The sequence below is a fragment of the Oncorhynchus nerka genome, linkage group LG2 (genome assembly GCF_034236695.1).
Source record: "Oncorhynchus nerka isolate Pitt River linkage group LG2, Oner_Uvic_2.0, whole genome shotgun sequence".
NCBI lineage: Eukaryota > Metazoa > Chordata > Actinopteri > Salmoniformes > Salmonidae > Oncorhynchus > Oncorhynchus nerka.
In genome coordinates this window covers 70,809,926-70,882,014 of record NC_088397.1, presented here as the reverse complement: position 1 = coordinate 70,882,014, position 72,089 = coordinate 70,809,926, and the positions used below count along the sequence as shown (strand labels likewise).

The 72,089-nt window shown below is 41.7% G+C and overlaps 2 protein-coding genes across 2 annotated transcripts; both read left to right on the top strand.

Moving 5' to 3' along the window:
• Positions 1–25,975: 25,975 nt before the first annotated feature.
• LOC115131580 (synaptotagmin-6-like) lies at positions 25,976–56,589 on the top strand. The gene is made up of 8 exons (XM_065021827.1): positions 25,976–26,180; positions 35,531–35,677; positions 49,420–49,840; positions 50,573–51,131; positions 51,339–51,459; positions 51,771–51,942; positions 52,550–52,700; positions 55,306–56,589. The coding sequence occupies exons 1-8, from the start codon at positions 25,976–25,978 to the stop codon at positions 55,375–55,377; spliced, it is 1,848 nt and encodes a 615-aa protein (XP_064877899.1). The 3' UTR covers positions 55,378–56,589.
• A 7,232-nt stretch (positions 56,590–63,821) lies between these two features.
• Positions 63,822–65,612, top strand: LOC115146091 (probable G-protein coupled receptor 25). The gene has a single exon (XM_029687897.2). The coding sequence runs from the start codon at positions 63,822–63,824 to the stop codon at positions 65,022–65,024; it is 1,203 nt and encodes a 400-aa protein (XP_029543757.2). The 3' UTR covers positions 65,025–65,612.
• The last annotated feature ends 6,477 nt before the right edge of the window (positions 65,613–72,089 follow it).

Genomic DNA, 72,089 nt, shown 5'->3' with positions numbered 1-72,089 from the left:
GCTGGGAGCTGAGGGTGGCCGGTAGCAGGTGGCAACAGTGAGAGACTTATTTCTGGAGAGGGTAATTTTCAAAATTAGTAGTTCGAACTGTTTGGGTGTGGACCTGGAAAGTATGACATTACTTTGCAGGCTATCTCTGCAGTAGACTGCAACTCCGCCCCCTTTGGTAGTTCTATCTTGACGGAAGATGTTATAGTTGGGTATGGAAATCTCTGAATTTTTGGTGGCCTTCCTGAGCCAGGATTCAGACACGGCAAGGACATCAGGGTTAGCAGAGTGTGCTAAAGCAGTGAGTAAAACAAACTTAGGGAGGAGGCTTCTGATGTTGACATGCATAAAACCAAGGCTTTTTCGATCACAGAAGTCAACAAATGAGGGTACCTGGGGACATGCAGGGCCTGGGTTTACCTCCACATCACCCCGCGGAACAGAGAAGGAGTAGTATGAGGGTGCGGCTAAAGGCTATCAAAACTGGTCGCCTAGAGCGTTGGGGGCAGAGGATAAGAGGAGCAGGTTTCTGGGCATGGTAGAATATATTCAGGGCATAATGCGCAGACAGGGGTATGGTGGGGTGCGGGTACAGCGGAGGTAAGCCCAGGCACTGGGTGATGATGAGACAGGTTGTATCTCTGGACATGCTGGTTGTAATGGGTGAGGTCACTGCATGTGTGGGAGGTGGGACAAAGGAGGTAACAGGGGTATGCAGAGTGGGTCTAGGGGCTCCATTGTGAACTAAAACAATTATAACTAACCTGAACAACAGTATACAAGGCATATTGACATCTGAGAGAGACATACAGCGAGGCATACAGTAATCACAGGTGTTGAATTTGGAAAGCTAGCTAAAAAACAGTAGGCGAGGCTAATCCGCTAGCACAACAAACAGCAGGTAAAATGGCGTTGACTAGGCAACGGGGCCGACAGGTAAGACAAACAATCAGAAAGGAGTACCGTGATTAGGTATAGTATAGGTAGTTGTTGTAGCTCATTGTGTTGTGTTAGTATAGGTAGTTATTGTAGCTCATTGTGTAGTGTTCGTATAGGTAGTTGTTGTAGCTCATAGTGTAGTGTTCGTATAGGTAGTTGTTGTAGCTCATTTCGTAGTGTTAGTATTGGTAGTTGTTGTATCTCATAGTGTAGTGTTCGTATAGGTAGTTGTTGTAGCTCATAGTGTAGTGTTAGTATTGGTAGTTGTTGTAGCTCATTGTGTAGTGTTCGTATAGGTAGTTGTTGTAGCTCATAGTGTAGTATTAGTATAGGTAGTTGTTGTAGCTCATTGTGTTGTGTTAGTATAGGTAGTTGTTGTAGCTCATAGTGTAGTGTTAGTATAGGTAGTTATTGTAGCTCATAGTGTAGTGTTCGTATAGGTAGTTTTTGTAGCTCATGGTGTATTGTTGGTATAGGTAGTTGTTGTAGGTGCTGTACAAGTAGTGCTATGATGCAGAATAGCTCTGTACAACTAAAAGATAGATAACCTTTGTCCATTCTCATTTTCGATTACTGCTATGCGAAGCGGAAATGTTTAGGTTTACAGAAATTCTTTCATGGAGTTGTCTGTCTCTTCTTACCAAAAAGTTACCAGGCTGTTCTCTCTCTCTCTCTCTCTCTCTCTCTCTCTCTCTCTCTCTCTCTCTCTCTCTCTCTCTCTCGTTTTGAATGTATTCGATTTTGTGCCAGTTTGGATGAATAGACGTATATCTTGGTGCAGATCAAATCGAATTCCCGCTACAGCACGTCTTCTCAATAATTGAGATTGTTCAATAATTCATTGATGCTTCACGATATCTTCAGGGGTATCTGTATTTTGTTCTATTGCATTAGCTGTTATTGTATGGATATGGTAGGGTTTACCATAACTACTCTTGATTGAATAAAGGTCCTGAGGTTGCATCATTACTTGAGTGTGTGCAGGCAGTGAAATTAAGGCATGGTGTTATCCAGCGTTATGAGCATTAGATCATTCACTTCATGTCACTGAGGAGGGATAAACGAGAGTTGGGAAGGAGGGAAATTGAGGAGGAGAAAAGAGGCCTGGGTTTATATGAAAACTGTTATGGACAACGAGAGGAAACTAAAAACAAACACCAGCACTCTTATCAGAACATCTCTGCACTGCCACAGTCACCTCTTACTGTTAGTTTTCCAATTTTGGTTGTAAACCTCATCTGGAAACAGCAAATATTACAGAAGGCTGAAGTCTTATCTTTGTCATCTAGAGGAATAGCAGCAGAACTGTGCAGTGTGCTGCCCACCACCACCACCACCACGCTGCGTCTGCTGCTGCAATATGTGAACATGAATAAATAAAGGAGTAGGGCTGAGAGTATGATAGTTAAGAAAATAGCATTAATACAGCATGTAGAGGTCATGGGAGAGTGTTGTGGAGTTGTCTAGTCTCTGTAACCTATGGGGGATTATTACAGCGATGTTAGGCAGCAGTCCTATTGAGCCATATGTAAATAATTCAGCTGACTGTTGCACTGTTTTCCAGCCATGTCAATAGCATGGATTGGAGACTTAAGGCTCGCACCTGGTTGGGCTCTCTAAGCCGATGGTTAGCTACTTTTGTAAGCCAGGTATGGATTTCAGAGGGGCTTTGACTGAGTTGACACAAAATCCCAGTGGGTAAAAGCCCAGTTATGTAAAACATGTATCTGATGTTGTTCTGAAACCCATAGACTAGAGGTGTGTGTGGAGTTCCACAATGAATGCTTTATTGTTGATGCTGAATTATAGCTGAGCACAGGAAGAAGTTTGCTGGCAGGTGCCCAAACTTCTAGGCTTTGATATCATATGATACCTTGTGTTGCGAATTGGATTATAAAAGGAAATGCTGAATCCTTACAGAGGAAGGGATGGGGATGTATAATGCTCATAGGAAGGGATGGGGATGTGTAATGCTCATAGGAAGGGATGGGGATGTGTAATGCTCATAGGAAGGGATGGGGATGTGTAATGCTCATATGAAGGGATGGGGATGTGTAATGCTCAGAGGAAGGGATGGGGATGTGTAATGCTCATATGAAGGGATGGGGATGTGTAATGCTCATAGGAAGGGATGGGGATGTGTAATGCTCATATGAAGGGATGGGGATGTGTAATGCTCATATGAAGGGATGGGGATGTGTAATGCTCAGAGGAAGGGATGGGGATGTGTAATGTTCATATGAAGGGATGGGGATGTGTAATGCTCAGAGGAAGGGATGGGGATGTGTAATGCTCATAGGAAGGGATGGGGATGTGTAATGCTCATAGGAAGGGATGGGGATGTGTAATGCTCATATGAAGGGATGGGGATGATTAATGCTCATAGGAAGGGATGGGGATGTGTAATGCTCATATGAAGGGATGGGGATGTGTAATGCTCATATGTAGGGATGGGGATGTGTAATGCTCATAGGAAGGGATGGGGATGTGTAATGCTCATGAAGGGATGGGGATGTGTAATGCTCAGAGGAAGGGATGGGGATGTGTAATGCTCAGAGGAAGGAATGGGGATGTGTAATGCTCATATGAAGGGATGGGGATGTGTAATGTTCATATGAAGGGATGGGATGTGTAATGCTCATATGAAGGGATGGGGATGTGTAATGCTCATATGAAGGGATGGGGATGTGTAATGCTCATATGAAGGGATGGGGATGTGTAATGCTCAGAGGAAGGGGTGGGGATGTGTAATGCTCAGAGGAAGGGGTGGGGATGTGTAATGCTTCGAGGAAGGGATGGGGATGTGTAATGCTCAGAAAAAGGGATGGGGATGTGTAATGCTTCGAGGAAGGAATGGGGATGTGTAATGCTTAGAGGAAGGGATGGGGATGTGCAATGCTCAGAGCAAGGCATGGGGATGTGTAATGCTTTGAGGAAGGGATGGGGATGTGTAATGCTCAGAGGAAGGGATGGGGATGTGTAATGCTCATATGAAGGGATGGGGATGTGTAATGCTCATATGAAGGGATGGGGATGTGTAATGCTTCGAGGAAGGGATGGGGATGTGTAATGCTCAGAGGAAGGGATGGGGATGTGTAATGCTCAGAGCAAGGGATGGGGATGTGTAATGCTCATATGAAGGGATGGGGATGTGTAATGCTCATATGAAGGGATGGGGATGTGTAATGCTTCGAGGAAGGGATGGGGATGTGTAATGCTCAGAGCAAGGGATGGGGATGTGTAATGCTTCGAGGAAGGGATGGGGATGTGTAATGCTCAGAGCAAGGGATAGGGATGTGTAATGCTCATATGAAGGGATGGGGATGTGTAATACTTCGAGGAAGGGATGGGGATGTGTAATGCTCAGAGCAAGGGATGGGGATGTGTAATGCTCATATGAAGGGATGGGGATGTGTAATGCTCATAGGAAGGGATGGGGATGTGTAATGCTCATATGAAGGGATGGGGATGTGTAATGCTTCGAGGAAGGGATGGGGATGTGTAATGCTCATATGAAGGGATGGGGATGTGTAAATGCTCATATGAAGGGATGGGGATGTGTAATGCTCATATGAAGGAATGGGGATGTGTAATGCTTCGAGGAAGGTGTGGGGATGTGTAATGCTCAGAAAAAGGGATGGGGATGTGTAATGCTTCGAGGAAGGGATGGGGATGTGTAATGCTTAGAGGAAGGGATGGGGATGTGTACTGCTCAGAGGAAGGGGTGGGGATGTGTAATGCTCATATGAAGGGATGGGGATGTGTAATGCTTAGAGGAAGGGATGGGGATGTGTAATGCTTAGAGGAAGGGATGGGGATGTGTAATGCTTTGAGGAAGGGATGGGGATGTGTAATGTCATAAATAATTACGTCAGATATTAGACAGGCCTCTGCTCAGATACCCAGACCGGCCAGGGAGTTCTGGGTCATTGTGAAAGCATTATGTCTCACAGACAAATCAGTGATGAGAATGACACAACAGCGCTCAGTATTCACAGGCGAGCCTTGAAGCATCTTAGCACAAGAACATTAGCCCCTGATGACCGTTAAATTGTACCTCACTCCAATTTCCAGGAAAATGTTGTGCTTTGTTTTTCAAAAACACCACTTAAAATCTGAGGTTATCCTGGGGAAACAAGCAAAAGGACAATTGAAAATTCAATAATAAGCATTTCCTGATGGAAGGCGAGGGAGGGATGGAGCAAGGGAGGGAGGGGAGACAAGGGGGGAATGACTAGGGAGGGGACAGAAGATGAGAGGAACGGGGGTACAGCAGGGTGGAGGAGGTACACCCACATTGGCTGATTCCAGAAATCTAATTTTCAGCCAAGGGCTGCCTGGCAAATGCCGAACATTTCTCCTCTGCTAAACTAAACTGCAGCAGACAGAGGTTAACAAGGATCATAGACATTGACAAGCCTGTGGAGGAGATGGGAATTGTGACACTTTTATTGCCTCGAAAGCCAGTCAGCTCAATAAGAGAGAAAATATTTCCCAGTGTTTTCATCAACTACTGAGTGTGTATGGAGTAACGTTGTCACGTTGTATAGTGATAGGAGACAGCCGCAGGAATACAATATATATATTTGTATTTCTCTACCCAAAATAGCGTACGTCATGAACATGACGGTGACGAAGCCCAAAACAAACACGATATATATATAACATGGGGCTGTAACCCAAACAAAGAGCGAGGTGTAAACCTCTAATAAATACACGGGACGAGACCCGTAATAACAATACATGGGACGAGACCTGTAATAGGAGTGTAAATTATTTTTTTAGGCTGGATCATGTTGTTGTATTGTATTGTTATATGTTTTAGTTATGTAATGTATTGATTGTTGCTGCCTTCTTGGCCAGGTCTCTCTTGAAAAAGAGACTCCGGGTCTCAATGGGCCTTTCCTGGTTAAATCAAAAATAAAAACAATTAACAAGTGCGCACTAACACGGAAGCCGATACAACAGAGCACAGGTACTCACAAGACCAAACGGACATGGAACAATAATCAACCAGGCCAATGGGAAATAGAAGGCACATATATACATATACTAATCAGGGGGAATGGGAACCAGGTGTGCGTAATGAGACAAGACAGTCCAGGGTTGGTGGTAATGATCCAGTACAGTGACGCCTAGAAGGCTGGTGAAGTAGACCTCTGGAGCTGGTGAATGGAATGAGCAGCAGTACCGGGGGAATCCGTGACAAACTGACAGTTTAGGTTTTGCACTTGTACGCTATATGAGAGTTACGTTGTTATAAAGTGGAGTGTTGTTGTAACTTTCAAATCTATTGTACAGATCTATTGTACTCCTTTTTATTTATACATGTACAAAATCTGAAGTAGCCTAGTGTTGAAAGGATTCCTGTTGTTGACGTTTGAAATCGGCTGTAAATATCCTGATTTTAAAGACTGAGGAATCCTAGCAAATCGGGTTATCAAATATGTAAATCAAATCAAATCAAATCAAATTTGTCACATACACATGGTTAGCAGATGTTAATGCGAGTGTAGCGAAATGCTTGTGCTTCTAGTTCCGACCATGCAGTAATATCTAACAAGTAATCTAACCTAACAATTCCAAAACTACTGTCTTATACACAGTGTAAGGGGATAAAGAATATGTACATAAAGATATATGAATGAGTGATGGTACAGAGCAGCATAGGCAAGATACAGTAGATGGTATCGAGTACAGTATATACATATGAGATGAGTATGTAAACAAAGTGGCATAGTTAAAGTGGCTAGTGATACATGTATTACATAAGGATGCAGTAGATGATATAGAGTACAGTATATACGTATGCATATGGGATGAATAATGTAGGGTATGTAACATTATATTAGGTAGCATTGTTTAAAGTGGCTAGTGATATATTTTACATCATTTCCCATCAATTCCCATTATTAAAGTGGCTGGAGTTGAGTCAGTGTCAGTGTCAGTGTGTTGGCAGCAGCCACTCAATGTTAGTAGTGGCTGTTTAACAGTCTGATGGCCTTGAGATAGAAGCTGTTTTTCAGTCTCTCGGTCCCAGCTTTGATGCACCTGTACTGACCTCGCCTTCTGGATGATAGCGGGGTGAACAGGCAGTGGCTCGGGTGGTTGTTGTCCTTGATGATCTTTATGGCCTTCCTGTAACATCGGGTGGTGTAGGTGTCCTGGAGGGCAGGTAGTTTGCCCCCGGTGATGCGATGTGCAGACCTCACTACCCTCTGGAGAGCCTTACGGTTGTGGGCGGAGCAGTTGCCATACCAGGCGGTGATGCAGCCCGCCAGGATGCTCTCGATTGTGCATCTGTAGAAGTTTGTGAGTGCTTTTGGTGACAAGCCAAATTTCTTCAGCCTCCTGAGGTTGAAGAGGCGCTGCTGTGCCTTCTTCACGATGCTGTCTGTGTGAGTGGACCAATTCAGTTTGTCTGTGATGTGTATGCCGAGGAACTTAAAACTTGCTACCCTCTCCACTACTGTTCCATCGATGTGGATAGGGGGGTGTTCCCTCTGCTGTTTCCTGAAGTCCACAATCATCTCCTTAGTTTTGTTAATGACGAGTTTGGAGGGTTTGGAGGGTACTATGGTGTTAGATGCTAAGCTGTAGTCGATGAACAGCATTCTTACATAGGTATTCCTCTTGTCCAGATGGGTTAGGGCAGTGTGCAGTGTGATTGTGATTGTGTCGTCTGTGGACCTATTGGGGCGGTAAGCAAATTGGAGTGGGTCTAGGGTGTCAGGTAGGGTGAAGGTGATGTGGTCCTTGACTAGTCTCTCAAAGCACTTCATGATGACGGAATTGAGTGCTACGGGGCGGTAGTCATTTAGCTCAGTTACCTTAGATTTATTGGGAACAGGAACAATGGTGTCCCTCTTGAAGCATGTGGGAATAGCAGACTGGGATAAGGATTGATTGAATATGTCCGTAAACACACCAGCCAGCTGGTCTGCGCATGCTCTGAGGATGCCGTCTGGGCCTGCAGCCTTGCGAGGGTTAACACGTTTAAATGTTTTACTCACGTTGGCTGCAGTGAAGGAGAGCCCACAGGTTTTGGTAGCGGGCCGTGTCAGTGGCACTGTATTGTCCTCAAAGCGAGCAAAGAAGTTGTTTAGTCTGTCTGGGAGCAAGACATCGTGGTCCGCGACGGGGCTGGTTTTTCTTTTGTAGTCCGTGATTGACTGTAGACCCTGCCACATACCTCTCGTGTCTGAGCCGTTGAATTGCGACTCTACTTTGTCTCTATACTGACACTTAGCTTGGAACGCGAAGCGAGGCGGCCATCTCTGTCGGCCCCGGAAGTATTTTCTGGACAATGGAGATGCCCTTCCACACAGTACAAATCAAATTTAGACCGGACATATTCCTATCTCCTGTCTTATATCCTATCTATGACCATGTCAATAAGGGCTGTATTGCTGTGGGGGTGGGGTTGACATGGTAACCAAAGCATACATTGTCATGAAGACTGGATATTGACACAATACTACATCAGGGTTGTATTCATTAGTGCACCCCATAGCAATACATAACAGCAGCAGAAAACAAAAACAAGCATTTTTTATTGGACAACTTCAGATAGTCCCTCTCTCTTTCAGTCAGTTATATTCTGTTTGATACCTAATGAATATGACCCAGAGGCCTCTAATAAAAACATTACCCAGAGCCAGCTCAGCAGCAACCACAGATATGAATTACAGATACATTAACATGGTCATTAGGAGCCTTGAATCTCTGGTCAACAAGTCATAATAGGTATATTATTAACAGGGTTGGGGAGTAACGGATTACAAAAAAACGGTAACTGTAATCCGTTACATTACCAGCAAAAATATTGTAATCAGATTACAGATACTTTTGAAAAACGAGATGATTACTTTGAGGATTCCTTTTAAATTCAGAAAGGATGTTTGCGAAAACAAATCTTTGACACTTCTATGTTTTGTCAATGACATTCAAATTAGCATTGAAAAAAAGTACTGGAGTTGCAGCGATGAGACAAGACAGTAACTACTACTAATTGGATACCATGAAATTGGGGAGAAAAAGGGGGTAAAAAAAAGAAGGGGAAAAAAATATGTGTATTTGAACACAATAACGGTTGAATTCAATACATTTAAGCTGCCTATCAATCATTGTTTTTGAAACCTGTGGACAGCCACTGAAAAATGCGCTCTTGCAACAGCTGCATAGTGCGGGTCCAAGTAGGGCTTTAATTGCTCAATCTAATTCATGCTGATAAAAAAACATTCCATAAGCCTAATAGACACATGATTCCAAATGTGTTATTTTATCATTTTGATGTCTTCACTATTATTCTACAATGTAGAAAATACTACAAATAAAGAAAAACCCTTGAATGAGTAGGTGTGTCCAAACTTTTGACTGCTACTGTATATCCATTGAGTTACACATGGAGTAAAACAAACATACAGTCAATAATACAGTAGAATAAGAATAAGTCTATATACGTTGTGAGCAAATTAGGTGAGATAAGTGAGATAAAGGCAAAAAAAGGCCATGGTGGTGAAGTAAATACAATATAGCAAGTTAAACACTGGAATGGTAGATTTGCAGTGGAAGAATATGCAAAGTAGAGACAGAAATAATGGGGTGCAAAGGAGCAAAATAAATAAATAAATAAATACAGTAGGGGGAGAGGTAGTTGTTTGGGCTAAATTATAGATGGGCTATGTACAGGTGCAGTAATCTGTGAGCTGCTCTGACAGCTGGTGCTTAAAGCTAGTGAGGGAGATATGTGTTTCCAGTTTCAGAGATTTTTGTAGTTCGTTTCAGTCATTGGCAGCAGAGATTTGGAAGGAGAGGCGGCCAAAATAAGAATTGGTTTTGGCGGTGACCAGAGAGATGTACCTGCTGAAGCGCGTGCTACAGGTGGGTGCTGCTATGGTGACCAGCGAGCTGAGATAAGGGGGGACATTACCTAGCAGGGTCTTGTAGATGACCTGGAGCCAGTGGGTTTGGCGACGAGTATGAAGCGAGGGCCAGCCAACGAGAGCGTACAGGTCGCAGTGGTGGGTAGTATATGGGGCTTTGGTGACAAAACGGATGGCACTGTGATAGACATAATCCAATTTATTGAGTAGGGTATTGGAGGCTATTTTGTAAATGACATCGCCGAAGTCGAGGATCGGTAGGATGGTCAGTTTTACAAGGGTATGTTTGGCATTATGAATGAAGGATGCTTTCTTGTGAAATAGGAAGCCAATTCTAGATTTAACTTTGGATTGGAGATGTTTGATGTTAGTCTGGAAGGAGAGTTTACAGTCTAACCAGACACCTAGGTATTTGTAGTTGTCCACATATTCTAAGTCAGAACCGTCCAGCGTAGTGATGTTGGACGGGCGGGCAGGTGCAGGCAGCGATCGGTTGAAGAGCATGCATTTAGTTTTACTTGTATTTAAGAGCAATTGGAGTCCACGGAAGGAGAATTGTATGGCATTGAAGCTCGTCTGGAGGGTTGTTAAAACAGTGTCCAAAGAAGGGCCAGAAGTATACAGAATGGTGTCGTCTGCGTAGAGGTGGATCAGAGACTCACCAGCAGCAAGAGCGACATCATTGATGTATAAAGAGAATAGAGTCGGTCCAATAATTGAACCCTGTGGCACCCCCATAGAGACTGCCAGAGGCCCAGACAACAGGCCCTCCGATTTGACACACTGAACTCTATCAGAGAAGTAGTTGGTGAACCAGGCGAGGCAATCATTTGAGAAACCAAGGCTATCGAGTCTGCCGATGAGGATGTGGTGATTGACAGAGTCGAAAGCCTTGGCCAGGTCAATTAATACGGCTGCACAGTATTGTTTCTTATCGATGGCGGTTATGATATTGTTTAGGACCTTGAGCATAGTTGAGGTGCACCCATGACCAGCTCTGAAACCAGATTGCATAGCGGAGAAGGTATGGTGGGATTCGAAATGGTCGGTGATCTGTTTGTTGACTTGGCTTTCGAAGACCTTAGAAAGGCAGGGTAGGATAGATATAGGTCTGTAGCAGTTTGGGTCAAGAGTATCCCTCCCTTTGAAGAGGGGGATGACCGCAGCTGCATTCCAATCTTTGGGAATCTCAGACGACACGAAAGAGAGGTTGAACAGGCTAGTAATAGGGGTTGCAACAATTTCGGCAGATAATTTTAGAAAGAAAGAGTCCAGATTGTCTAGCCCGGCTCATTTGTAGGGGTCCTGATTTTGGAGCACTTTCAGAACATCAGCTGACTGGATTTGGGAGAAGGAGAAATGGGGAAGACTTGGGCGAGTTGCTGTGGGGGGTGCAGTACTGTTGACCGGGGTAGGGGTAGCCAGGTGGAAAGCATGGCCAGCAGTAGAAAAATGCTTATTGAAATTCTCAATTATAGTGGATTTATCGGTGGTGACAGTGTTTCCTATGCAGTGGGCAGCTGGGAGGAGGTGTTCTTATTCTCCATGGACTTTACAGTGTCCCAGAACTTTTTTGAGTTTCTTTAAAACAATCATTTTTACATCATGGATGGTCAGTCCTTGCATCCATAGCTCTGCCTGAGAGTGGGTACATTTCTCCAGGCCAGTCCCACAGCTTTTTACTAAAACAGAGGCGGGGCGACCGTTTTGTTATTGTTTCATCTGTGAATTTGCCCTTTAAACAGCTGCATATTATTATCAAGATATCAAAGTGTCACCAGCAAAAAGGTAAACAATAGGCCTATAGCAAATGCAGCATATGGCATTCATTTTTCACACGTAAATAGCACTTTTCAGTAGTGCTCAAGGCATAACATTCCATGAGCACATCATTTATTTTTCAATTCGAATGAATGAGCCTAATCAGTCCTCCATGATAACAAAATCAGAAACAACAGAGTAGGGCTGGCTAATAAATCCTTAGTTTTGGGGTCATGCTCAGGTAAAACAATTTGGCTAATCTATACTTCCATATTTCCAAGTCCTATTCTTGAAGATCAAGGGGTATAACATGTATTTGAATGACTGGAATTCTGATAGACTTTGCTTTTTAATGTAAATATATAATTGAATGCTATTATTATTATTATATATAGTAGAAAGCAATGGGTTAGAAGAAGCCTACAATTACCAACCCATAAAGTGAAATTTTACATCCATTAATGGCCAGCTATGTAAACTTTAACATATCCTGCAATAGATGTTGTTCAATAGGTTTTGTCTTCTTCTAATACCTCTTAAAGGAAGAAGTAATCTAAAAGTAACTTAATGTAATCTGATTACGTTACTGAGTTTTGGTAATCCAAAAGTACATTACTGATTACAATGTTGGACAGGTAACTATTAACTGTAACGGATTACATTTAGAAAGTAACCTACCCAACCCTGATTATTAATATAAATGTGACATTAGGTAACTTCCCTTATTCTCTATCAAGGTGATCCTCAATGATATGTGTGTGTATTCTGATCTGAAAGGAGCCATGTGTTTTATTCCTCGTTGTCATGCGAACACCTTGTCAGTAATTATACTGAACATAAATATAAACGCAACATGGAACAATTTCAACGATTTTACTGATGTACAGTTCATACAAGGAACTCAGTCAATTGAAATAAATTCATTAGGCCCTAATCTATGGATTTCACATGACTGTGCAAGGGTGCAGCCATGGGTAGGCCTGTGAGGGAATAGGCCCACCCACTTGGGAGCCAGGCCTAGCCAATCAAAATGATCATTTCTTCACAAAGGGGCTTTATTACAGACAGAAATACTCCTCGGTTTCATCAGCTGTTCGGGTGGCTGGTCTCAGATGATCCCACAGGTAAAAAAGACGGATGTGGAGGTCCTGGGCTGGCGTGGTTACACATGATCTGGTTGTGAGGCCGGTTGGACAAACTGCCAAATTCTCGGCTTATGGTAGAGAAATTAACATTCAATTATCTGGCAAAAGCTCTGGTGGACATTCCTGCAATCAGCATGGCAATTAGACACTCCCTCAAAACTTGAGACATCTGTGACATTGTGTGACAAAACTGCACATTTTAGAGTGGCCTTTTATTGTCAACAGCACAAGGTGCACCTGTGTAATGATGATGCTGTTTCATCAGCTTCTTGATATGCCACACCTGTCAGGTGGATGGATTATCTTGGCAAAGGAGAAATGCTTACTAACAGGGATGTAAAGAAATTTGTGCACAAAATTGAGAGAAATCAGCTTTTTCTGTGTATGTAACATTTCTTGTATCTTTTATTTCGACTCATGAAACATGGGACGGACACTTTACATGTTGCATTTATGTTTTTGTTAAGTATAAATTAATGCAATTCCAAGCTCACAGAATGATTCTAAGACTCAGATCTTTCACTTTCACAAAAATCAATGATTGCAAAGTGAAATAAACCATACAACTCCATGCACAATAACTACATTTAACAAGGAAATCTGTTTTTGTAAATGTTAAAAGTCATCTGTGCATATACAGTGCATTCGGAAAGTATTCAGACCCCTTGACTTTTTCCACATTTTGCTACGTTACAGCCTTATTCTAAAATAGATTCAGTAGTTTTTTCCCCTCACCAATCTACACACAATAAATACCCCACAATGACAAAGCAAAAATAGGTTTTTATACATTTTTTCAATTTGATAAAAAATAGAAAACTGAAATCACATTTAGTATTCAAGTATCAAGTATTCAGACCCTTTACTCAGTACTTTGTTGAAGCACCTTTGGCAGCGATTACAGCCTCAAGTCTTCTTGGGTATGATTCTACAAGCTTGGCACAGCTGTATTTGAGGAGATTCTCCCATTCTTCTCTGCAGATCCTCTCAAGCTCTGTCAGGTTGGATGGGGAGTGTCGCCGCACAGCTACTTTCAGGTCTCTCCAGAGATGTTCAATCAGGTTCAAACCGGGCTCTGGCTGGGCCACTCAAGGACATTCAGTCCCCCGAAGCCACTCCTGCGTTGTCTCGGAGCTCTATGGACAATTCCTTCGACCTCATGCCCTGGTATTTGCTCTGACATGCACTGTCAACTGTGGGACCTTATATAGACAGGTGTGCGCCTTTCCAAATCATGTCCAATCAATTTAATTTACCACAGGTTAAGTTGTAGAAACATCTCAAGGAGGATCAATGGAAACAAGATGCACCTGAGCCCGAATGCACTGTAGTTGGATCCCAGCTAGCACTTAAAGTTCTGAGAATGATATGTTTCTTAGAACTTGGTGAGAGCATGGTTGTCCTAAGGTTATATTTTGTACACAACCTTCCCACAACTTTCAGGGAATGGTACATTATAGTTGCATGGCTTTGGAACATTCTCAGCACATTTAAGGAACTTGGTATTTCATTACTTGAACAAAACGTTTCCTAAAAGTTGATCATGCTCTAGGAAATTTATCCAACTGATGAAATTGGAAATGTTCTCAAATAGTTCAGAGAAGGTTAAAGCTGCACTTTGCAGAAATTGCTCTGACATTCCTGGTTGCTAAAACTCAAATAGTTTGCCTAATTTCTGTTTATGTGACAAAACAAGCAGTTATTGTGTAGAGAATCATTGTACCATCTAAACCGCTGTGAAATATATTTTCCATAACCAAAAATATTGGTTATGGAAAATGAAACTTGAGAATGGGAAGCATAGAATAAGGCAGAAAGAACAGATCTCCCATTTCTTAGACTTGCTTTTAATGAGAAGGATAGATCTATTATTCATATTTCTATGTGAATTTGGTTGGGTCGTCATAAAAGTTACATATTGCAGCTTTAAACAATGTTCTTCTGTGGGAATTTCAGTACTTCGGTATAACGTTTCCTAAAGGTTTCCTCGTGGTTATATTTAAAGTAATGTTCTCAAATTGTTCTGAGAACTTTAAGAAAACTTTCCATAAAAAACATAAGAACACTTTAGTAGTGTTCAGAGAAAAACGTATACATTCCTTTCTCAGCATCAACAAAACTTCTCTATCTTGTTAAGTGTGTTCAGGTATGTCACCCGTGCATCCTAATTGGCCACACCTGCCCAAAGTAAACAAGCCTGCCCAAAGTAAACTGTCTGCTACTCAGGCACAGAAGCTAGGATATGCATATAATTAGTCGATTTGGATCGAAAACACTCCAAAGTTTCCAAAACAGTTAAAATAATGTCTGGGAGTATAACAGAACTGATTTGGCAAGCGAAAACCTGAGAAAAATCCATCCAGGAAGTGGGATTTTTTCATGTTTGTAGTTTTCTATTGAATGCCATTACAGTATCCATTGACTTAGGACTCAAATTGCACTACCTATGTCTTCCGCTAGATGTCAACAGTCTTTAGAAATTGTTTCAGGCTTGTATTCTGAAAAATGAGAGAGTAATGAATGAGTGGACACTGCAGTGTCCCAGAGATTTTTCAACCATATGAAGATCATCAAAGGTAAGTGATTAATTTTATCTCTATTTCTGACTTGTGTAACTCCTCTACTTGGCTGGTAACTGTTTGTAATGATTTGTCTGCTGTGCGCTGTTCTCAGATAATCACATGGTATGCTTTCACCGTAAAGCCTTTTGAAATCTGACCATGGTTGGATTAACAAGAAGTTCATCTTTAAACCGATGAATAACACTTGTATGTTTTATGAATTCTTATAATGAGTATTTCTGTTTTTGAATTTGGCGCTCCGCAATTTCACTGGATGTTGACCAGGTGGGAAGCACGTACCCTAGTGAGGTTGATCTTAAGGAGTGCTTGTTTACTTTAAAATGGGATCTGTTTGAATACACTAAAAATGAACAGCTTTGAATGTGTAAAAAGACATGGGATGCTAGCTTCATCCTGGTTGCACAGGGGCCTAATTCCATGGATAGGAAACAGAAGATTATAGGTTTGACTCTCACTGATGCAGTGTCACAATATAAAATGAATGTGTTTTCATGATTAATGGCAAAGGAAATTAATTTCTGTGTCCTATCAGTGCTTGGTGTTCAAAAATCTAACCCAAAATAAGCTAGCAGTGTTATTAAAGGTCTTGTTATTTGGAAGAACCCATCTCTACCTAAGGTATTTAATGATGGTACGGTTAAGTCTTGGTATGATAGAGGCATCAAATAATCTCTTTTACGAATGGTCATTTCTTTCATTGAATGAACTACAGTCTATGTACATCCCATTTTCAGAGTTCTTATTAAAATGTTTACAGATAAGACATCTGGTACTTACTAAACAACATGATTTGAATGTGCCAAAAGCCTTAAATATTGAATTTGTTCTGAGGAATACGAATAATGAAATGGATTTCTAAATAGTTTTATGCCTTCTTGATTCTTTCCCAGATAACTAATAATGTTAATGTCAAATGGGAAGCAGACTTGGGGTAAAGTATTACAAATGAGGTATGGGTGAATAAGAATTTGTTCTTAACTTACTTGCCTAGTTAACTTCTTATAGTATAGGGGACGCTTGCGTCCCACTCTGCCAAAAGCCAGGGAAAATGCAGAGCGGCAAATTCAAATAAATGATATAAAAATCAAACTTTCATAAATCACACATGTAAGGTACTAAATTAAAGCTACACTCGTGAATCCAGCCAATATGCCAGATTTTAAAAAGGCTTTTCGGTGAAAGCATAAGAAGCTATTATCTGATGATAGCACAACAGTAAACAAAGAGGGTAGCATATTTCAACCCTGCAGGCGCTACACAAAACGCAGAAATAAAATATAAAACATGCCTTACCTTTGACGAGCTTCTTTTGTTTGCACTCCAATATGTCCCATAAACATCACAATTGCTCCTTTTGTTCGATTAATTTCGTCCATATATTACCAAAATATCAATTTATTTGGTGCGTTTGATTCAGAAAAAAACAGCTTCCAAAATGCGCAACGCCACTACAAAATATTGCCTAAAAGTTGCCTATAAACTTTGCCAAAATATTTCAAACGACTTTTGTAATACAACTTTAGGTATTTTTAAACGTTAATAATCGATCAAATTGAAGACGAGTAGTGGAAGCCATAGCTATAACCAAGCTACTTTTCAAGTCTTGCGCAACTCTCAACAGTTTAACGCAGTTCCTAGATGGCCGTACTTCTTCATTGCAAAAATGAATAACCTTAAAAATAATCCAAAGACTGGTGACATCCAGTGGAAGCGGTAGGAACTGGAAACCAGTTCCTAAGAAATATCGTTTGCCAATGAGAACTCACTGAACAGAGACCTCAAAAAAAAAATCTGAACTGTTAGTCCTCTGGGTTTTGCCTGCTACATAAGTTCTGTTGTACTCACAGACATGATTCAAACAGTATAAACTTCAGAGTGTTTTCTATCCAAATCTACTAATAATATGCATATCTTGTATTCTTGGCATTTGGAAGTTGAAATTGGGCACGCTATTTATCCAAAAGTGAAAATGCTGCCCCCTATACCTTGAGAAGTTGAATAAAGGTTAAATAAATATAAATAAAAATATCTGGGATACTGCTCATTCAAGTTCGTACAATCGGAGACATAAAATTATGCAATTTAAGATTCTACATAGAGTATATTATACTCCTGCACGATTGCATAAAACGCATGCATAAATATCCTACTTGTGCTGAAAATGTAAGAAACAAAAGGGAACTATTTTACATATGCTCTGGGCCTGTCCAGAGTATTGGGACGCCATAATATTAGTTACAGCTCGGTGTGTGGGAATCCACTTTTTTTCCTTCACATTTTCAAACAGTCCATTTATATTTTCCAACGGGGCTATACATTTGGGTGAGGTTTTTTTCCTCGCCTGAGTAGCCTTGTGTCACTGGCAAAAATAAAATTAAACTAGTGTTCAGCGAAATAACAACACAATGCCAAATACAGGTAGCCTAGTCAAATAATTAACATCCAATCACATTAACCATTACTCTCTCGTGGGAATTCCACTAACTGTCCGTATGTAGCCAAACGTAGCTGCTGCTCATGTTGGTATCTGTACTGATGGCGCAAAAGCCATGACAGGGAGACATAGTGGTATCACGGCACAAGGCGAGACCCAAATGCAGACACAGGAGGCAGATAGTTGGAGTCTTACAATGTTTATTAATCCAAAGGGGTAGGCAAGAGAATGGTCGTGGGCAGGCAAAAAGGTCAAAACCAGATCAGAGTCCAGGAGGTACAGACAGGCTCGTGGTCAAGGCAGCCAGAATGGTCAGGCAGGCAGGTACAAAGTCCAGAAACAGGCAAGGGTCAAAACTGGGAGGACTAGAAAAAGGAGAATGCAAACAGCAGGAGAACAGGAAAACCGCTGGTTGACTTGGAAGCATACAAGATGAACTGGCACAGAGAGACAGGAAACACAGGGATACATACACTGGGGAAAACAAGCGACACCTGGAGGGGGTGGAGACAATAACAAGGACAGGTGAAACTGATCAGGGTGTGACAAGTGGAGTGGTTACGCGTGTGCAAGCAGTTGCTGCCGACGCCACTTGGGTACACTGCAGCATCCACCGAGAGGCTCTTGCTGCCAAGGGAATGCCTGACAGCTTGAATAACATTTTGGAAACTGCAACTGGATTCGTTATCCCTTTCATGCCCTGCCTCTTGTCCACTTACCGATATCTGAACAAGAGAGCCTCATCGAAATTGCAACAAGCGTTTCTGTGAAAATTTAATTTAACCTTTCTGGCGCAGGTGTTCCGCTAGCGGGACCCCTCAACAACATTCCGCTGAAAAGGCAGGGCGCGAAATTCAAAAATATTTTTTAGAAATATGTAACTTTCACACATTAACAAGTCCAATACAGCAAATGAAAGATAAACATCTTGTTAATCTACCCATCGTGTCCGATTTAAAAAATGATTTACAGCGAAAGCACATATGATTATGTTAGGTCATAGCCAAGTCAAAAAAACACACAGCCATTTTTCCAGCCAAAGATAGGAGTCACAAAAAGCAGAAATATAGATCAAATGAATCACTAACCTTTGATGATCTTCATCAGATGACACTCATAGGACATCATGTTACACAATACATGTACGTTTTGTTTGATAATGTGCATATTTATATCCAAAATCCTCAATTTACATTGGCGCGTTACGTGCAGTAATGTTTTGATTCCAAAACATCCGGTGATTTTGCAGAAATACTTATAATAAACATTGATAAAAGATACAACTATTATTCACAGAATTAAAGATAGATTTCTCCTTAATGCAACCGCTGTGTCAAATTTCAAAAAAACTTTACGGAAAAAGCATAATCTGAGAACGGCGCTCAGAGCCCAATCCAGCCACAGAAGTTAGAAATAACACTATAAATATTCACTTACCTTTGATGATCTTCATCAGAAGGCACTCCCAGGAATCCCAGTTCGACAATAAATGACTGATTTGTTCCATAAAGTCCATCATTTATGTCCAAATAGCCACTTGTTTTTAGCGTGTTCAGCCCAGTAGTCCATCTTCATGAGGCGGAAGCACTTCGTCCAGACAAAACCTCGAAAAGTTCCGTTACAGGTCGTAGAAACAAGTCAAACGATGTATGGAATCAATCTTTAGGATGTTTTTAACATAAAACATCAATAATGTTCCAACCGGAGAATTCCTATGTCTGAAGAAAAGCACTGGAACAAGAGCTAACTCTGTTGGGAGCGCGCGTCACCAGCCTGAGACACTCTGCCAGACCACTGACTCAAACAGGTCTCATGAGCCCTTCCTTTATAGTAGAATCCTCAAACCAGTTTCTAAAGACGGTTGACATATAGTGGAAGCCGTAGGAAGTGCAACTTGACTCCATAGACACTGTGTATTCAGTAGGTCAGCTTTGAAAAACTACAAACCTCAGATATCCCACTTCCTGGTTGGATTTTTCTCAGGTTCTCGCCTGCCATATGAGTTCTGTTATACTCACAGACATCATTCAAACAGTTTTAGAAACTTCAGAGTGTTTTCTATACAATGCTAATAATTATATGCATATATTACTATCTGGGACAGAGCAGGAGGCAGTTCCCTCTGGGCATGCTATTCATCCAAAAGTGAAAATGCTGCCCCCTATCCCAAAAAGGTTTTAATCAGAAGCCACTGCCACATTTCTGGATTGGGCTGCACTCAGAGTATCCTGCCTTGGCAAATCACACTGTTAAGACACTGATGCCCTTTGCAACCACGTACCTATGTGAGAGTGGATTCTCAGCCCCCACTAGCATGAAAACTAAATACAGGCACAGACTGTGTGTGGAAAATGTCATGCGTCCTGCTTCTTAACACAGTGCGCATCCAACCCGGAAGCCAGCCGCACCAATGTGTCGGAGGCTACACCGTGCACCCGGCAACCTTGGTTAGCGCGCACTGCGCCCGGCCCGCTACATGAGTCGCTGGTGCGCGATGAGACAAGGACATCCCTACCGACCAAGCCCTCCCTAACCCGGACGACGCTAGGCCAATTGTGCGTCACCCCATGGACCTCCCGGTCGCGGCCGGTTACAACAGAGCCTGGGCGCGAACCCAGGGACTCTGATGGCACAGCTGGCGCTGCAGTACAGCACCCTTAACCACTGCGCCACCCGGGAGGCCCTGAATAATTGAACTATCTTCTTTGTTTGCTTTTATTATAATTATTTGTTTGGTTTTGCTTGGTTTCTTGTGTTATTATTATTATTATTTATGTTTATCACTTGCTGTTATGATTTGTCTGCTTTTTTCTTGTGTTATTATTATTATTTATGTTTATCACTTGCTGTTATGATTTGTCTGCTTTTTTTTCCCTCCATGGGAAGATATGGGTTGGTGGGAGGGAGGGTGAGGGAGGGAGAGGGTATATGGGAAATTGGGTGAGTGGTGGGGTTAAAGGTGGGTGGATGGACAAGAAAATAATTCCTGAAGCATGAATTATTGTTTAATTGTATATTACGTTATTGTGCAGGAATAATTGTGAATGTGAAACCAAAAACATACGTTCCCACAACTTCCAAGGAACGAAATGTGCTAGCTGGGATGGTTTGTTTAACTTTGCAATCATTGGGTTTTGTTTGGCATACATTTTAAAGTGAAAAATCTGAGTCTCAGGATCATTCTGTTACCATGGAATTTCCATTACTGGAAATCATAGAGGCAAGGGCAAACGGAAGATGGGGAGATGTCCAACCGACTGAATGATAAAATAAAAGTAAAGACAGTAGAAATAAAGAATATTGGAAACTGAGGAGTGTTGGAGAAATGAAAATAATCTTCTCCTGTGGTGTAGTCGATTCCCTCCAAATACTGTATCTCTGCACTACCTCCCATCTCTGCGGGAGAGATTTACTTGATAACATAGACATTGCTCCTCAGAAACAAAGATCACAGTAACAATGCGGGATCTCTGGGTGCCAATTCAAAGGTACTTCCTCCTCTCATCCGATCGATCAGTATTCTGTGGACATGTTAAGGCCCAAGGCCAAGTGACACTGCTTAAAAATGTAAATCCCATAGCAGTATATTCTTTCATACTATTCTAACAGCCATCTGGATCAACCCAGCATAGGAAAGCCTGGAATATGTAAATGAGTACATGCATAATTACACATTGATTTACATCAAAATAAGCCTTGTTGTACAAGATCCTCTCTGGGAGGTACAACTACAGCTCAGCACGAGCCATGACCTTCATCTGGCAGATAGCTAGATACTGTAGTTAGGCTTCTCTCTCTGTGAGACCGTGAGCTTGGCTTTAGGTGCAATGCATCACTCTTTCACTCTGCCAGGCAGATATTAGTCACATCACAGCAGCTATCATGTGTCTCACCTCCAGATCTTTGTGAGATTAAGGCTCAGGCTTGACATGAGAAACTAACAGCCACAGCTGGGAAGAAAATAGTGAAGCATAAGGTGAATACTTTTTGATCATTTTCCTCAGGGTATAGTCACACGTAATCAGACAGTGTTTCATTAGAGTTATACACTTCTGAAGTGAAATGTTCCAAATGCGTTGAGAGAGCAGGAGATGAAGTCTTCCAACCATGTGTCTCCCTGCGTGCTGATGCAAAAAGATGATTTTAAACAAACATTTCTGACACCATCAGTTCATCTATTACGAATCCCAATGAATCATGACTCTCTTTCCCCCTTCCAATCTCACTAAACACCCCAATAGCTGCTGTGGGTCGACAGCTGGCTACCCCAAGTCGGTGAACTGTATACATTTACCACAAATTACACTGTGGCTCTTGAGAAGGCAGAGAGGGGACTTGGAGGCTTCCCTTCCCCCAACACTGGGCACTTCCCCATCTTTAATGCACACTGATGCTAATCTGGCCAGAAGTAGTCTACAAGGGACAGCCACATCTCCACTACACAGAGAAAGGCAGGCAGAGGCAAAGCAGGAAAATCGCATGGCAGTGGAATCTACTACTATACATAACAATAACTTCAGAAGACTGAGGATGAAGGCAGCTGCTCAGAGGCATATCAATGCAATGATACACAATTGTAATATTGTTCAAAACAGAGCAATCCCCTGCTTTCTTGGTGTGCGCAAACTGACTCCAAAACTGGCCATCTGTGGAAATATGGTTTGTGGAACAGACTGATAAAAATGCCAGAACACAGAATCACCCCCCAAAAATTTGACTGGGACCTTAACAATCAAATTAAAATCAAATCAAATGTTATTGGTCACATACACCTAATTAGCGGATGTTCTTGCGGGTGTAGCGAAATGCTTGTGTTCCTAGCTCCAACAGTGCAATAATATCTAACAATTCACAACAATATACACAAATCTAAAAGTAAAATAATATAATTAATAAATATATTAAATATTAGATTGAGCAATGTCAGAGTGGCTTTGACTAGAATACAGTATAATAGAATACAGTATATACAAATGAGATGAGTGAAGCAGTATGTAAACATAATTTTAAACATTATTAAAGTGACGAGTGTTCCATTATTAAAGTGGCCAGTGATTCCAAGTCTATGAATATAGCGCAGCAGCCACTAAGATGCAGAGTTGCGTAACTGGGTGGTAGCCGGCTAGTGATGGCTATTTAACAGTCTGATGGCCTTGAGATAGAAGCTGTTTTTCAGTCACGCGGTCCCCGCTTTGATGCACCTGTACTGACCTCGCCTTCTTGATGATAGCAGAGTGAACAGGCCGTGGCTCGGGTGGTTGATGTCCTTGATGATCTTTTTGGCCTTCCTGTATGTAACATCAGGTACTGTAGGTGTCCTGTGGGCGGTGTAGTTATACAGGCCGACAGGATGCTCTCAATTGTGCCAAGCCAAATTTCTTCATCCTCCTTGTGTTGAAGAGGCACTGTTGCTCCATTGAAGCTTTCCACCTTTTCCACTAAGGTCCCGTCAACGTGGATAGGGGAGTGTACCCTCTGCTGTTTCCTGAAGTCCACGATCAGTTCCTTCGTTTTGTTGACGGTGAGTGAGAGGTTATTTTCCTGGCACCTCCTCCCTGTAGGCTGCCTCGTCATTGTTGGTATTCAGGCCTGCTACTGTTGTGTTGTCTGCAAACTTGATGATTGAGTTGGAGGCGTGCGTGGCCACGCAGTCGTGGGTGAACAGAGAGTACAGAAGGGGGCTGAGCACGCACCGTTGTGGGGCCCCTGTGTTGAGGAGCAGCGTAGTGGAGGTGTTGTTTACTACCTTCATCACCTTCCTGTTGAGAAGTCCAGGACCCAGTTGCACAGGGCGGGGGTTCAGACCCAGGGCCCAAGCTTAATGTTAAGCTTGGAGGGTACTATGGTATTGAACGCTGAGCTATAGTCAATGAAGAGCATTCTTACATAGGTATTCCTCTTGTCCATATGGGATAGGGCAGTTTTTATTTATTTATTTATTTCACCTTTATTTAACCAGGTAGGCAATTTGTGAACAAGTTCTCATTTGCAACTGTGACCTGACCAATATAAAGCATAGCAATTCGACACATACAACAACACAGAGTTACACATGGAATAAACAAAACATACAGTCAATAATACAGTAGAAAAAATAAAACAAAAAGTCTATATACAGTGAATGCAAATGAGGTAAGATAAGGGAGTTTAGGCAATAAATAGGCCATGGTGGCAAAGTAATTACAATATAGCAATTAAACACTGGAATGGTAGATGTGCAGAAGATGAATGTGCAAATAGAGATACTGGGGTGCAAAGGAGCAAGATAAATAAATATATACAGTATGGGGATGAGGTAGATAGATGGGTTGTTTACAGATGGGCTATGTACAGGTGCAGTGATCTGTGAACTGCTCTGACAGCTGGTGCTTAAAGCTAGTGGGGGGGTATGAGTCTCCAGCTTCTGTGATTTTTGCAGTTCGTTCCAGTGTGTGCAGTGCGCTGGAGATGACATAATTTGCAGATCTATTAGGGCGGTAAGCAAATTGAAGTGGGTCTAGGGTGTCAGGTAGAGGTGATATGATCCTTAACTACCCTCTCAAAGCATTGCATGGTGACAGAAGTGAGTGCTAGTCATTTAATTCAATTACCTTTGCTTTCTTGAAACAAATGGGGTCAGCAGACTGGACAAGGGAGAGATTGATAGTTACTCATAACCAGGGTTGGAGAGTAACGGATTACAAAAAAACGTAACTGTAATCCGTTACGTTACCAGCAAAAATATTGTCATTAGATTACAGATACTTTTGAAAAACGAGATGATTACTTTGAGGATTCCTTTTAAATTCAGAAAGGATGTTTGCGAAAACAAATCTTTGACACTTCTATGTTTTCTCAATGACATTCAAATCAGCATTGAAAAAAGGCAAAAGTTAAAGTTTGTTCCACCTGAGAGAGTCTGACCACAAGTCAGAGACCACTATGATGACACACCAAATGTCTTTGGTGGATCGTGGGAAAAGAGCAGGGATAGGCTTTTATAGGCTACAATCCAAGTTGTCTTCCAATGGTGCGACTGCTGTCGGCATCCAAAGATTATCTGACTTGAATAAACTCTTGGAGGTAAGGATGAGAGCAGTGGTGTAGTCTACAGCGATATGGATATCACTTATTATCACTTATTATTGATATCTACATATTGATGTGAATCACACTGCTGCTCTCTCATTTAACTATTTGCCCCTTTCAGATTGTGGTTGTTGTGGATGTCTGTTCACAAATCGAAATGTGTATTTGAACACAATAATGGTTGAATTCAATACATTTAAGCTGCCTATTCATCATTGTTTTTGAAACCAGTGGACAGCCAGTGAAAAATGTGTTCTTGCAACAGCTGCACAGTGTGGATCCAAGCCTATGGAATAAAAGTAGGGCTTTTAATTGCTCAATCGAAATCATGCTGATAAAAAAAAAATCCATAAGCCTAATGGACACAGTCTCAAACTTGCACACTTTTGATAGACTTAAAGGGGCAATCTGTAGTTGCTACATCCATTTTTGGACTTGTAAATTATATATACAGTAGCAGTCAAGTTTGGACACACCTCATTCAAGGGTTTTTCTTTAGTTTTACTATTTTCTATGTTGTAGAATAACAGTGAAGATATCAAAACTATGAAACAACACATAAGGAATCATGTAGTAACCAAAAAAGTGTTAAAGAAATCAAAATATATGTTATATTTTAGATTCTTCAAAGTATCCACCCTTTGCCTTGATAATAGCTTTGTACGCTCTTGGCATTCTCTCAACCAGCATTCTCTCAACCCCTCAGTGTCACGCCCTGGTCGAAGTATTTTGTGTTTATCTTTATTTATTTGGTCAGGCCAGGGTGTGGCATGGGTTTGTGTATGTGGTGTGTATGTATTGGGCTTGTAGCTAGTGGGGTGTTCTAGTTAAGTCTATGGCTGTCTGAAGTGGTTCTCAATCAGAGGCAGGTGTTTATCGTTGTCTCTGATTGGGAACCATATTTAGGCAGCCATATTCTTTGAGTTTGTGGTGGGTGATTGTCCTTAGTGTCCTTGTTACTGTCTCTGTGTTACTTTGCACCAGTATTAGGCTGTTTCGGTTTTCGTGGTACGTTTATTGTGTTTGTATTTGATTCGTGTTTACTTTGTTTCATTAAACATGGATCGCAATAGCCACACCGCATTTTGGTCTGACTCTTCTCCACAAGAAAGCCGTTACACTCAGGGGTGTGTGCACAGTCCCCTCCTGTACTCCCTGTTCACTCATGACTGCATGGCCAGGCACGACTCCAACACCATTATCAAGTTTGCCGATGACACAACAGTGGTAGACCTCATCACCGACAACGAGGAGACAGCCTATAGGGAGGAGGTCAGAGACCTGGCCGTTTGGTGCCAGGACAACAACCTCAAGACAAAGGAGATGATTGTGGACTACAGGAAAAGGCAGACCGAGCACACCCCCATTCTTATCGACAGTGCTGTAGTGGAACAGGATGACAGCTTCTAGTTCCTTGGTGTCCACATCACCAACAAACTATCATGGTCCAAACACACCAAGACAGTCGTGAAGAGGGCATGTCAATGCCTATTGCCCCTCAGGAGACTGAAAAGATTTGGCATGGGTCCTCAGATCCTCAAAAGGTTCTACAGCTGCACCATTGAGAACATCCTGACTGGTTGCATCACTGCCTGGTAAGGCAACTGTTCAGCCTCTGACAGAGGGTAGTGCGTACTCCCCAGTACATCACTGGGACCAAGCTTCCTGCCATCCAGGACCTCTATATCAGGCGGTGTCAGAGAAAGACCCTAAAAATGGTAAAAGACTCCAACCACCCTAGTCATAGACTGTTCACTCTGCTACCACATGACATGCGGTACCGGAGCGCCAAGTCAAGGTCCAAAAGCTTCTTAACAGCTTCTACCCCCAAGCCGTAAGATTCCTGAACAGCTAATCAAAGGGCTACACAGACCCCTCTTTTACGCTGCTGCTACTCTCTGTTTATAATCTATGCATTGTCACTTTAACTCTACCTACATGTACATATTACCTCAATTACCTCAACTAACCGGTGCCCCCGCACATTGTCTAGGTACCGGTACCCCTGTATATAGCTCCGCTTGTTATTTTACAGCTGCTGTTTAATTATTTGTAACTTATATTTTCTATATTTTCTTTTTTACTTGACACTTGTTTAAAAATGTTTTATTAACTTCTTAAAGCTTAATGCATTGTTGGTTAAGGGCTTGTAAGTAAGCATTCCACTGGTCTACAGCTGTTGTATTCGGCGCATGTGACAAATATGATTTGATTTGATTTACAATGCTTTTCCAGGAGGTTTAAAGGAGTTCCCACATATGCTGAGCAATTGTTGGTTGCTTTTTCTTCACCCTGCTGTCCAACTCATCCCAAACCATCTCAATTGGGTTGAGGTTGGGTGATTGTGGAGGCCAGGTCATCTGATCCAGCACTCCATCACTCTCCTTGGTAAAATAGCCCTTACACAGCCTGGAGGTTGTGTTGGGTCATTATCCTATTGAAAAACAAATGATAATCCTGCTAAACTCTGTCATAGAAATATTGGTCCAATAATATTTCTCAGAAACCGGAACTTGTGAATTCAAATAAACTTTATTACAAAGTAACAAGCCGAGCTGGTCCATAGACCAACTGTTCCCAGCCTCAGCACACTCCTTTTATACAGTTTCATCTTTACATCACATACATAGTCACTCCTCTCTATGTAAATGAAAAACTGTTTTTGGCTTCGCGCCACTATTGTTTCCCACCCTAAGTTATTTCTTTGAGGCAGGCTTTTCCCCGCCTCTACAAATCATTTAACCCTCTACAAATCACTGAACCGATTATATTGGTGGCTCAACTGCGACAGTTTGGTTAAAAAAATAATAGGGGCCCCTACCAGGCTGCAGTCACAAGTACATTCATTGTATAGATTATATCAGCACCCACCAGGCTATAGTCATAAGTACATTCATTACATTGATTATGACATTTCTTATCCAGGCATGCAACTGGATTACAATGTTTGTCTATTTATTTTGTACATTCTGTACATCTAATGCTATACAGGTGTGGCTACAGGTTCCATTAAAGCTTTTAATGATTATGTTTTATTACTGTCAGTGATTGGGTGCAGATATGTAGAGGTATGACACAGGTTTTGAGCAACACAACGGAGTTTACTCAAAAAGCCAAGCAAAAATTCCAAATAGGAACATGCATACACACTAGCACATACAACAAGCACTAAAGACACCAACAATCACGGATAGAACAGAAATGTATGCCAGGGGGTTAAATAAGGAACATGATATGGGAATTGAAACCAGGTGTGTGTAATACAGACAAAACAAAACAAAACTGAAACATGGATCAGTGGTGACTAGAAACTAGAATTTTTCACAATATACTACTGAAAAATCACCATAGCGCAAACCAGATGGGATGGCGTATCACTGCAGAATGCTATGATAAACATGCTGGTTAAGTGTGCCTTGAATTCTAAATAAATCACTGACATTGTTACCAGTCTCATCTTATTATTATTTTTGTCCTTTAGCAGTGTTCTTTGCAGGAATTTGACCATGAAGGCCTGATTCATGCAGTCTCCTCTGAACAGTTGATGTTGAGATGTGTCTGTTACTTGAACTCTGTAAAGAATTTATTTGGACTGCAATTTCTGAGGCTGATAACATTTACATTTACATTTAAGTCATTTAGCAGACGCTCTTATCCAGAGCGACTTACAAATTGGTGCATTCACCTTATGACATCCAGTGGAGCAGCCACTTTACAATAGTGCATCTAAATCTTTTAAGGGGGGTGAGAAGGATTACTTTATCCTATCCTAGGTATTCCTTAAAGAGGTGGGGTTTCAGGTGTCTCCGGAAGGTGGTGATTGACTCCGCTGTCCTGGCGTCGTGAGGGAGTTTGTTCCACCATTGGGGGGCCAGAGCAGCGAACAGTTTTGACTGGGCTGAGCGGGAACTGTACTTCCTCAGTGGTAGGGAGGCGAGCAGGCCAGAGGTGGATGAACGCAGTGCCCTTGTTTGGGTGTAGGGCCTGATCAGAGCCTGGAGGTACTGAGGTGCCGTTCCCCTCACAGCTCCGTAGGCAAGCACCATGGTCTTGTAGCGGATGCGAGCTTCAACTGGAAGCCAGTGGAGAGAGCGGAGGAGCGGGGTGATGTGAGAGAACTTGGGAAGGTTGAACACCAGACGGGCTGCGGCGTTCTGGATGAGTTGTAGGGGTTTAATGGCACAGGCCGGGAGCCCAGCCAACAGCGAGTTGCAGTAATCCAGACGGGAGATGACAAGTGCCTGGATTAGGACCTGCGCCGCTTCCTGTGTGAGGCAGGGTCGTACTCTGCGGATGTTGTAGAGCATGAACCTACAGGAACGGGCCACCGCCTTGATGTTAGTTGAGAATGACAGGGTGTTGTCCAGGATCACGCCAAGGTTCTTAGCGCTCTGGGAGGAGGACACAGTGGAGTTGTCAACCGTGATGGCGAGATCATGGAACGGGCAGTCCTTCCCCGGGAGGAAGAGCAGCTCCGTCTTGCCGAGGTTCAGCTTGAGGTGGTGATCCGTCATCCACACTGATATGTCTGCCAGACATGCAGAGATGCGATTCGCCACCTGGTCATCAGAAGGGGGAAAGGAGAAGATTAATTGTGTGTCGTCTGCATAGCAATGATAGGAGAGACCATGTGAGGTTATGACAGAGCCAAGTGACTTGGTGTATAGCGAGAATAGGAGAGGGCCTAGAACAGAGCCCTGGGGGACACCAGTGGTGAGAGCACGTGGTGAGGAGACGGATTCTCGCCACGCCACCTGGTAGGAGCGACCTGTCAGGTAGGACGCAATCCAAGCGTGGGCCGCGCCGGAGATGCCCAACTCGGAGAGGGTGGAGAGGAGGATCTGATGGTTCACAGTATCGAAGGCAGCCGATAGGTCTAGAAGGATGAGAGCAGAGGAGAGAGAGTTAGCTTTAGCAGTGCGGAGCGCCTCCGTGATACAGAGAAGAGCAGTCTCAGTTGAATGACTAGTCTTGAAACCTGACTGATTTGGATCAAGAAGGTCATTCTGAGAGAGATAGCGGGAGAGCTGGCCAAGGACGGCACGTTCAAGGGTTTTGGAGAGAAAAGAAAGAAGGGATACTGGTCTGTAGTTGTTGACATCGGAGGGATCGAGTGTAGGTTTTTTCAGAAGGGGTGCAACTCTCGCTCTCTTGAAGACGGAAGGGACGTAGCCAGCGGTCAGGGATGAGTTGATGAGCGAGGTGAGGTAAGGGAGAAGGTCTCCGGAAATGGTCTGGAGAAGAGAGGAGGGGATAGGGTCAAGCGGGCAGGTTGTTGGGCGGCCGGCCGTCACAAGACGCGAGATTTCATCTGGAGAGAGGGGAGAAAGAGGTCAGAGCACAGGGTAGGGCAGTGTGAGCAGAACCAGCGGTGTCGTTTGACTTAGCAAACGAGGATCGGATGTCGTCGACCTTCTTTTCAAAATGGTTGACGAAGTCATCTGCAGAGAGGGAGGAGGGGGAGGAGGGGGATTCAGGAGGGAGGAGAAGGTGGCAAAGAGCTTCCTAGGGTTAGAGGCAGATGCTTGGAATTTAGAGTGGTAGAAAGTGGCTTTAGCAGCAGCGACAGAAGAGGAAAATGTAGAGAGGAGGGAGTGAAAGGATGCCAGGTCCGCAGGGAGGCGAGTTTTCCTCCATTTCCGCTCGGCTGCCCGGAGCCCTGTTCTGTGAGCTCGCAATGAGTCGTCGAGCCACGGAGCGGGAGGGGAGGACCGAGCCGGCCTGGAGGATAGGGGACATAGAGAGTCAAAGGATGCAGAAAGGGAGGAGAGGAGGGTTGAGGAGGCAGAATCAGGAGATAGGTTGGAGAAGGTTTGAGCAGAGGGAAGAGATGATAGGATGGAAGAGGAGAGAGTAGCGGGGGAGAGAGAGCGAAGGTTGGGACGGCGCGATACCATCCGAGTAGGGGCAGTGTGGGAAGTGTTGGATGAGAGCGAGAGGGAAAAGGATACAAGGTAGTGGTCGGAGACTTGGAGGGGAGTTGCAATGAGGTTAGTGGAAGAACAGCATCTAGTAACGATGAGGTCGAGCGTATTGCCTGCCTTGTGAGTAGGGGGGGAAGGTGAGAGGGAGAGGTCAAAAGAGGAGAGGAGTGGAAAGAAGGAGGCAGAGAGGAAAGAGTCAAAGGTAGACGTGGGGAGGTTAAAGTCGCCCAGAACTGTGAGAGGTGAGCCGTCCTCAGGAAAGGAGCTTATCAAGGCATCAAGCTCATTGGTGAACTCTCCGAGGGAACCTGGAGGGCGATAAATGATAAGGATGTTAAGCTTGAAAGGGCTGGTAACTGTGACAGCATGGAATTCAAAGGAGGCGATAGACAGATGGGTAAGGGGAGAAAGAGAGAATGACCACTTGGGAGAGATGAGGATCCCGGTGCCACCACCCCGCTGACCAGAAGCTCTCGGGTGTGCGAGAACACGTGGGCGGACGAAGAGAGAGCAGTAGGAGTAGCAGTGTTATCTGTGGTGATCCATGTTTCCGTCAGTGCCAAGAAGTCGAGGGACTGGAGGGAGGCATAGGCTGAGATGAACTCTGCCTTGTTGGCCGCAGATCGGCAGTTCCAGAGGCTACCGGAGACCTGGAACTCCACGTGGGTCGTGCGCGCTGGGACCACCAGATTAGGGTGGCCGCGGCCACGCGGTGTGGAGCGTTTGTATGGTCTGTGCAGAGAGGAGAGAACAGGGATAGACAGACACATAGTTGACAGGCTACAGAAGAGGCTACGCTAATGCAAAGGAGATTGGAATGACAAGTGGACTACACGTCTCGAATGTTCAGAAAGTTGAGCTTACGTAGCAAGAATCTTATTGACTAAAATGATTAAAAATGATACAGTACTGCTGAAGTAGGCTAGCTGGCAGTGGCTGCGTTGTTGACTTTGTAGGCTAGCTGGCAGTGGCTGCGTTGTTGATTCGGGGCCAGCTGGCTAGCTAGCAGTGTTGATTACGTTACGTTGCGTTAAAAGAACGACAATAGCTGGCTAGGTAACCTAGAAAATCGCTCTAGACTACACAATTATCTTTGATACAGAGACGGCTATGTAGCTAGCTATGTAGCTAGCTACGATCAAACAAATCAAACCGTTGTACTGTAATGAAATGAAATGAAAATGTGATACTACCTGTGGAGCGAGGCGGAATGCGACCGGGTTGTTGAGTTCTAATCGGTAGACGTTGGCTAGCTGTTGGCTAGCTAGCAGTGTCTCCTATGTTAAGGACGACAAATAGCTGGCTGCGTTGTTGATTCAGGGGCTAGCTGGCTAGCTAGCTAGCAGTGTTGATTACGTTACGTTGCGTTAAAAGAACGACAATAGCTGGCTAGGTAACCTAGAAAACCGCTCTAGACTACACAATTATCTACACAATTATCTTTGATACAGAGACGGCTATGTAGCTAGCTATGTAGACGGTGGGCGTTAGCTAGCTGGCTAGCTGCTGGGCAGATACGTTAGGACGACGAAATACGATAATTACGCAATTATCTTTGATACAAAGACGGCTATGTAGCTAGCTAAGAAGAAATTGCTAAGATTAGACAAATCAAACCGATAACTCTAATCAACTTATCCTCTGCAGCAGAGGTAACTCTAGGTCTTCCTTTCCTGTGACTGTCCTCATGAGAGCCAGTTTCATCATAGCACTTGATGTTTTTTGCAACTGCACTTGACAAACTTTTAAAGTTCTTGAAATGTGTCTTAAAGTAATGATGGAGTATCATTTCTCTTTGCTTATTTGAGCTGTCCTCACCATAATATGTACTTGGTCTTTTACCAATTAGGGCTATCTGTATACCACCCCTACATTGTCACATCACTAATGATAGGTTCAAAAGCATTAAGAAGGAAAGAAATTCCACAAATGAACTTTTAACTAGGAACACCTATTAATTGAAATGCACTCCAGTTGAGTACCTCATGAAGCTGGTTGAGACAATACCAAGAGTTTGCAAAGCTTTCATGGGGAGGCAGGTAGATTAGTGGTTAGAGCGTTGGACTAGTAACCGAAAGGTTGCAAGATCTAAATCCCCGAGCTGACAAAGTAAAAATCTGTTGTTCTGCCCCTGAACAAGGCAGTTAACCCACTGTTCCTAGGCTGTCATTGAAAATAAGAATTTGTCCTTAACTGACTTGCCTAGTTAAATAAAAGGCTAAGGGTGGTTACTTTGAAAAATATAAAATGTACTTTTTGGGATACGACATGATTCCATAGGTGTTATTTCATAGTTTTGATGTCTTCACTATTATTCTACAATGTAGAAAATAGTAAAAATAATGAAAAATCCTTGAATAACTAGGTGTGTCCAAACTTTTGACTGTTACTCCATCGATTCTTGAAGAATATAACTTGTAAATGCCTCATGAGCTCAGTTCAACTGTCACAATCCATGACAACCCAAAATATAAGCTTGTTTTTCTCCAGTGTTTGTAAACATTGTAAATGTAAACAAACACCGTATAGCCTCATTACATGGTTAAAACAATATTATTACATCATGGATGGTCAGTCCTTGCATCCATAGCTCTGTCTGAGAGTGGGTACATTTCTCCAGGCCAGTCCCACAGCTTTTTACTAAAACAGAGGCGGGGCGACCGTTTTGTTATTGTTTCATCTGTGAATTTGCCCTTTAAACAGCTGCATATTATTATCAAGATATCAAAGTGTCACCAACAAAAAGGTAAACAATAGGCCTATAGCAAATGCAGCATATGGCATTCATTTTTCACACGTAAATAGCACTTTTCAGTAGTGCTCAAAGGCATAACATTCCATGAGCACAGCATTTATTTTTCAACTCGAATGAATGAGCCTAATCAGTCCTCCATGACAACAAAATCACAAACTACAGAGTAGGGCTGGCTAATAACTCCTTAGTTTTGGGGTCATGCTCAGGTAAAACAATTTGGCTAATCTATACTTCCATATTTCCAAGTCCTATTCTTGAAGATCAAGGGGTATATCATTTGTTGGAATGACTGGAATTCTGATAGACTTGGTTTTTTAATGTAAAATTATAATTTAATGGTATTATTACATTCAGTAGAAAGCAGTGGGTTAGAAGAATTCTACAAAACCAACCCGTAAAGTAAAATTTGACATCCATATATGGCCAGCTATGTAAACTTTAACACTGATTTATCCTGCAATAGATGTCGTTCAATTGGTAACATACATTTTTGTCTTCTTCTAGTGCCTCTTAAGGGGAGAGTAATCTAAAAGTAACAGAATGTAATCTGATTACGTTACTGAGTTTGGGTAATCCAAAAGGTACATTACTGACTACAATTTTGGACAAGTAACTAGTAACTGATTTACATTTAGAAAGTAACCTACTTTCCAACCCTGGTCATAACTATCAGTGGGCAAGATAATTGTTATTTATTTTTTGTGAAACTGATTTGCAGTATATATTCAGGAACAAATTACCATGTGGTGTTAACCAAATCAACGACACACTTTTTCTGAACCACAAGGAAAAATGGACAGTTGATGTTTGGTTTAAACCTAAACACTCTCATCAAAGAGAACTACAGCCCTGAACCATATGTTCACTTGAACCTAACAAAAAGCTAAAGGTCAGCTTGGACACAACTCAGGTCCGGCACCCTTCCTCTGGCTATAGAGATGGGTAGATTTAACAGTGTCAAGAGGAGAGATTTTGCCTTCTGTGTGATCTTGGGGAAATCGAAATCAAATCCATTTAGTGTTTTATTGCCCTCTGTATGACGATCTGAGACCTTTGTTTTTGGTGATAAACCTGATGGGTTCTAGCAGAGGCTTGAATTTTGTTTCAGACAGAGCGTGTTTGAAATTGCTCAGTTTGTTCACAATTCCTGGAGAAGGAGAAATGTACTGTTTGTGTTGTGTGGCTAGATGGTAGCTGTACTTGCAATGCTTATTGTATGCGTATCATTTGTGAAACATTTATTTTGTTCTGTAGTGTCTTGTAAGCCCATTTGGGCTGGGCACCGGTAGAGGTATATGACACAAATCATGTCCATCATCAGATACACGTTTCACAGACCAGACTACATACAGTACATGGACCGCGCACACATTGTCCCCATTGGTCCATCTGCCCATTACTGATTATATAAACCTTTGTATACAATTGACAAGGTAATCTCTCCTGCTCTCCTCCAAGTTGCTCCCTATTTCTGTATTTGATTATTCCTCCTCCCAGTCTTTTTTTATCAGTCCTGGTGTAATATCCAAGGCACCCTTTCACACGCGTCTGATATTCATAAGCTTATTTCATTAATATGCATGCAGTCCAACATGTTCACCCTCCTCCTCTGTTAGCCTCTTTCTCTTTAGGACATAAAAGGAATGAAAATGTGTTTTCTCTGCTCGCCACAAAAAAAGGAACAGGAGGAGAGACGGAGAACCTCAATAGGCTAATTAATAGGGCTAATAACTGCCAGCGCTGCACACTGGCAGTTAATATTATTATTATTATTATTATTATTATTATAAATAAATAAATAAAGGGAGCCGGTCCATATTTAATGGCCTTATGGATCAGCTGTAGGTCTTATTTATAAAAGGTTAGTAACTGCTCTCCAGGCTTGGCTGAAGTACCTTCCCCTGGACAGTTGCAGTAGGCTATACAGCATCTAGTACTGCACACTGTCTGGATGACTGGCTGGTTGGTTGGCTGACTGACTGTATGGCTCACAGCTCCATAGAAACGGGGTCCCAGTTGAAAGCTCATTCGGTGTGGAGGAAGGGTAAGGAGAGCATCCTCTGAATGAGAGAGAGAAAGTAAGAGTGGCAGAGAAAAAGAGTGAGAGTGATAAAAGAAAGAGAGATAGAAAAAGAGAAAGAGAGAGCGCTTGTACAGAGATTCAAAAAGGGAGAGAGAGGAGAGTGTTCGTCACCGGTGAGTGCTATCACTTTGAATGATATTAGCTGCTTGTTGATGTAATATTATAACAATGTTGATAACGACTGGTAGTACGACTGGTTAAAAATCTTATTTCAAATGGAAACAGGACAATTTGTGACTTAGAAGAAATGCAGAGTTAATCTGCCCTTTTCCACTGTTGCCTGTCGTGTGTCGCACCTGTGGGAGTCAGAGCCCTTTATCAATCTTATCTCAGATCTTTTTAACTTTTTTTCTTTTACTTGAAATGTGAAAACCTAGATAAAGAAATAGGGTAAGGCATTGATTTTTCAATGTTCCTCCAAAGCTCTTTGGTGTTTTGCTTTGAAACATCTCTAAGCAAAGCCTTATTGGTGTAGTGTACTGTAAGAAGTCCATTTGATATTATCTTGCATACTGTGTTAGTATTGATCTCACCGTACTGAGCTGTGTCTCAATCCATTACCCTTCAAGTGCATTAAACATATTGCAGTCAGATGAGCAATTCTTACATTCCTGCTCAAGGGCAGAACGAGACAATTGCATTTCATATTTGTGTGCGTTTGTGTCTGCGTTTGTGCCAAGTTCATTCACAATTACAGCATTGCAGTCAGTCTGCATGGGTCTGGTTCCAACCCACTCATGAATGAACCTCCAGATAAAAGCCTCAGCCCCAGTGGGATCTATGTGCTGTGAATACACGATCGCAAACAAACCCACAAGAAAAATTCACATTCTCAGTGACCGCAGCTCTACTTGCAGGAGTGTGTGAGTGTTTTTCAGGCACTCAGGCCACACAGTCTGATTAATAAGGCTGGCCCTGTGACATGTTGCTGGCCGGGATCCAATGGTGGTGGCCTGACTGACTGACATGGCCGTTTGGGCCGTGGTTCTGTTTGCACCCCGATCCCAGGACCTGTGGTTAGTATACTGGCGATGTACTGGAGGCCAGTTCTAAGGGAAAGGTTTCACTGAAATGGGAAGCTAAGGGCAGGTGGGTATAGATAAGATGAGAGAGAGTTGGTTCGCTAACTAGCTTAGATGGCCTGTTGTTTCCTGTCGACACTGTGGAAGAATGTGATCCAACCCAAAGAACACAGAAAGATACACCAATACCATGTTAGAAAGGGATATAATAGTAACTATTGTCTCAGAACAGAGAGAGTGCCTCATGGACAAGAGGAATACTTAAAGAAAGAGACAGACAAAAAGCAGAGTGAATGTATTACAGTGCATTTGGAAAGTATTCAGACTTCTTGATGTTTTCCACATTTTGTTACTTTACAGCCTTATTTTAAAATTGATTAAATAGTTTTGCCCCTCATCAATCTACACACAATACCACATCATTACAAGGCAAAAACATGTTTTAAGAAATGTTTGCAAATGTATAATTATAATACAAAAAAAAGCAGATTTAAGTATAAGAATTCAGACCCTTTAATCAGTACTTTGTTGAAGCACCTTTGGCAGTGATTACAGCCTCGTGTCCTCTTGGGTATGATGCTATAAGCTTGGCACACCTGTATTTGGGTAGTTTCTCCCATTCTTCTCTGCAGATCCTCTCAAGCTCTGTCAGGTTGGATGGGGTGCGTTGCTGCACAGCTATTGCTCTCCAGAGATGTTCGATCAGGTTCAAGTCCAGGCTCTGGCTGGGCCACTCAAGGACATTCAGAGACTTGTCCTGAAGCCACTCCTGCGTTGTCTTGGCTGTGTGCTTAGGGTCGTTGTCCTGTTGGAAGGTGAACCTTCGCTCCAGTCTGAGGTCCTGAGCGCTCTAGAGCAGGTTTTCATCAAGGATCTCTCTGTACTTTACTCCATTCATCTATCCCTTTCCCAGTCCCTGCTGCCTAAAAACATCCCCACAGCATGATGCTGCCACCACCATGCTTCACGTCCTCCAGACGTGACGCTTGACATTCAGGCCAAAGAGTTCAATCTTGGTTTCATCAGACCAGAGAATCTTGTTTCTCATGGTCTGAGAGTGTTTCGGGTGCCTTTTGGCAAACTCCAAGTGGGCTGTCATGAGCCTTTTACTGAGGAGTGGCTTCCATCTGGCCACTCTACCATAAAGGCCTGATTGGTGGCATGCTGCAGAGATGGTTGTCCTTCTGGAAGGTTCTCCCATCTCCACAGTGGAACTCTGGAGCTCTGTCAGAGTGACTATCGGGTTCTTGATCACCCCCCAGACCAAGGCCCTTTTCCCCGATTGCTCAGTTTGGCCGGGTAGACAACTCTAGGAAGAGTCTTGGTGGTTCCAAACCATTTAAGAAAGAAGGAGGCCACTATGTTTTTTGGGACCTTCAATGCTGCAGAAATGTTTTGGTACGCTTCCCCAGGTCTGGGTCTCGACGCAATCCTGTCTCGGAGCTCTACGGACAATTCCTTTGACCTCATGGCTTGGTTTATGCTCTGACATGCAATGTCAACAGTGGGACCTTATATAGACAGGTGTGTGCCTTTCCAAATCATGTCCAATCATTTTAATTTATCACAGATGGACTCCAATCAAGTTGTAGAAACATCTCAAGGATGATCAATGGAAACAGGATGCACCGGAGCTCAATTTCGAGTCTCATAGCAAAGGGTCTGAATACTTATTTCTGTTTTTTTAATCTTTAACATTTCTAAAAACCTGTTTTCGCTTTGTCATTATGGGGTGTTGTGTGTAGACTGATGAGGAAAAAAGTATTTTAATCAATTTAATCAATTTTAGAATAAGGCTGTAATGTAACAAAATGTGGAAAAAGTCAAGGGGTCTGAATACTTTCTGAATGCACTGTATATAGTGCTTTGTGGTGTAACATTTTGGAAGACTCCTCATTATGTTTTATGCATACTTATTTGAAGGGCTCCTGCAACTGTTACCATGACAGCATGTTGATATGGTGTGCAGTGACTCGTGAGTCTCCTTTGGACCTGTATGACTGGTGACAGCTACCACTCCAGATAAGGCCCCGGTAACGTCTGATTCATTCAACATTGTGGTCAATGTAATGTAATTAGGATTTCATTGGTGATTTCTTTTTGATGTCGCAGGAAGCACTTTGGGTATTTACGATGGGCACGTAAGTGCATTAATAAAGTGTAACAGAATTTGCCCATTGCACGTGAAAATTCTTAAGGTGCAATGAAGGTGCATCTGGACAGCATCAACCAATACCAGGCAACCATTCATTCAACCCATCAGGGCATGAATAGAAATGTGTCAGGAGGTGAGTGTGAGCATCCATTGGTCAGTGTGGAGATTGGGCCTGTTATACAGTGTGCCTCTATCATCCCCCAGGTACTGGACAGAACCACACAGAGTAAGTCTGCATCCCAAATGGCACCCTATCCCCTATATAGAGCACTGATTTTGACCAGGGCCCGATGGATGCACTGTAGGACTGGATCTATTCTGCATCAAAAACTCAAGCCTGATCCTTGATCATGTGAGCCATGGACGTCTTCACATTCAGGATCCAGTCATCCAAGCAAATCCATTTGAACTCAATCACTTTTGATTTAAACGAAACTTTACATACATGTTTGTCCATGGAAGAAGAGGTCAGAAAGTGACTTTTTTGGACCATAAATGATATCAAACTCAACCGTTTATATTTTCCAGTGATGAAGACATGATGTCTCATGGTATGTTGGGGTATGCAAAATGGGTCAACCTTGAGCATCTCTATCTTTTGAATGTTTTGGCATTCAGATCCATAAAGTCACTTTTACCATGGGCAAATATGTATGACTGCTTCAAAATGGGTGCTGTCAAGAAGTGATTGAATTCAAATGGGTTTACCCTTTATTCAAGTCAGCATTTGAGCAACCAAAGCCTTTTTGACAGGAGATTGGCCATAACTGACCAGCTGTGACGGTCATGCAAACTCCTGCATTGTGCCGTCCAGAAGATAACTCGCTATCTGGTGCTCAACCTCAATCTGTCAGTCTTGGGAGATTTTCTTTGCCACTGTTGCCCTTTTCTTGTTCCTCTGAAAGGGAAGGTTGGGTCGTGGTCTTTTGTCTAACCTCACATGATGAATGACTTTATAAAAAAGCAGCACCCAAATTGAGTTGTATTGATTTGAATGATTAATTTGGAAGTCAGTCCCCCCCAAGGGTCCAGGTGTTGACGAATTAGATGTTTATGGCTGATTAATCTATGGAGAAACAGAGGAGATGGAGTAAGAGCTCCATGAGCAGGATTGGCCACGTTTAGCTCTCAGCCACCTAAAACACAAGATTTTTACAAGAGATGTGAATCTATTCACTCTTGTCTAATTAATGTTAGAAATCAGGTTTGGTTGTTTTGGCTGCAGGGGATGATCCCTCCATTCATTTATCAACTCAAACTGTCAGTCAATCAGATCCCTAAGAGAGGATAGCATATTGAATGGTGGCTAGCAAATCCTTCTGCTCGGGTCAATTATATATGTATAGTACATCATTTCTTTCATACAGTAACTCACCACTCAATATGTTATCGGTGAGTTCTGTAGCATGCCATTTTTTTTAAGGTGTAATAGAGTTTGAAAATAAATAAAAAGCACATTACAATTCATCCAAAACTGATCTCTCCATTACTTTTCACAAGAGCATAATGTGAGAGTAGTCACTTTTTATCAAGGCTACTGTAAAACCTTTATTTTTATAATGCTCTATTTTTGACCATGCCTGGCATATGTTGTGTAGGCTGTTGGAGTTGGGTTTGGAATTTGCATAAGGCGCTTTAGCACCCAGAGACAAGTCTGCAGAGTCACAGTGTTTACTTCAGGATCTTTCCCTCTGTGTCTTTAGCAGAAGATGGGTATATTTGGTTGGTTGGACAGGACATTCATCAGGTAGCATACCATTGCTTGGGCTCTACTAGTTTAATAGTCTTTGCTTTCCAGCTTGGTAAGTGAGACAAGGCTAGCCTAAGGCAATGTTTCAGAGTCCATTCTTGGTTAAAATCACATGGTTTCATTCTCCAACAGACAGTTTTGAATAACTTGACTTTTCCCAAAATAGGACTTTTTTGTTTTTTTTATAACAGTCTTGGTCAGATTTAGGGACATTTGCTCAGCCAAGCGCTCTTATTGGCTACCTCTCGACAGCTTCTCTTCAGAATGACCGGCTATGTCCATCAAAACCTGCAAGCCTGGCCTTTCTCTCTCTTATCTCCCGTCCACACTCTCCTCAGTCTCCAGCCCAACAAATACTAATCTAACCCACTTTCACACACATAAGAAAGGGACAGGATACTTGCGTCATCCCCCTGCCCCTCTGCTTTATCTGCAAGGACACTTGTCTGTGTGTGTGTGTGTGTGTGTGTGTGTGTGTGTGTGTGTGTGTGTGTGTGTGTGTGTGTGTCTCAATGATACTTCTTATTTATATAACCCAGGGGTTGGTGACAATGCTGTAGGTTGCTGTAGGTTTTCACATAATGAGCTTTATTTGTAAAAGGAACCGGTGTGCATTTCCTGCTCGAATCCTACCGACTGAGTTCTCATTTGGTTTGGGGGAGCGTTCTTGTCGAGAAACATGTTAATAATGTGTTCACGAATCACGCTGTAGGATTCTCAGCCTTGTTTAATTACTAGCCTCAACAACTCAGCATGATTTTGTCCCACATTATCATCCTCTGGGTGGCTAGACCAGTTATGGAAATTAATTGCTGAACACCAACTCTGGAGTTTAATTTTTATTAAATATTTTATTCACACAAATCTTTAAAAAAATTCCACTAAACGCAACATGATTTCTTAGCATAGTTATTATCTTGAGACAAATGTCAAATTCAAATGTAATTGTAATTGTATTGTATGAAAGTATATAACATTGGCACTCTCAAAAGTGCCCTTTTGAGTTTACTGTTTTGTTTATTCATATGATAATATATTTTGTTCTGTTTGGTCTTTCTATTATAATGATGATACGTTTTGTTTTTGTACCAGATGTTTCATGGAAATGACTAAATCAATAGGCAGACATAACATTTCTCTCTTGATACATAACAATTCAGCATTGTGTCTAGACATTGGAAAATAATGTCCATTTTCTACCTTGTTATTTTGTTGAGTCCTATCAAAGTGATAGTGAAGTGGAGCTCTCTATTTCTCACTCTCTCTGTCTGTCTCTCCTTGTCGCTCTCTCTCTCAAGTCAAATCAAATCTAATTGTATTTGTCACATGTGCCGAATACAACAGATGTAGACCTTACAGTGAAATGCTTACTTACAAGCACTTAACCAACAATGCAGTTTTAATATTTGTAAAATTGTTATATATATATATATATACAGTGGGGCAAAAAAGTATTTAGTCAGCCACCAATTGTGCAAGTTCTCCCACTTAAAAAGATGAGAGAGGCCTGTAATTTTCATCATAGGTACACTTCAACTATGACAGACAAAATGAGAAGAAAAAAATCCAGAAAATCACATTGTAGGATTTTTAACGAATTTATTTGCAAATTATGGTGGAAAATAAGTATTTGGTCACCTACAAACAAGCAAGATTTCTGGCTCTCACAGACCTGTAACTGGCTCCTCTGTCCTCCACTCATTACCTGTATTAATGGCACCTGTTTGAACTTGTTATCATTACAAATGTCATCAATTACAAATGTCATATTATGTATATATACAGTATTGTAACAATGTACAAATGGTTAAAGTACACAAGGGAAAATAAATAAGCATAAATATGGGTTGTATTTACAATGATGTTTGTTCTTCACTGGATGCTCTTTTCTTGTGGCAACAGGTCACAAATCTTGCTGCTGTGATGGCACACTGTGCAATTTCACCCAATTTCAAAATTGGGTATGTTTTCGATTTCTTTGTGGATCTGTGTAATCTGAGGGAAATATGTGTGCACATAGCCTGTCTACTCTTGAGAGTCATGGCGGCCTTTCTCAATAGTAAGGCTATGCTCACTGAGTCTGTACATCGTCAAAGCTTTCTTTAAGTTTGGGTCATTCACAGTGGTCAGGTATTCTGCCACTGTGTACTCACTGTTTAGGGCCAAATAGCATTCTAGTTTGCTCTGTTTTTTTGTTAATTCTATCCAATGTGTCAAGTAGTTATCTTTTTGTTTTCTCATGATTTGGTTGGGTCTAATTGTGTGGCTGTCCTGGGGCTCTGTGGGGTCTGTTTGTGAACAGAGCCCCAGGACCAGCTTGCTTACTTAGGGGACTCTTCTCCAGGTTCATCTCTCTGTAGGTTTGTTTCTCTCTCTCTGTCTCACTCTGTCTGTCTCTGTCTCTCTCTCTCTCTCTCTCTCTCTCTTTCTCTCTCTCTGTCTCTCTCTTTCTCACTATCTCTAGCTATTACTAGCTAACAGGGAAGCATGGAGTGTGACTGTGCCAAGCTAGAACAGCTTGTGAAGTTGCTGCAGCAGTTCAGAATCCACACCGACCAACTTCAAACTGACAGCCAGTCGCTGTCTGATGTGGTGCTGTGTCTTCTCAACCTTGAGGCAAACTTGAAGTCAACTACTGTTGCAAAACAGTTGGCACAGGTCCTCCTGAAGTCACTGCGTGAGCACTTCTTACGCATACTGAATCCTTTGCAGCCAACTTCGATCCAATCCCTGCAGCAGCTTGTCTGATGGATCCAAGTGTGTCTCTGGCACTTCGCTCAACTGAGATGGAGCCCCTGATGAGGGAATCAAAGTATTTTGTACTTCAGCAAATCAGAGTACAGCCATGGAGCAGCAGGACCCCAGGAAGATGCCAGCACAATAAATCTAGCAAGAATCTCGACCACAGTGCTTCAGAAATATAGCTTGCTCGCTTTGAAGATTGTGTCTGAAGTCACTGTCAAGCCAAAGGGTCAACCTGGCAGGGCATTAAGTGCCCCGTGCTGCGGAAATACCTAGAAGAAGTAAATGGGGGCATGTTTACAGAGTCCCCTCACCAGTTTTGGCAGGCAAGGATGGCTGTTTGTCCAAAGCTGTGCACTGTGGTACTGGATCTGGTTTCTGCCCTGCATCCCAAGTGTTCATGGAGAAACAGAACGGCCACCTCTCTGGAACGAGAAGATAAACCAGAAAATGAAGAAGTGTTGTATTGCTTATGTTTTTGCTGTTGTTGCAGCTGTTTTTATTAACCCTATTTGAAGGGGTTAGTCAGTGATATATGTTTAATATTATGTAACCGATGTGAAATGGCTAGCTAGTTAGCGGTGGTGTGCGCTAATAGCGTTTCAATCGGTGACGTCACTCGCTCTGAGACCTGAAGTAGTTGTTCCCCTTGCTCTGCAAGGGCCACGGCTTTTGTGGTGCGATGGGTAACGATGCTTCGTGAGTGTCAGTTATCTGTGTGTACAGTGTCCCTGGTTCGAGCCCTGGTCAGGGCGAAGGGATGGACGAAAGCTAAACTATTACATAAACATAACATGTTTATGACTTCATTTGTTGTTTTTTCCTCTCTCTTTCTGTCAGATAAAGGTACTGTAAAGGTACTTGATTCTTCTTACATCTACTACTGAAGTAAAAAACATGGGAAAGAGAGTTTCATATTTATTGCACCACTCACATTAGGGTTTATTTATAATTTAAACCTAACCAAACCTACAGCATGTCCGTTGTATGGAGTCCTCTAGTGCCCTAAAGCCTGTGTTAGCATGGGCAGCACCATTGAGGACTTTTTCCATTTTGATTTAGTCAACTTTATTGGCTGATCTCTCCTGATGACTCAGTTGGCATAACCTGATGACCCGGTTGGAGTCGTGACAGCTGGGGTCATCAGGAGGCATCAGCCAATGAATTTTACTTGTGAAGAAGAAAATTGACGATTTGAAGATGGAGATGGCCTCAATGGCGCTGCCCTTGCTCTCACAGACACAAACATGACAGAGATATAGATATGTTGTGTCTATCCAAGTCTATGGTCCTGGCCTATCACCTTACAGCCAGCCCCATAGTGGCAAGAAGTGAACAAACTATAGGCCTACAACACAAAAAATGGCTCCTAGCCTCCCACACATGGGCTACTTTCTGTCCCTAACTCTACAACTAAAACTGAAACTAAATCATATAAAAACGAAATAGAAATGTTTTCATCAAACTGAAACCAAATAAGTCTGAAAACTAACTGAAACTAAACAGATTTTTTGTAATAACCTTGCTTTGTTTACAATAGGGCTATTTTAATGTTTTTCATTTGGCAACAGTTCAGTAATAGCCCCTTTTAAATAGGGGATTGTTGGAAGTAGGTAGGCCTATACCTCAAGGGTTGTGGTGAGTTTCCACATGGCAATTGCTTGTCTGTAAATATCCTCACACTGAGTTGGCTGGATGTCCTTTGGGTGATGGACCATTTTTGATACACACTGGAAACTGTTGTGCGTGAAAAACCCAGCAGTGTTTCAGTTCTTGACCCAAACCGGTGTTTTCTTACCCATTCACCCTCTGAATGGCACCCACAAAAATCCTTCTTTAACTCTTCGCACACCCCTTCATCTATACTGATTTTAGTGGATTTAACAAGTGACATCAATAAGGGATCATAGCTTTCAACTGGTCAGTGTATGTCATGGAAAGAGCAGGTGTCCTTGATGTTTTGTACACTTCAGGATTTCCTGTTACTTTCCCACCTGACAAACTCAAAATATTGCTCACAACAAAGGGAACTAACAAAGCAAAAAATCTCTGACAACGAAAACAAAACAGAAAGGGGTTCAAAAGGGGTTCTGAAAGACACCCACCGTGGATGCCCACTAAGTTTGCCTCCGAAAAGACAAACTAAAAGAAAAATCCACAATTTAGGATCGAGAGTAAAAGAATATGGAGCAAAACAAACACTTCTGACTAATGAGATGGACAAGCCAGCACAGATATACCACATACTTACTAACGAGGTGACACCAATTGGTGCGCCCTATGTGCTAACATGCTACCTCGAAATATAAATGGAAAACCAAAACCGATAACATTCCCCAGAGTCAGATGAACTCGTGGATACCATTGTTGTGTCTCTGCGTACAGTTTGAAGGAAGTTGCTAACAAGTGTTAGCGCAATTGCTAACTTGCGTTAGCGCAATGACTGGACATATATGGTAACTGTTAGCATGCTATCAGATACCCATAAACTTACAGTCATTGCACTAATGGTAGTTAGCATTGGCTTGCAAAACTACATCTAACTCCCTTACTTCCTGGACACAGAAACATAAAAATGGTATCCATGGGGGTGGCAGGTAGCCTAATGGTTAGCGTGTTGGTCCAGTAACCGAAAGGTTGGAAGATAAAATCCCCAAGCTGACAAGGTAAAAATATGTTGTTGTGTTCGTGAACAAGGCAGTTTACCCACTGTTCCTAGGCTGTCATTTTAAATAAGAATTGCCTAGTTAACTGATTTGCCTAGTTAAATAAAAAAAGTTACTCTGAGGAAGTAAAGGGCCTCATTGCCAAAATTCCAAAGTATCCCTTTAATGACATACATTATATATAATATTGTTATACCCTTTACTTGACAATGCAATGGGAAAATAATGTTTCTGTGCTCTTGTCTTGCCTTTTGATGGGCTGTGTTTTCTCCAACAGAACCACTATAACCAGCTGGATAAAGTATATTTCCTTTTCAGACAGGTAGCCCATTTCCTGTGTATTGTCAGCCCTAATCATGTGGTCATTGCAGATGAAGGGATGATCCCATACCGATTTAATTTTTGTACAATAATAAATTAGTTAACTGGCCGATCCCTCATAAATATAATCTCTGTGGGTAAATTCCAGGTGCAAAGGATTGAGTGGGGAGAATGATAAAGTGGCCAATGTGTGAGGCGGCTGAGGCCTATAAATAGCCGAGGAGGCTGCTGGGGTAATTGCTTAAAGATGATTTAAGAGGAGCCATCTTGCTGCCACTTGACTCCTGATGAGACACCGCAAATCGTCCCAGTCAAGGGTGATTAGTTGTTACTTTTGAGCTTTTTATCGCACATCATCCACCAAGACATAGAGAATTAGTGTAAGAACTGGGAAGTTGGGGTGGCAGGTTGCCTAGTGCTTAGAGCATTGGGCCAGTAAGCTAAAGGTTGCTAGATGAAATCCCTGAGCTGACAAAGTACAAATCTGTCATTCTACCCCTGACCAAGGTAGTTAACCCACTGTTCCTAGGCTGTCATTGTAAATAAGAATTTGTTCTTAACTGACTTGCCTGGTTAAATAAATAAAAAAGAATGAATGTTCTCGATTGCTTACATACAGTCAGGTCCCAAGTTATTGGCACCCTTCATAAAGATGAGAAAAAATAAAGAATACAAATAATGAGCTATATTGCACAAAAACATGGGAAATTATATATGATATACTAATACAATTTTAAAAATACATCTATTATGTTTAACAAGTACTACTTTTTCCTCTCAAAAAGATAGGGGTCAAAATGATTGGCACCCCTGTTTTCAACACCTTTCAATAGCTCACCTTGTGAGGATAACAGCACTGAGCCTTTTTCTAAAATGTTTATGAGATTGGAGAACACAGTGGGAGGGATCGTAGACCATTCCTCCATACAGAATCTTTCCAGATCCTTGATATCCTTTGTCTGTGCTTATGGACTGCCCTCTTCAATTCAAACTACAACTTTTCAATTAGTCCAGAGACAATTTTTTCCTTTTTTTTATTGCGTACAATATAGCTCAGTATTTGTATTATTTATTTTCTACAGTCTTTTCTGCTCATCTTTATCAAGAGTGCCAATAATGTTGGACCTGACTGTTTACCTGGCATGTTGTGTTTGAGACTGCAGCTCTCAGAATTAAGGGGTTGGGGAGAGTGGGAGTGGAAATGTCGAATGGCAAGGATTCTTTTGAGACCAAGTTGTATATGAGGGCACTTGACAAGGAGAACAAACCCTGGGGCTTTGGTTTCTCTCTGTGTCTCTGCTACAAAGAAAGGTTTAATTAGATTTATGAATACCTGAAAAAGCTCTACTGGTCTGGTCTCACTGCATGTTCTTTCAGCCAGAGCAGTGCAGCAGATACATTAAATGTGGTCGTTTCCCCCATTTTACAGACAGTAAGATCCAATTGTACTGCATCATGGCTTTATATCCAGACATTTTTCACAAAATACATTTGTTCTTTTTTATACATAGGTTTCAACAATTTTATGATGAATAAAAACTGCAAATACAATATAATGAACACAGTAGGCTTACTCTCTGACATCTATTGATTTAAAAAGACACACGCTAGATTAAATTACTGTATGAACACTGAATACCACCTATTACCATATCTTGGCTTTGGGTTTAGCATTAGGCTGAGATGTCAAAGGTGTGAGATGTGTAGTAATTGTACAAACTTGCATTGCTCTCACATCAATATTTGATTTGAAGTCTGTGTGTGTGTGTGTGCCTAGGAGACGAATTAACGTACATCTCAATAAACTGCTGGTACTTAAAAATGTATTACAGCAAAAAAAACACTAAACATAAATACACTCAAAGGGCAAAATTGTTCTGATGGTTTTTGTTTAGGCTTTTGAGCACCGGCGGCGGGAGGTGATACTTAGAAGCACTTAGCTATTTCACTTATTGAAGGTACATTAAACTTCATAGTGGGTTAGTCACCCAACCACCCACTCAGATCATTTCAATATCCCAAAAGATAATCAGGGTGTAAGTAAGCCACAGAATTTTGAGTGACTGTGAAATTCCAACTTTTTATTTTCGAGTATAGAGGGATTACCAGTTGTCCTAAATTCTCTCCACCAAGAGGATGCACATATATCACTCCAGTGTAAATTGCTAAATTGTAATTACTTCGCCACTATTGGCCTATTTATTGCCTTACCTCCTTACTTTATTTGCACACACTGTATACAGATTTTTCTATTGTGTTATTGACTGTACGTTTGTTTATCCCATGTGTAACTCTGTGTTGTTGTTGTTGCTTTGCTTTATCTTGGCCAGGTCGCAGTTGTAAATGATAAGTTGTTCTCAACTGGTCTCCCTGGTTAAATAAAGGTGAAATAAAAATAAAAAATAAATACATGTGCTGACTGGACTGTTGAGGGAAAATGTGTCTCCCAAATCCAGTCTTGAGTCCCAAATGGCACCCTATTCCCTATGTAGTACACTAGTGCACTATGCAGAGAATGGGGTACCATTTGGGACACAGACCAGATCCTGTGCCACAGCAGCAGGCTCAGCACACTCCCTTATGATGAACAGAGCTTATTAAACCACCATCAGACCAAGATTCAGCGTTAAAGCTCCACCCTTTGTGCTACTTGCTTTATCTCTGCCTCAGGAAAAAAAATCTTAATTTAAAATCTCACTTCTGAGATTATGGTCAAACAATAATTTGAGATATTATTTGTTCAACTAGGTTTATAGAAAAATTGTCTGGTTATGAGTGTGGCTTTGCTCCTTGGTAAAATGTATTGTGGGACTGTTTCTGGATAATTACATTTAGCTCATTTGCAAGTCAAACAGTGAGCACTTGCACTCTGCATCTGTGTGTGCGAGAGGGACATAGAGAGAGAGAGAGAGAGAGAGAGAGAGAGAGAGAGAGATGAAGGCTTATTTCAAATTTATTAAAATTGCTTCGTGTATTATTTGTAATCAAAGACATGTAACTCATTCCAGACTTGTATTATTCAGGGTTCAAGCTGAATCGTGCCAGAGCATGACACCTGAATTAGCACCATTTTAGGACCCTGCCCTTTAGGTGAGCACAGACTTGGCAAAACAAATAGCTCATTTGACCTATCCCCTCCCCTTTTCTTTCTTTTCTTCCACCTCCATCCCTTCTTCCATCCCTCCATTGCCTCCTCCAGATCTCTCCTTCAGCTTCCTACTCCTGGGGTTCGTGGCCTGTGGCCTGGCCCTGCTGGGCGTCATCGTCTTTGCCTCCTGGAAGCTGTGCTGGCTGCCCTGGCGCACCAAGGACCTCTCCTCCAGTGCCACTGCCCTTGCCCCCGCCGCCGCCCCCCCCTCCTCTGCCTCTGACAGACCCTACGACAGAGCCTTCTCAGCACATGCCCTCAGGCCTACTCTCGTACGCGCACACACGCACGTGCACGCCATGGCATCTGACAAGCTGAATCCTTCGGATCCGGCGAGTTTCCTGGAGGCTGCGGTGAAGATCAGCCACACGTCACCTAACATCCCTGCCGAGGTGCAGCTGTCCATGAAAGACCACTTCCTACGCCGCACGCGCATGGCCAGGCAGACCACCGAGCCTGCCTCCTCCAATAGGTCAGGCTCCGGGAGGAAGTTGCCCTTAAATACAGACCTAGGTTGTCTCCCAAACAGCACCCTATTCCTTACATAGTGCACTACTTTTGACTTGGGCCCTTTTCAAAACTAGTACAATATACTGTACAGGTAATAGGGTGCCATTTAGGAGGCATCCCTAGTATCAGCCTATTAGTATATCCTTCCCAAATCCTAACCATTTGGGTGGAGTAACACAAAACTGACCTAATATCCGTGTCTATGGGCATCCTACTTAAATAGGTTAGACAGGGCTCCTCTGAGGTCCAGTTTATGCCCAGGCCATGTTTTAGTATTGAGGTAATAGTATGTGATGTTGTCAGGAAGTGGCTATTTATAGTGTATCATACTGGTACAGAGAATATCCACCCCTGTAATATCTCTGTTTGTGACCTTTAAGATGAGATAGATAAATAGAGATAGATGAGATAGATAAATAGATAGAGATAGATAGATAAAAAAAAAGAGGTTGTCAGTTGCCCCTACTGCCGTGTCGCTCCTATTGCGCTAAATGAAGAAAAAACAAAATCATCTAATACCAGAAAGAAAAAGTGATTCCATTTACTCTAAATTGGAATCTGACATTATTCTGAAGGGATGCGAGGGCACAGATTTCCCAGACATGCCATGTGGTACTAGCATTATTTCACTGCTTGAGTGTGTAAATTGTCCATGACAATGATTCAACTGGCAAAAATGTCTCCATGTCTCCAGGCACAGCTCCTTTAAGAAGCACCTCCCCCGACAAATTCACCATGTCACCAGCCTTGACCGAGGCAGCGACTTCCCCTATGCAGAGGACCAACCCACCAGCCTGGCCAGTTTGGGTCGCATTCAGCCAGAGCTCTACAAACAGAGCCCCCTGGAGGCCGACGAGTCCTCCAAGACCTGTGGCAAGATCAACTTCTCCCTCAAGTACGATTATGAGTCCGAGGCGCTCTTCGTCAACATCCTCAAGGCCTTCGACCTGCCTGCCAAGGACTTATGCGGCAGCTCCGACCCCTATGTCAAAATCTACCTCCTGCCTGACCGCAAGCGCAAGTTTCAGACTCGCGTCCATCGCAAGACTCTCAACCCCATGTTTGACGAGTCCTTCCAGTTCACAGTGCCCTACGAGGAGCTGGGCAGCAGGAAGCTGCACCTGAGCATCTTTGACTTTGACCGCTTCTCCAGCCACGACATGATCGGCGAGGTCATCCTAGAGAACCTGTTTGAGGTGTCGGACCTCTCTCACGAGACGGCCATCTGGAAGGACATTCAGTACGCCACCTCTGTAAGTCAATCAATTATCCAATCAAATGTTTTTGATAAAGCCCTTTTTACATCAGACATTGTACATAGACTGCTTTCAAAGTAAGGAAACAAATATCTAAACATGTAAATTCATTCAACTATACTTTTAACAATATTAGTGGCATTGTAATGTGTGATAACTGTTTCCTTCTGTTCTGATGTGTTTTGTCTGTGGCCTTGAACACAGGAGAGTGTAGACCTGGGGGAGATCATGTTCTCTCTCTGTTACCTGCCGACCGCAGGCCGACTCACCATGACCGTCATCAAGTGCAGAAACCTCAAGGCCATGGACATCACAGGATACTCAGGTATAGTTGAGTCAGTGGGTTCACTTTAAAATGTTTTGTGCTTGTTTTACCTTAAACACTGTTGTTCACTCTTGTTCTACGCATTGATTTGGCCATCTCTATGGTAAAAGAGTGTAGGCCTATGCTAAATTACAAGACAAAAATGTAATCTGATTTGGTATCATATATCTGGTTTCGTAACACAAGAGCCATACTTAGCTAATTTACATATCACATAATGTAGCTAGAGTCAGGTCAGCTTGATCCTTTAAGTAGCTAAGCACTTTTAGTTTTAAAGAAATCAAATCATATTTTTTCTTGTTTATTGGCAGACCCATATGTCAAGGTCTCCCTGGAGAGTGACGGACGGCGCTTAAAAAAGAGGAAAACCACCATCAAGAGGAACACTTTGAACCCCACCTATAATGAAGCTATCATCTTCGACATCCCCCCTGAGAACATGGACCAAGTCAGCCTGCATATATCCGTCATGGACTATGACTTGTATGCCATTATCATAATATATATATATATACTTGTTTGTATTGCCATATCAATTGTTATAATTGCCCTTATTATTATCAATAATAATTAGTAATTTTTTTTTTTGTTTGTGTTAGACCTGGGCTCAAATACATGTCTTTGAGTATTTATGATTTTGAAATACTTTTTCTGTGTATTTCAGTATTTTCAAAAATACGTAGCCCAAAACAAGTACCTTTATTTGAGTATTTGAACGGTTATTTGTAAAAACCAAATAGTCTTCCAAATTGTATTTATGTGAAATACTATTTTCAAATGCCTGGGTTAAATATGGGAATGGATTTGAGTCCGTGTATATTCATATTTTTATTGTATTTCCAAACGCATTCCAATATTCAACTACTTTGCTTTCAAATAAAGGTTATCTGAATACTTACTACAGAATGTAGGTGAAAGTAATTTTGATATTGGAAATAGTGTTTGAACCTAGGTCTGGTTTGTTTATGCTACAACCATGAGATTCCAACTAATACTGTCGGTTCTGCTAATAGTAGAAGAGAAAATGTGAAGTTACATGCCAGATGTGGCTGAAGTGTTAATGGGTGCATTTTGCCTTTTTTCTACACAGGGTGGGACACAATGAGATCATAGGTGTGAACAGAGTCGGCAGTCATGCAGAGGGACTGGGTAGAGACCACTGGAACGAGATGTTGGCCTATCCCCGCAAGCCCATCGCTCACTGGCACCCTCTCCTGGAGGCCACCGAATCTCAGAAAGAGGTAGGTCGGTTACTCTGTTTCCCTGATAGCTGATTTATTAAGGAAGGTATAACTTGCAATGACTGTGATGTGGTTGTCTTACCTACCTTAGTTGGATGCACTGACTGTGTGTCGCTTTGGATAAGAGAATCTGCCAAATTATCAAAATGTAAATGTATGTACACGGAACAAAAATATCAATGCAACATGTAGATCGTTGGTCCCATGTTTCATGAGCTCAAATAAAAGATCCCAGAAATGTTCCATACGCATAAAAGGCTTATTTCTCTCAAATGTTGTACACAAATTAGTTTACATCACTGTTAGTGAGCATTTCTCTTTTGTCAAGATAATCCATCCACCTGACAGGTGTGGCATATCAAGAAATTGATTAAACAGCATGATCATTACACAGGTGAATCTTGTGCAGGGGACAATAAAAGGCTACTCTAGAATGTGCAGTTTTGTCACAACACAATGCCACAAGTTTTGAGGGAGCGTGCAATTGGCATGCTGACTGCAGGAATGTCCACCAGAGCTGTTGCCAGAGAATGTTATGTTAGTTTCTCTACCATAAGCCGCCTCCAACGTCATTTTAGATCATTTTCCTGTACCTCCAAAAGGCTTCACAACCGGAGACCACGTGTATGGCGTAGTGTGAGTGAGCGGTTGTGAACAGAGTGCCCCATGGTGGCGGTGGGGTTATGGTATGGACAATGAACACAATGGCAATTTGAATCCACAGAGATACCGTGATGAGATCCTAAGGCCCATTGGAGTGCCATTTATCCATCTCCATCACCTCATGTTTCATCATGATCATGTACGGCCCCATATTGCAAATTATGTACACAATTCCTGGAAGCTGAAAATGTCCCCGTTCATCCATGGCCTGTATACTCACCAGACATGTCACCCATTGAGCATGTTTGGGATGCTCTGAATTGACGTGTACGACAGCATGTTCCAGTTCCCACCAAAATATACAACAACTTCGCACAGCCATTGAAGAGGAGTGGGACAACATTCCACAGGCCACAATCAACAGCCTGATCAACTCTACGGGAAGCAGTTGTGTTGCGCTGCATGAGGCAAAATGATGGTCACACCAGATACTGACTGGTTTTCTGATCCACGCCCCAACCTGGTATCTGTGACCACCTGACTGTATTTCCAGTCATGTGAAATCCATAGATTAGGGCCTATTTAATTTATTTCAATTGACTGATTTCCTTATATGAACTGTAACTCAGTAAAATCTTTGAAATTGTTGCTTGTTGCGTTTCTATCTTGTTCAGTATATACAGCGCATTCGGAAAGTATTAAGACCCCTTCCCTTTTTCCACATTTTGTTATGTTATAGCATTATTCTACAATGGATTAAATCAAATGAAAAATCCTCATCAATCTACACACAATAACCCATAATGATAGAAATCTTTGCAAACGTATAAAAAAATTAAAAAACAGAAATACCTTATTTACATAAGTATTCTTACCTTTTGCTATGAGACTCAAAATTGAGCTCAGGTGCCTCCTGTTTCCATTGATCATACTTGAGATTTTTCTACAATTTGATTGGAGTCCACCTGTGGTAAATTCAGTTGATTGGACATGATTTGGAAAGGCACACACCTGTCTATATAAGGTTTACAGTGCATGTCAGAGCATAAACCAAGCCATGAGGTCAAAAGAATTGTGCCAAAGCAAAGATTTGGGGAAGGGTACCAAAATATTTCTGCAGCATTGAAGGTCCCCAAGAACACAGTGGCCTCCATAATTCATAAATGGAAAAAGTTTGGAACCATCAAGATTGTTGCTAGAGCTGGCCGCCCAGCCAAACTGCGCAATCGGTGGTGAAGGATCTTGGTCAGGGAGGTGACCAAGAACCCTATGGTCACTCTGACAGAGCTCTAGAGTTCCTCTGTGGAGATGGGAGAACCTTCCAGAAGGACAACAATCTCTGCAGCACTCCACCTGTAATGGTCTGGGTGTAGCTGGTGCAGATGAGTCAGGCGCAGGACAGCAGAGATGAGTAACACAAGTAACTTTACTTGTGTTTTTTACTATAAATATTCCAATAACATGTCGTAATACCGAGCCCACAATAACAGACCAAATATACATAAAACAATCACGCACAAAAACCATGGGGAAAACAGAGGATTAAATAATGAACATGTAATTGGGGAATTGAAACCAGGTGTGTAAAACAAAGACAAAACAAATGGAAAATGAAAAGTGGATCGGCGATGGCTTGAAGACTTGAGGCTGCAATTGCTGCCAAAGGTGCTTCAACAAAGTTCTGAGTAAAGTGTCTTATATGAATTTAATATTTAAGTAGTTTATTTTTAATACATATTTGCAAAAATGTCTAAGTGTTTTTGCTTTGTCATTATGGGGTATTGTCTGTAGATTGATGTTGGGAGGGACTATTTAATCCTTTTTAGAATAAGGCTGTAAAGTAACAAAATGTGGAAAATGTCAAGGGTTCTGAATTACCTTTCCAATGCACTGTATATATATCCATCTATGTTTAGGATTTCTGATGGTAGGTAAACTCCTAACAGTGACAGCAATTTCCATGTTGGTACACTAATCTTACCATGTGAAATGTCTCCTACAGTGGAAAACCCGCAATGCAAGCTTTGACAGCCAAGGCTCCTGCCCCTCTCCAAGACTTCTGTCTAGTCCATGAGGGAGGAGCCAGAATTTATACTACACTACTCTACGAAGCCTGCCCTGCAACAAGGCCTGAAATATTGGAGTGTCCCAGACCCATAAATTCTGTGGCTCAAAATAAGTAAAGTGCAGTAAGTTATTCTGGAATAACAGTCGGTTTACACTGGACATTATCTCCCCAGCACACAGACACAGAAATGCAGACAAACACACACACACTTCTCTTGTGCCCTCTTGGACAGCCACTTTGTCATGGAATGTATAGTGTGTACTGGGTCTGGTGGGATCAGTATTATTGCAACAATATTTTTGCAGTTGAGCTCAGCCTGGTGTTTTTATACATCTGAGGTTAACATCTATGTGTATCTGTCTGAAGTGTGGTCAGGGCATTATGGCAGTCTTGTGAACATACGGTACACCATCATATTAAATAGGTCAAATGTTATAGTTGCTGCTGTTGAGTGCAGGATGTTCTTGAAGTACCCTACGACTTACAGTAAGTACCCTCTTACAGCAAGTCCAAAACAATCAACAGGGTATTCTGAAGTGAACCATTTTATACACATTTGTATTGTTACTTAAATAATTGTTGGTTTACTACAGTGGATGTTCCAGGATGACAAGTGTTTCATCCCTCTACTTTATTTGTATTTGTTTTATGTACACAACATACACCATACCTGGCTATCATATGTTTTTGACGTCTTAAGTGTAGCTGCATTACGTGCTAAATAGGTAGCTAGCATCATTACAAACAATGTGGTTTGGTTTGTGGTGGTACTGTTAAAATTACACTGTAGGTATGAACTTAATGTACAACAGTATATGTATATAATGCCCTTTGATACTGACATCAATAATAGCACTGTATTTAGAATCACATAGTTATTATATTATCCACATGACTATCTCCCTGAACTTACTTTTCTGTTTCAATTTCACAGTGACTACAGCTTCACTGCTCTGTTTTCCTATTACCTGTGAAGTATTTGCCAATAGTCTCCTGTTCAGGCAATGTCATGTACCTTCAGGGACTTGGCTTGATCCTTGACTCATTTGCATCATCAGCCTTGTGATAAGTGTTTAAAATAAGGACTCTCCTGTTTTTTCCAAGCAATTTAGAGTCACTTTCCACTTTTGTATTGAACATTTGTATTTGTAACAACTGTTTCCAGGCATCCCTTGTATTTTAAAGAAATTACAATAAAGTTGTTTATTCTGGTTCTAACATTCCAAATTGAGTGCAGATATATGTTCCTCTTTTAATGTAACATGAAAGAAAAATAACTTACACACTTTCATCCAATTGTGTTTTTATTCAACATCAAGGCAGTGAAAGGTCAAATGTGGTTTTCAAAAGTGCTAAACAGAAAACAAAAATATTATACAACTGTACTGTTTTCACCTCAGATTCTCCGTCCACGTGCTCCTAGATCTTTATTATCATATAAATATTTAATAACAAGCAATATCTAAAGTAAATGGATGGTTTTGTCACTGAACTGTTTTTCTGTTAGTAAGACAGGAAAGACTATGACAATCTGATTACATTTAGGACTGTTCAAAATCGTAACTGCAGATGTAGGATCTTAATTTGAGCCAGTTTGCTACAGCATAAAAATGATCCTGCAGCACAGGACATGTGGATTATCATAAATTGACAAATTTGTAGGGGTTGATAAATGTGTTCGGGCAAATCAAGTTTAAAGTGGAAATTGGAAGCCTTTCTAACCTCATACACTACAAGATTGCATTTCCTGTAGTGAAGGCAAATTCCTGCAACAGCATGATCAAATGCAGACACAGCATCTGTAGTTGAACAAACCTGAATATGACGATGAAAATGTTTTATTTTCATCTACACATACATTTCTGGGCTTTAACTCAGTACAGATGATGAAATCTCAACACTAGGCGGCGCTGCTGAGCTCATACCTCCAGTTTCTTCTTCATGGCCAGCTTCTAAAGGATCTGGTAGCCATCCCCCGGCGTAGATCCGCAGCTCCAGTAGATTGTACTTGGGAAAGTACACTAGCGGTGCGTCGTCGTTGGTCACCATATTACTGACATCAAATACGCACTGGACACGCGAGCGTCTGGGCTCCGCAGTGTTGTAGACCATGTACACCGTGCCTCAGATGAATTCTCCCTCGGACACGGCGTGTCCCACATCTGTTCGATGTCCAGCGTGTTGTCATCCATTTTGTCCAGAGAGATGTGCCTCTCAGTCTCCTTGGTGGCATACACTTAGATGGCCCAGAGGCCCCCCTCGTCTGCCTCCAGGTCAATGACCGTCTCCAGGGTTAGGCCATATACGCGAACGTGGTCCTGTAGAGGGAAGACAGCGTTGTCCGCCACAGGTCGTACTTGACCAGCCGCGGCTCCTTGCCCTCCTTCAGGTAGTACGTGTGGTTGTTGTAAACGGTGTGGCCGCTACCTTTTCAAGGGAATGGCAGCTTCATGGTCTTGGCCATAGATGTGCCCAAGGAGACGGTGAAGTCCCTGATGGAGCCAATCTCATAGAGGGTGCCCTCCTCTGTGCCGTTGAAGATGTAGACCTTTCCCGAGCTGCTGCCCACGTCTTTGGGCCTCCAACTCACTTAAAAATCTTCATGGATTTGATGCTGGATATCATGTCCCTGCAGTCTGGGAGAGGAGAAGAGAGGTAGGTACATGACCATTCCTGGTCCCACTTTAAATTTAGTTTAGTATCATGTTTTTTACATGGTAGTTAACATTACACAGCGGGTTCAGTGTAATTAAAATGTAGACATTGGTACAGTCCAACTGTGATATCTATTATACCAATATCATGAGACAAACTACAGCATACCATATTGATAAATCAAACAAAAGGGATACTAAGGGACTAAGTAAAGTTCAAGGGATAGCTACATTTAAAGAAAAATGTTTTAGCTAATTTTCACTCCTTTCACATGATCTGAAGTATGTTCAGATGTTCAACCTGATTGTGTCAGAAGAAACTGCCCACTTAGTAGGCAACAGCACTCATCTGATTTCATTACTGGCTAAATTAAAAAACTATTTCATGGCAACGTCTATAAAGATCACAGGCTATTAAATCTAATTAGTCACTGCCTACACATTTTTGCTCTAGTGCAACTGAAACCAGATATTACAATTAAAGTGGTGCATAATTTAGAGAATTATATTTGAATCAGCATCCCATCTTCAGTCAGTCCTTCATCTACAGTATGTGCTTCATCAGCATGCTCTCATACAGGAACTCAGTAACTGTCCTCCCACTTCCTGTACTTCAACAACCAAGTGTAAATAGTTTCCTGAATACCTGCTCTAGATTTATAATTATGTCCGCCAAGAAAACCAGATGGTGTTCTATATGTTATCAACCCTAACCTTAATGTTTTAGAGCAGAACAAGAAGTATTAAGCACAACATTGAATGAAAGCCACTTAAATGATTTAATAAGGGCCTCTGAGAGTAGAATCCTGATATGAGGGTAGATTGATTTTCTAACTTAGTTACATGACAGTACAGCAGCTGAGACACTTGGCCTGCATACACGTTTATCAACATCTCATACCTGTGGCCCACTATATCTCCACTCATCATGTAGAAGAAGACTTGTTAAGGAAACAAGGCCTCGCATTACCGCTACTGCTGAGTTTACTTCATATATCTGTCCTTTCAGTAGGCCTATGCCAGGAAAATTCAAATATGGGCCTCGAAGCTAGTTCCACTGCTGATTTTTATCAATGAATTCTTCCCCTCTAGGGATTTAGACCTGGGAAGCCAGGTGGGTGCAATTAATTACCAGGCTTGCTATGATCCTCTTAGTAAGTAATCATGTGTCTTTGTCCCCTCAGTATGTCACCACATCTGCCACCATGTCTGCCACATCTCAACTGTGGCCTTGTCGCACTTGGCCTTGCTCTTCTCCTTCACCACGGTCACCTGTTGCTCCACCAGCTTGTCGTCAAGGTCCACGCAGATCTGCGCCCCGTTCTGTGTCTCCAGGTAGTCCATCTCGAGCTCCACGTGCGTCCCCACACGGTCCAGGTCTGTCCTCAGGGTCTCCTTGTCCAGGGTCTCAATCTGGGCAACCATCTGCTGCTTGAACTCCCGCAGCTCTGTGGCATAGCAGTTGGTCTGCTCGTACCACACCGAGATATGGTCCTAGTGGGAGAGGTGAGAGGTGAGAAGAAGACAGTTAGAGCAAGTAGTCCTGGAGGCATATGGGTGCTGTCCCTATTTCACAGGAGTAATTAACACCCTGTTCTCTGGGGCCACTGCCACAGTCATCACCAATGATATGGCTTCTAAAGAACCAATGGTATTGCTTCAGGCTCCACAGGGGGACGAGGCAGGGATGTTTCTCTCCCTTGCTGTTGGTTCTGGGCCTGGAACCTTTGGCCATCGCATTAAAGGAGAACAGAGACATTAAAGATGGAATCTGCAGTAGGGGGAAACAGCGCTACTGTCTATCCGACAGCCGGTGTTTTGTTTTGTTGACAAAGCTAGGAGGGGGTGCAGAAAAGTCAGGATTATAGTTGTATTCAAGAGCCACTGGTGTGGCAAGGAACTAGGAAAAGACAGCTACCAGCGCCACAGAGAGGGACGACCAGTGGATATAACACACTGTGTGACAGCGTTGAAGTGACATGCAGCAATCTTTTTCAATTTAAAATGTTTCCATGTCCACAGTATACTGAATTATCACCTGATATATTATTTCAGGTGGATGTATCACATGGGATTGTGATACATCCAGCCGGACACGTCCCCACTTGCGCCAGCTAATATCTAGCTTTTCGAGTGGTGCTGACTGATAAGATGCTTCCGGAGGGCGGTCACATGTGCTAGCAAAGCATAGGTTCCGAGTTTGTGCCAGGTATAGGCCAAATCGGGGGAAATGGTACTCGCCAAGCAAGCAGTGTGACCTCCTTTGCACAGGCAGCTGCAGGATGATTAAGGAGTCTCACTAAAACAACATTAATACTCATTGTGTATTTATTTTTCAATTATTTTTCAATTTTCTCTCTGCATTGTTGGGAAGGGCCCATAAGCATTTTATTATTAGTCTACACATGTAATTTACAAAGCATGTGACAAATAACCTTTTATTTTATTTGATCAACCTGAATTGGCAAGTGTTTTACCCTTTTTTGTGAATGACTCACTGGCTGGAAATGAACCGAGAGGTTTCTCTGAATAGTTAGTCTCTCAATAAACAACATGTTTGGGAGCTATTATTCATGCAGTCAGAGCACAGAGAGGAAGAAGCCAACTATTTTCCATCTGAGAAAGCAAGAGGGAGAATGGGATATTGTTAACGGCTGTCGTGGGAAGAAGGTGAGGACCAAGGTGCAGTGTGGCAAGTGTTCATGATTTTTAATAATAATCAAAACTGAACACTGAATAACAAAACAACCGAAACAGTTCTGTCTGGTGCAGACACGCAAAGACTGAAAACAACCACCCACAAAACACAATTGAAAACAGGCTACCTAAATATGGTTCTCAATCAGGGACAACGATTGACAGCTGCCTCTGATTGAGAACCATACCAGGCCAAACACAGAAATAGAAAATCATAGAACAACTAACACAGACAACCCACCCAACTCACGCCCTGACCATACTAAAACAAAAGACAAAACAAAGGAACTAAGGTCAGAACGTGACAATATGGTTACAAGATATTTGGCAGTGAAGCAGTGGAGTTGTGTTATTGCACATCAACACCTTGAAGTGAGTCAGCTGGTCAGTCTTTTGCAGAGAAATTGTCCAAATAACTCCATATATAAGGCTTATACCACATTAGGGATGAATATAGGTTACTTTAGGTTGGGAGGCACTTTTTCTTTTGTTTTTCTTTGTTTTCTATGTTTGTAGAGACTGAAATACATTGAAACGTATAGTTGATGACTCGTATCACACTAAAATGCAATGTTTAGATAAGTTAAAGAAAAATATTGTTTGCACAGTTGTCACTATTTATTAGAAGTTGTCACTCTTGACTAGAAGTTGTCACTCTTGACTAGAAGTTGTCACTCTTGACTAGAAGTTGTCACTCTTGACTAGAAGTTGTCACTCTTGACTAGAAGTTGTCACTCTTGATTAAAAACGAGTTGTTCACTCCTGTTAGTATTTGATTTAGTTTCATGTGTTTCGAAGTAAACTCTTAAGCATTGATGGGAAGCAAATGCTGGTGCAACGCTGAGAGTGGAGGAAAACCTTTTTGCCAAATAGAAGATCCTTTCTCCCCTCATGTTTTTATTGGAACAGTAACCTTCTTACATAACCAACATTCAACTAGCTCAGGCTGAAACTGGTTCCCTTTCCTTTTCTTCTAACATAGTATTACAGAACTATAGAATTATATACCTATAGTATTATATACCCATAATATTATATACCTATAGTATTATATACCTATAGTATTACATACCTATAGTATTATATACCTATAGTATTATATAACTATAGTATTATATACCTATAGTATTACATAACTGTAGTATTATATACCTGTAGTATTACATAACTATAGTATTACATAACTATAGTATTATATACCTATAGTATTATATACCTTTAGTATTATATACCTTTAGTATTATATACCTTTAGTATTATATACCTATAGTATTATATGCATTTAGTATTATATACCTTTAGTATTATATACCTTTAGTATTATATACCTATAGTATTATATAACTATAGTATTATATTATTAGTTTCACTTTGTTCTATAACTGTTCATATGATGATTTACATTTCTGACAGAGATCATTGTCCATTGTTCATGTTCACACACCACTATCAGTCAAAAGGAGAAGTGGTTGGTTAAATGAAGCTGTCATTCCATGTATGGTTTTCATAGCCTTTCACATCAAGTTCTCATCAAGTTCACATTATAGTAAGTTTTATCTATAATATGACTCATCTGATGAGATGTCTGATTTATTCATGTGCACGATCATATCGGGTCTGGCAAGTCCCATTTTGATTTCCACATGCAAGCATTTTCGCATAATGTTCAGCAGAGGGTGGTACGGGCGGCCCAATACATCACTGGGGCCGACCATCCAGGACCTCTATATCAGGTGATGTCAGTTGAAGGCCTGTTCACTCTGCTACCGTCTGGCAAACGGTACCGGGGTATCGGCTCTCGGACCAACAGGCTCCGAGACAGCTTCTACCCCCAAGACGGCTAAATAGCCATAAGACTGCTAAATAGTTCATTAAAGGTTACACAAACTATCTGCATTGACCCTATATTGCACTGACTATGCACACTCACAAGACTATATACACACTACACTAAACTACACTGACACTCTCACACACAACCCACCCACATTCACACACACACACTTTCTCACTTTCACACTCATTATTTGCTGCTGCTACTCTGTTCTTTATTTTACTCTTATTATCATCTATTCTGATGCCAGGTCCTTTGACCCTGCCTTTTTGTACATATCTACCTCAAATACCTCGTACCCCTGCACATTGATCTGGTACTGGTACTTCCTGTATTTAGCTTCATTCTTGTGAATGTTATTCCTCTTGTTACTATTTTTATTTGTATTATTATTTTTAACTCTGCATCGTTGGGAAGGGCTCGTAAGAAAGCATTTCCCAGTAAAGTCCACACCGGTTGTATTCGGCACGTGACAAATGCAATTTGATAACAGTGTTTGCTGTTTTCACACCTTTCACACAAGAGACTATGAGTAATATGAGTGGCGCAGCGGTCTAAGGCAATGCATCTCAGTGCTAGATGCGTCACTACAGATCCTGGTTTAATTCCAGGCTGTATCACAACCGGCAATGATTGGGAGTCCCATAGGGCATAATTGGCCCAGCGTCGTCCGGGTTTGACCGGGGTAGGCTGTCATTGTAAATAAGAATTTGTTCTTAATTGACTTGACTAGTTAAATAAAGGTTCATTTTAAATAAATATATATATATATATAAAGTTGATTTTCAATGTCTTGTCTCAGTTCAATTTAATGATTGAAATTACAAATCCACTGTGAATGTAGGTTTTTTAAAGTATGCCTACATCAATCCCTTGAATACCATAAACATCCTATCCCTGCCAAATGTTTTTAGCTTTTATTGTTTGATCTGCAACTATAATTCAGTCCTTGGTTGTTTTTTATTATTTTCGTTCAATGCCATTGCCCAGATTGTACATGTACTTTTTTCTCTTGATATGTTTTTATGTTTCTTCTTGCTTAAAGTTTTGCCTGCATGTAAGGAAGTATCTTAAGTGTTTCTATTTGAAAACTGATACGCAAATAGAGTATATTGTAAAATATTATCATGAGAAATAGTAGTAATTTGTGTCAGAATTTTGTGCAAGAATATGCCAGAAAGAAAACATACAGAGATCATGCTAGAGATCACAGAAGAAAACTTGACAGTTTGTCTGTGGTTTTTAAGAATGTGACGCAGGATAGTATGTCTAGAAGTATTGAGCTTGCCAGCCAGACACACAGAGCGCAAGCAGCTGAGACACTTCTCTTTGACCACAGAATGGAAATGTATGATAACGACAAGTACTTCTACAGCGATGACAATGACACTGACATGCTGTACAATTACAGCTACAATCAAACCAACCTTGGGGAGCACTCCAACTCCAGTCTTCCCCATTCTCACATCTACCTGCCACTACTTTATTTCTTCATGTTTTTCACAGGCTTCCTGGGAAACCTCTTTGTGATCATGGTCATGGGCAGTAGGGGGAAGAGGGGTGGGCGTCTGGTGGATACATTTGTGGTTAACCTGGCGCTGGCGGACCTGGTGTTTGTCCTCACCCTCCCACTGTGGGCCGTCTCCTCCAGACAGGAGGGACAATGGCCTTTTGGGAACCTCCTCTGCAAACTCAGCAGCTACATCATCTCCGTCAACCGCTTCTCCAACATCTTCTTCCTGACCTGTATGAGCGTGGACCGTTACCTGGCCGTGGTGCGCCTCATGGACTCCCGCTTCCTCCGCAGCAGCCAGTGTGTGCGTTTCACCTGCATCATGATCTGGCTGCTATCCCTGGCTCTGGGTACCCCCTCCCTGGTGTACCGTAGCGTACGTACCCCCAACGGTGAGCCCTTCTGCCTGGAGGACAAAGAGTCGTCCTTCTTCCTGGGTCTGAGCCTGACCACGATTTTCCTGACCTTCGCCCTGCCAGTGTTCATCATCCTCCTGTGCTACAGCTCCCTCCTGGCCCGCCTGCGCCGACACTGTGTTGCCGCCGGCAACCCCCGTGCGGAAGCCCGCCGCCGCCACTCTCTCAAAATGGTCTTCACCATCATTGTGGCCTTCATGGTGTCTTGGCTTCCCTTCAACATCTTCAAGACCCTCCTAATTGGTTTCAGGCTGTCTGGGACCGATCTGAGCAATGAGACCCAGTCTGTCCTGAGTCAGGGCCTCACTCTCTCCTGCTGCTTGGCCTTCCTCAACAGCTGCGTGAACCCGGCCATCTACCTGCTCCTGGACCACCACTTCAGACGGCAGGCGGAAAGACTGTTCCTGAGCTGCGTGCGGAAGCGTGGGCTGCACCAGGGCTATGCCTCGTCCACAGACTTCTCCTACAACGGCACCTCAGAGAGCTGTGGCACAACAGCCTCCAGAACTCGTTTACAGTCGTTTGACCAGAAAGTCTGATAGCAGGGTTCTGCACATTTTATAGCATTTTTGTAGTCTAAAGGTTGAGGTGAATAATTTTGTATTATGATTTTAGGTGTTACTGTATGTAATTCAAAATCTCAGTGAAAGCATGCACTATAATATATTTTATGTATAAAAGTTATTTCATTATCATTAATAGTTTGAATTGATGTTTGCATTTATATTACTTGTTTATTTTTGCTTTATTTTTTTAACCGAACAACCATATTTTGAATATGATTAATTCACCATTAGACTGTTTATTATGATTGTTAACATTCGTAAATTCATAGTAATATTAAATAGCAATTTGATAACAGTAACATTCATTTGTTAGTGGTTCCTTTCTGCTGTATGAAAACTATTACAATATCATGTTCATATCATTAGTAAGATGACATATTAAGCATTATAAATACAGAAAATGCACTTTTTGAATAAATTGGGTGTTTATATGATTGCTCTAATAACTACTTTTTCCCAAACTATGTCATAGTTTACTAAGACTTTTTGCAGTTTAACAATGGGCATTCAGCTGAAAACATTCCAAATGAGGTTAATATCAACTGTATTGCTTTGTTTAGATTTGTGTGTACTTTTTACAATAAAGCAACACAGAAGAATTAAAACAAAGCTATATTTTAGGCATATTGAAAGAAAGCATAATAGAAAAAGTAATATATAAAAATTCCTCATAAGTAGTTCCTATAACTTTATTGTATCGAAATGCTTATTTTTATAACATAACTTTACTATTCATAGCTTTTATTGGCATTACATGTTCACGCTACATAGTAACATATTATGAAGTCAAAACACTTCTCAGTTTATTTCTTCAGTGACTAGGTAACTCATCAAAACAAACTTACCAATCAAAATAGATCCAAAAGCTCAACATTGTTTTCTCTGCTTCCTAAAAATGATTGGACTTTCACTCAAATCAGTGGCAAACTGCTGTATTTGCAAGTTAGAGTGCTGGTTGCTGACCAGTGACAACAAAATAACATCCACTTTGATTGATAAAACAGATTCTCTCATAAATGACACAAAATTAAACTTCATTGAGATAAGAAGAGTTCTTCGCATGGGAATTTGTTGGCTGGTTATATGACTTGAAAGTTCAAATGTTCATTCATGCCCACATGTTTTTTCAGTTGCATTTACACTATGAATCATCCAGTTTCAAATGGTTTTGAGAAACTTGGGTTAGATGCCAGTCTGTGGGAACCTAAATCATAACTGTACTTCAGCCGAAGTTCCCTTCAGACGTGTGAAAAAACTGCATTGGAGCCCAGACCTGACCTTCTGTTCCACTTAATCAGAATGATTAAGAATGATGGCAGGTTGTTAAACCTGCTTGCTTGTCATGCTTGCTAGTCAAGACACTAGTCAACTATACTGAATAAAAATATATATGCAACATGGAACAATTTAAACAATTTTACTGAGTTACAGTTCAACTAAGGAAATCAGTCAATTGAAATAAATTCATTAGACCCTAATCTATGGAGTTCACATGACTGGGAATACAGATACGCCTCTGTTGGTCACAGATACCTTCAAAAAAAAAGTAGGGCCGTGGATCAGAAAACCAGTCAGTAGCTGGTGTGACCACCATTTACATCATGCAGCGTACATACACATCTCCTTCGCATAGAGTTGATTAGGTTGTTGATTGTGGCCTGATTGTTGCCCCACTCTTCAATGGCTGTGCGAAGTTTCTCTATATTGGTGGGAACTGGAACACGCTGTCGTACACGTCGATCCAAAGCATCCCAAACATACTCAATGGGTGACATGTCTGGTGATTATGCAGACCATGGAAGAACTGGGACATTTTCAGCTTCCAGGAATTGTGTACAGATCCTTGAGACATGGGGCAGTGCATTATCATGCTGAAACATGAAGTGATGCAGCGGATGAAGGGCACGACAATGTGCCTCAGGATCTCGTTGCGGTGTCTCTGTGCATTCAAATTGTCATCGATATAATGCAGTTGTGTTTGTTGTCCGTAGCTTATGCTTGCCCATGCCATAACCCCACCGCCACCATGGGGCACTCTGTTCACAACGTTGACATCAGCAAACTGCCGACCCACACAACGCCATACACGTGGTCTCTGGTTAGGAGGCTGGTTGGACGTACTGCCAAATTCTCTAAAGTGACGTTGGAGGCGGATTATGGTAGAGAAACTAACATTCAATTCTCTGGCAACAGCTCTAGTGAACATTGCTGCAGTCAGCATGACAATTGCATGCTCCCTCAAAACTTGAGACATCTGTGGCATAGTGTTGTGTGACAAAAGTTCACATTTTAGAATGTGTGTAATGTGTAATGATGATGCTGTTTAATCAGCCTCTTGACATGCCACAGCTGTCAGGTGGATGGATTATCTTGGCAAAGAAACAGGGATATAAACAAATTTGTGCCCAGAATGAGAGAAATAAGATTTTTTTTATTTCAGCTCATGAATCATTGGACAAACACTTTACATGTTGCGTTTATATTTCTGTTCAGTGTAAGTTATTGCAAGTTATTTCAAATTAGCACATACAAAATGCATGCGTCATTGGGAAGGACCCGTAAGCATTTCACTTTTAGACAAATATAATTTGATTTGATCACTAATGAAGATGAGATGATTTTGCCTAGCAGAATCCTTATCTTTTGACCAAGAGGTCTCTCTGGCAAGGATATGGTTTCCTTCTCAATTGGTTCCTTTTGTAAACCCATATCACTTTATAGTAGTTGTTATTTTTTCTGCAGGGGGTCAGGCTGAGGGCCTTACTGTGGACAAGTTGAGGGCCTCACTGTTGGGACTTTCCTTCTCTATCAATCACACCACATGAAATGAGAAGCATGGCCCATTACCCTTTAATCTTTAGGTGACAGGGTGCGAGGCATCTGTCAGTTTCCATTGGTGCTCTCTGTGCTCGCAGTGATGAGAACAAACATCCTGTCATTTTCTCATGGCATTATCTGTGACCCGCTGGCACACAGTGTACACTCAGTTGCTCAATTTGAGAATGGTTGTGAAACCTGTTTGAGTCAACCTTACTGGAGATTGATGTGTAATCATTAGGCCTAGGTGAAGTCCTTCAACAAAACCATCACAAATTGAACATCGGATGATTGATAGATTATATATTTTTGAGAGATAGATGTGTAGCCTATACTCAATGACAGTAGAGCTGAGGATGTGTTTACTTCAATTCTGTGGGCAGAGCAAATGAAAAGAAGAGAATAGATTTAACCTAGATAAGACATGAGCTTACGCTCTAAAGGAGTGTGCAGAAGGTGTGAAAACAACCAGAACCTCAGAACAGTCAACACCTCACACTTGAAGTGATCACATGGCACTGCCAGCCTGTGGTTTGGTTTCATTTCCTTCATTGTAAAGGAACACTGATCTACAGTTAGCATATGAAGTATTTTTACTTTATAGTGGGCAACACCTAAATAGGACATTTAAACAAATTGGCTGATCTGTTGTTCCTTTTTAAAGGGTGGAAATGCAGGAATAGTGTTTATCTGCGCTGGTTTCCTAGTGGCTCATATGCACTATATATACAGTATAAGAAACCATCAGCAATTGATATTTGGCAGCCTTACCAAACAATTTTTTAAAGGGTGAAAATGCAGGAATAGTGTTTATCTGTGCTGGTTTCCTAGTGGCTCATTTACACTATATATACAGAACAAGAAACGATCAGAAATTTATATTTGGCAGCTTTACCAAACAAGGTGCCTTCAGAAAGTATTCATACCCCTTGATTTATTCCACATTTGTTGTGTTACAGCCTGAACTAAAAATGGATAAAAATTAGAAAATTGCTAACAGTCCATTTTAAGGGGTTCTTATTACAGTGTAATTACATGTGTACATGTGTACATGTGTAATTACACTGGAACAAGAGTGTAGTTAATTGTAATAACTCATAGTTACACTGTAACAACATGTAACTGGTGGTAATTGCAGTCTGTAATTACAGAGGTGTAACAACGAATGCTTGTTACCACGCTTGTTACAAATGGGTAACTTTCCACTAAATTCGCTAATTTAGTGTTTTGTTTCTTCTTAGCTGCATCTGATTCAGTAATAACTATCACAAGGTTGTAATCTCGTGGACAGATGCGCTGGGTGTCCCAAAGTTACATAGGCTCTAATAAGCTACCCGTGACTGCACACGTCAACATTTCCACTCAATGTTGTTGATAGCACTGGCCCCCAAAAAGTGTACCATATGGGTTAACTTGGTTGACTTTACAAAAATAGATATGGTGTAGGTTAATCTCACTGACTGGGGTCTACCATACAGGTGTCATCCTCAAGTGTGAGGATAAACTCAGAGGACATGTAAAGTCTGCATAAGAACAATGTAACTACTAGGTGTTTCCCAGGATTTATCTAGTTAACTTAAGAGTATCTTGAGTATCTTGAGTGGTCCTTGCTTGTAATTAATGTGTGCTTTTATAGTACATTACCCATCCTGACAACCTGGCCCTAATTTTAAAGCTTCTGGAAGGACCATCCAAGTGAGAAAATATACACAGTAGTACACCACAGAGTACATGTGAAATCTGCGTAAGTACAATGTAATTACTAGGTGTTAAACAGGATTAAGCTAGTTAAAATGAAGTGTATCTTGATGGGTACTTGTAATTAATGTGTAGTTATACAGTACAGTACCCATCCTGACAACCCGGCCCTAATTGCAAAGTTTCTGGAAGCACCACCCAAGGGAGAAAATAAACACACTATTACACATGGAATATCTGCATACGTACAATGTAATTACTAGGTGTTACACAGGATTTACATAATTAAAATGAAATGTATCTTGAGGGGTACCTACTTGTTTTATTTTTATTTTTTATTTTTTATTTCACCTTTATTTAACCAGGTAGGCCAGTTGAGAACAAGTTCTCATTTACAACTGCGACCTGGCCAAGATAAAGCAAAGCAGTGCTACAAAAACAACACAGTTACACATAAACAAACGTACAGTCAATAACATAATAGAAAAATCTATGTACAGTTGAAGTCGGAGGTTTACATACACCTTAGCCAAATACGTTTAAACTCAGTTTTTCACAATTCCTGACATTTAATCCTCGTAAAAAATTCCCACTCTTAGATCAGTTAGGATCACCACTTTATTTTTAGAATGTGAAATGTCAGAATAATAGTAGAGATAATTATTTATTTCAGCTTTTATTTCTTTCATCACATTCCCAGTAGGTCAGAAGTTTACATACACTCAATTAGTATTTGGTAGCATTGCCTTTAAATTGTTTAACTTGGGTCAAACGTTTTGGGTAGCCTTCCACAAGCTTCCAACAATAAGTTGGGTGAATTTAAGCCCATTCCTCCAGGCAGAGCTCGTGTAACTGAGTCAGGTTTGTAGGCCTCTTTGCTCGCACATGCTTTTTCAGTTCCGCCCACACATTTTCTATAGGATTGAGGTCAGGGCTTAGTGATGGCCACTCCAATACCTTGACTTTGTTGTCCTGAAGCCAATTTGCCACAACTTTGGAGGTATGCTTGGGGTCATTGTCCATTTGGAAGACCCATGTGCGACTAAGCGACTAAGGCCAAACAGTTCTATTTTTGTTTCATAAGACCAGAGGACATTTCTCCAAAAAGTACGATCTTTTTAACCTTTATTTAACTAGGCAAGTCAGTTAGGAACAAATTCTTATTTTCAATGACGGCCTAGGAACAGTGGGTTAACTGCCTGTTCAGGGGCAGAATGACAGATTTGTTCCTTGTCAGCTCAGGGATTTGAACTTGCAACCTTTCGGTTACAAGTCCACCACTCTAACCACTAGGCTACCCTGCCCTAGGGCAGCCCTGGGGTGGCAGTTGCAAACCATAGTCTGGCTTTTTTATGGCGGTTTTGGAGCAGTGGCTTCTTCCTTGCTGAGTGGCCTTTCAGGTTATGTCGATATAGGACTCGTTTTACTGTGGATATAGATACTTTTGTACCTGTTTCCTCCAGCATCTTCACAAGGTTGATTTGTACTTTTCGAACCCAAGTATGTTCATCTCTAGGAGACAGAACGCGTCTCCTTCCTGAGCGGTATGACGGCTGCGTGGTCCCATGGTGTTTATACTTGCGTACTATTGTTTGTACAGATGAAAGTGGTACCTTCAGGCATTTGGAAATTGCTCCCAAGGATGAACCAGACTTGTGGAGGTCTACAATTTTTTGTCTGAGGTCTTGGCTGATTTCTTTTGATTTTCCCATGATGTCAAGCAAAGAGGCACTGCGTTTTAAGGTAGGCCTTGAAATACATCCACAGGTACATCTCCAATTGACTCAGATTATGTCAATTAGCCTATCAGAAGCTTCTAAAGCCATGACATCATTTTCTAGAATTTTCTAAACGGTTTAAAGGCACAGTCAACTTAGTGTATGTAAACTTCTGACCCAATGGAATGTGATACAGTGAATTATAAGTGAAATAATCTGTCTGTAAACAATTATTTGAAAAATGACTTGTGTCATGCATAAAGTAGATGTCCTAACCGACTTGCCAAAACTATAGTTTGTTAACAAGAAATGTATGGAGTGTGTGAAAAATTTGTTTTAATGACTCCAACCTAAGTGTATGTAAACTTCCGACTTCAACTGTGCAGTGTGTGCAAATGTAGAAGAGTAGGGAGGTAAGGCAATAAATAGGCCCTAGAGGCAAAATAATTACAATTTAGCATTAACACTGGAGTGATAGATGTGCAGATGATTATGTGCAAGTAGAGATACTGGGGTGCAAAAGAGCAAGAGGATAAAGAACAATATCGGGATGAGGTAGTTGGGTGTGCTATTTACAGATTGGCTATGTACAGATACAGTGATCGGTAAACTGCTCTGACAGCTGATGCTTAAAGTTAGAGAGGGAGATATAAGACTCCAGCTTCAGTGATTTTTGCAATTCGTTCCAGTCATTGGCAGCAGAGAACTAGAAGGAAATGCGGCCAAAGGAAGTGTTGACTTTGGGGGTGACCAATGAAATACACCTGCTGGAGCACGTGCTACGGGTAGGTGTTGCTATGGTGAC

Excerpts from the sequence above, each read along its gene's own strand:
- LOC115146091 (XM_029687897.2), top strand. The coding sequence starts at position 63,822 with ATGTCTAGAAGTATTGAGCTTGCCAGCCAGACACACAGAGCGCAAGCA.
- LOC115131580 (XM_065021827.1), top strand. The coding sequence starts at position 25,976 with ATGGCCAGGCACGACTCCAACACCATTATCAAGTTTGCCGATGACACA. Across the intron at positions 51,460-51,770 it reads GGACATCACAGGATACTCAG|ACCCATATGTCAAGGTCTCC; the intron begins GTATAGTTGAGT and ends GTTTATTGGCAG. Across the intron at positions 52,701-55,305 it reads CCACCGAATCTCAGAAAGAG|TGGAAAACCCGCAATGCAAG; the intron begins GTAGGTCGGTTA and ends TGTCTCCTACAG.